This window comes from Aedes albopictus, chromosome 2 (genome assembly GCF_035046485.1).
Source record: "Aedes albopictus strain Foshan chromosome 2, AalbF5, whole genome shotgun sequence".
Taxonomy (NCBI): Eukaryota; Metazoa; Arthropoda; class Insecta; order Diptera; family Culicidae; genus Aedes; species Aedes albopictus.
The window spans coordinates 117185246-117257334 of NC_085137.1; the positions used below are offsets into that span (position 1 = coordinate 117185246).

Consider the following 72089-nt stretch of genomic DNA (forward strand, 5'->3'; position numbering starts at 1 on the left):
GGAGCAAAAGTTCGAGTCATGTGGCAACTTTAGGTATAAATCTAAAATTCTGCAAAACGTACATATTATCTCTAAGAGTGATGGAATTACTGAGAAAATTCGATTAAAGTTCAAAAAAGAAGTTGTTTGATCTGTATTTGGCGGAAAACTACTAATTTTTGGAGTAGTAAATTTAACCCTGATTTGTGTAAAATCCAAATCGAATTTCAAAGTGTATTCCAGTTCCAACATCAAATATTAAGTGGTTTCAGGTATTCCTATTACCAAAGTGTCAAAATAGCGTGCTACGGTTAGCGAAATTCCACATACACTAGATTCGAACTTTTGCCCCAGTGGTGGGGCAAGACTTCGAATAAAACACACACATACAAAAAGTGTTGTAACTCAAAATTGAAATGACATTTGGCGTAACTTTGTTCAGCAAAATTTTAGCTCATAGATGGTAGAATCACCACACGGTATTCTATTTTTGTTTTTATCTGCTTCGATTTTTTGAAATAGGTTGAATTTTCAACTAAGGTCGAACTTTTGCCCCACCTTAAGCAAAAACCCTTTCGCTGAATTGAACAGCTTGCACGATTCCGCTTTATTGCTGTCGGTTCGTTTAGAGAGAGGTTCCACTACAACTGACTGTCTGCCCTGTTTCGAACGGATTTGGTGGACCAGTCGATTAGGCATGGAAGGAAATCCGGTGGGGGAGCACGGTTCGGAGTTGTGATGTGAGTGTGTACACAGGAGATTGAGCCAATGTTTAACCATTTCCGATACACCTAAGCGATAAGAGGATGCGATTTTCTCGTGTAGCGTGTATAGCAAACTGATGTTGCCTGTTTTGGCGGTGACTTCAGCCAGCTAGTAGTGACTGGTGCCATTTCCCGTTCTCCTTGTGTTTAGTGTGTAAGTAGACATCAACCACTGGAATAAAATAAAAACAGAACTCACATTAAAACACATTTCCGCCTGGTGTGTTCCGTCGTTGTTGTTGCCGTAGATGGTGATGACAGGCACTTTTGCAAGACTTGCAGCGTTTTCAGGATCAGAGATAGAAAGGTAAACCACAAATGGTGGGATTCAGCACTAACAACATCGCAACATCAGGAGTCGCCAAATTTCAAACAAAGAGGATTACATGCAATAAAAAGAAAAGAGATTATTGCGGATTTTGTTTATTGCTCGCACGCAAAAAAGTAGTTGCAGCTATGTTATTTAGAATTTTTGTTCTAGAAAATCCAAAACAATTTGGGGATGAAGAGCTTGGTGGACTAATGGCTATCGTTCCTGAGTCATATGCAGAAAATCCTGGGTTCAATCCCTGGCTCGTCCCATTCCTCTACTTTGTATCTTTCTATCTACTACCTTCTATAATCTCTTCTCTACATATACATCTTATGTATAAACGTATGTGTTCATAACCATCGCTAGAATCAGAAACGGATTGTAAAAAAAATCGTTTCCCTTTCTTCCTACTTCCTTAGCACAGCTGTAAATATATCATATAACGCCTGCAAAGTATGCAACCAAGCGAACTGTACTGCTTCACAGTAATCTTCATGTAATCTATCGCTTTACTCCAGGCATCCACGCACCAATGCGTGAACTCCTGTGCCAACAACAAATATTTCCCAGCAAACACTCCGACATCCGCATGAGCTTGTGCAGATGCAGTGAACTCCGCGGTCTGTTGGTAACAAACGATTACAATCATCACTGTCCTCCCGATCCCACATTGATCTGTAACCTGACGTAGCAGGCACTATTGTCGCCTAAAAATAGAAGATCACCAACAGTCACACAATGAAGATGCCTGTTCGTCCCAAGTAGCTATATCATTGGTTTCTTGTGCGAGAGTCTGGCGATACTGGAGTAGCATCTACGGGCGGTCAATCAATTTTCATTTTCATTGAGACTCCAAAACAATTTGGCTAAACTTCAAAGTTTTGAAATTAAATATCTAGTATTATATCATGTAATTCAAAACAGCGTAATTTTAAATGACTCATGGAAGGTTATCGTTCAGATTCATGTACGGTCACATGGTCACATGCTCTATGGAACCCAAAACTGTCTGTGGAAATTTGAGGAGGTCAGATGCAGAGGAATTGGAATGGAATGGAAAGGAATGGAAATCACAACCGACCCGTCTAAGGGTTGGCGATCCAAAGTCTTTTCCACGAGGCCAACTGGAGATCCGGTCAGGTAAAGCTAGAGCTATATTCAACGCCATTTCTAGGTTACTGGATCACCAATTTACAATTTTTTTTTTATTTTTTTTCTTTTTGCCTTTCTCGTACACCAAGGTGTACCGAAAGGCTATATGTTCACTCCAAAAATGAAATTTTGATAGAGCCCCCGGAGGGACAAGTTTCATATACCAATCGACTCAGCTCGACGAGTTGGGATGATGTCTGTGTGTGTGTATGTGTGTGTGTGTGTGTGTGTATGTATGTGTGTGTGTATGTGTACAAAAAAAGGTCACCTCACTTTTAGATAGTAAATATCAACCGATTTTAACGACCGACGGCTCATTCGACGCGGACTCTGGTCCCATTGTTTCCTATTGAAAATGGTTCGGATCGGTCCAGCCGTTCCGGAGTTATGGCCATTTAGGTGATCCGGATCGGTACCCCTGGAAGGGGCCAGACATGAAAATGCACCAAACCCATGCATGCGACCCATCAAACCACGGCATTTTCGATAATCTGATGAACGGTAAGCAGGAAAATACTCTCAGACTATAACTGAACCGGTAGTGTTCCAGAACCGGTTCTGGATGTCCCGCCGGAAGTGGCCAAATATCAAATTAAACATAACTCATGCATGCGACACATCAAACAGCGGCTTTTTCGATAATCTGATGAACGGTTAGCAGGAAAACAGTATCAGACCACATCTGAACCGGTAGTGTTCCGGAGCCGGTTCCGGATGTCCCATTGGAAGTGGCCAAATATAAAAGAGTACCAAACCCAAGCGACACATCAAACAGCGGCATTTTCGAAAACCTGATGAACGGTTAGCAGGAAAACAATATCAGACTATATCTGAACCAGTAGTGTTCCGGAACCGGTTCTGGGGGTCCCGACGGATGTGGCCAAATTTAACAGAGTACCAAACCCATGCATGCGACACATCCAACAGTGACATTTTCGATATCCTGATGAACGGTAAGCAGGAAAACAGTATCAGGCCATATCTGAACCGATAGTGTTCCGGAACCGGTTCCGGATGTTCCGCTGGAAGTGGCCAAATATAAACGAGTACCAAACCGATGCATGCGACACATCAAATAGCGGCATTTTCGATAATCTTATGAGCGGTAAGCAGAAAAACAGTATCAGACCATATCTGAACCGGTAGTGTTCCAGAACCGGTTCCGGATGTCCCACCGGAAGTGGCCAAATATAAAAAAGAACCAAACCCATGAATGCGGATGCGACACATCAACAGCGGCATTTTCGATAACCTGGTGAACGGTTAGCAGGAAAACAGTATCAGACTATATTTGAACCGGTAGTTGTCCGGAACCTGTTCCGGGGGTCCCGACGGATGTGACCAAATATAAAAGAGCACCAAACCCATGCATGCGATACAACAAATAACGGATTTTCTGATAACCTGATGACTGGTTATCAAAGAAATAGGTTAGGACCACATTACGGACAGCCGGTAGTGCCGTAACCAGTTCCGGGTGTCCCTCCGAAAGCGGCTAAATATAAAATTGAACTGAACCTATGTATGCGACACAGCAAAGCTAGGATTTTTGATAACCAAGCAAACAGACTGGTGAAAAAATGTTTTACGTATATGGTCAAATCTCAACCGTTACCTAGTAATTGAACTTTACATGTTTTTGACTTTGCTTGTCTTAAACTGGCTATAACTTGAAAATGGTCAAACTTATCGCATTTGAAAGATTATTCAATTTGCTACCAAAAAGATCTTGGAATCTATTGGTTTAGTTAGATAACTAAAGCAAAAAAGCTCAAAAGCAGTGTTTTGCCTTTCTCGTACACTTAGTGTACTAAAAAACTATATGTTCACTCAAAAAACGATTTTTCGGAAAAAGGCTCTGTGTATCAAGTCGCATATACCAATCAACTAAGTTCAACGAATTGAGATTATGTCTGTATGTGTGTATGCATGTATGTATGTGCGCAAAAAAAGTTCACTCGCTTTTAAGGCACTTCCCATTGGCCGATTTTTCGGATTATAGCCTGAATCGAACCGGAATTGTTTGCTATCAAAAATGGTCCAGATCAGCCAAGGCGTTCCGGAGTTATGGCCATTTCAGTGATCCGGACCAGCACCGGTAGAACTGGCCGTATATGAAACTGAACTAGCCCCATCATGCGATACATCAAACTGCGGCGATTTTTGTAACCTTTGGCATGGTTGACGAGTTTTGTGCGGAAATCAACACTGAAGACCAGAAGCTCTACGGTGTCGGCTGTTTAATAGACATTTAGGCTCTTAAAGCACGCTATATGGGAATATGTATTTGATATGGGGAATATGTCTGGACTCCTAAAATGGCGACTAGAATATCCAAGATGGCGGTCTGAAATCCAAGATGGTGGCTTCAAATTCAAGATAGCGTCTTTTTAAAGAAGTTTTAGGCTCTAAAACCACCATTTGGTATGAGGAAGACTTCCAGAGTCCAAAAAAGCGATCAGGATATCCAAGATGGCGATCTAAAATTTAAGATGGTGGCTCCGAATTCAATATCGCGGTTGTTTAACCTTTCAGGACGCGCGCCACCAAGCGACCGAAACTTCACCGCGCTCGCGCTGTATACGACGAGCGAGGTTTTTTGGTAGTGTTATACTTTTTACAACAGCGCGCGTGCTGAAGGGTTGATGGAGTTTTAGGGCCTGAAATTATTATTGGTATATTTGGTATGAGGATGATGTCTGGATTCCAAAAATGGCAACTAGAATATCCAAGATGGCGGCTCTAAATTCAAGATGGTGGCTGTTTAATGAAGTATATTTTTCGTAGGGAAGATGCCTGGACGCCAAAAATGGCGACCTGAACATCCAAGATGGCAAACTTAAATCCTAAATGGCGGCTTCATATTCAAGATAGCGTCTTTTTCTTAAGAGTTTGAGGCTCAAACATAAAAAGGCAGATTAACGATATGATTTCTGATATCATGAAATGGATTTCTGTTAATTGTATGAAAATGCGATTTACATCAACATTTCGCTTTAGTTTTATTGAAATGGGGTTTCCAAGGCACGAGAAAGGCGCCATCACCGCTAGGTGGATTAATTCGGGTTTTTTATTATTATTATTATTATTATTATTATTATTATTATTTATTTTTAATTATTTAATTAATTTTAATAATTTAATTTAATTATCATCTAAAATCATTCTCAAAAGGGCGCAAAACCTCTTTATCTTTTAATAAATCATTACAAAAATAAAATATTTTAAAACTAATCTAGAGGCTCAATCGGGATTTATCCATCGCAGAGCCGGAATCTTGATAGTGGATCCTCAACCGAAAACCAGGCAATCCTTCATCGATTTTATATTTTCTTCAATCCTGAAAAAACAAAAAAAAAATGCGAGAATCATTCAAAATATAAAAAAAAAAATCATTATGTTTAAAAATCATACTAAATAAGAAATACCATTTAAAAAATTATATAACAGTTGCATATTTAGAAGAAATTTACTTGCTAATATATCACGAACAGACTCAGGAAACGTATCATGAGATTTTTGGTAATTACTAAGGAATGAAATCCTAGGTATACTATATTTATTACAATTAAAAACTATATGATCAATATCCTAATAAAAATCGCCGCAATCACATAAATTAGAATCTTTAATATTAATGCGATACAAATGACTATTATAAATATAATGATTTGAAATAAGTCTCGATAATGAACAAATACAATTTCTACCAACAAACAATTTTTTGAACTATGAAGTGTGATTTACAATTGGCTGAATGGAATGACACCAACGGCCTTTATCGCTGGAATTCCAAGAAAGTTGCCAATCATGTAAAGATTTAGTTTTCAATACAGTATGATATTCAGAAGAAGCAATTTGACGATTATATATAACACCACAACGAACACCTAATTTAGCCAATGTATCAGCTTGCTCATTGCCATATATATTAGAATGGGCTGGAATCCATACAAATTTGATAATAAACCTCTGACGGTATAAATTATATAATTCTTCTTTCAATTTTAATATGATATGATGTGTTTTAAAGTTAAAATTTATGGATTTGATAGCATTTAAACAGCTTAAACTATCCGTACATATGATAAATATATTTGGAGTTAACTTTTTAATTATCGTACAAGTAAAATATAAAGCAGTTAATTCAGCAATGAATATTGAACAAGGAGCAATGATGCAAATTATCACCTCACTAGTGCTCATCACAACTCATCAATTGTATATTTATCGCGTGCGATTGAACTGTGCACTGATCAGCGATGACCAGCAGCAAAGAGGTGGCAAAACGAACATGATGTAAATCACAAGCGATTTTGCACACATCTGACTGTGCCGCCACACGCTTGCCCGAACAGCCGAACCATACCGAATAGGTTGGTTTGCGAAGCTACGGCACGAACGCTCGACACGCACACAGAAGCAACATTCGCATGTACCGATACCATACTAATAAAGCTTCCAGGCAACGATGCTTCGCGATAAGCTGTCGAAAAGCATCGAAAGCGATGAAAAGAGATGCTTGGCTAGAACGCAACGGCTCAACGGCGAAAAGGAAGAGTCAACTATGCTGATCAGTGTTGAGCCCGTTCGTGTGCTACTCGTATGGGAGGTTGATTGAATAAAGCGAGGATGGGTGAAAACGTATTCGTTGTCGAAAGCAAATCGCATCATTTCGCGAATGTTTTCATCAAATAGCAAGCTTGTCAAGGAGATTGTAATTTATAAAAATAAGTAGAAGTGTAATTATATATACCAAATCCAGCAACATTTTGAATCAATGACCCATCAGAAAAATAAATCTGATGAACATCAAACCCAATAAATTTTCGTTGAAATAACGAAGATGCAAAACGAGGAATTTCGAAACTAGGAATTTGTTTCAATTCTTCATGGAATGATAAATCAATAATAGGAGTAAATGAATGGATATTAATATCAAAATTATGGAAATTAACTGAGGGAATTAAATTTGGCGCAATATTCAATGAGCAACAATATTGAAATGAATGTAATATTCTACAAGTAGGATTTATTATAGATAAGCATTTCAAAATGTCAATTAATGGATGATTTTTATTGATACATTGTAACACAAATTTGCAATTTAGCTCGTGCAAACGCATTTTGAGTGGCATAATACCCGCTAGAACTTCTACGGATTTAGTATGAGTAGAGTTCATTAATTTTAGACAGATTCTCAAACTACGGAATTGAATTTTCTCTGGTTTAGAAAAGTGTGTATGAGTTGTGCTTATAAAAGTGAAACAACCATATTCCAAAACGGAACGAATAGTTGTTTTATAGAGTACTATCAAATCAGATGGATGTGCACCCCACCAAGTGCCTGTAATGGTTTTGAGAAAGTTTATTCTTTTTGAACGTGTTGAATTTGTTTATTCCACAATAATTTTGAATCAAACCAAATTCCTAAATACTTATAGTCATCAACTTGTTCAATTTCATGACCATTGAGGTACAAATTAATACTAATGAGAGAGCGTTTACGAGAAAATAAAATAAGTTTCGTTTTTGCTACTGAAAAAGTGAAACCATTATTATGAGCCCAAGATCCAATGTTATCTAATGTGCATGGCATAAAATGACGAATTATTTCTCTATTATTTCCACAAATAGAAAGGACTTTATGCAATTCAGTATCGTAATTTCTATTTTATATAACTCATTTTGGTATTGTTATGGCCAATTTTTCCGAACTGGTTCATTATGCAACTGAAATGAGTTGTATAATGAAAAATAGTTGTATAATGTTCATAATGCAACTCATTTGAGTTGCATTATGAACATTATGCAACTCAAATGGGTTGCATTATGAAAAAATCAATGCATAAAATTTTGTATGGAACTCGTTGCAAAACTCGATTTTTTCAGCACTCTTCGTATTTATCCAACTCGGCAAGCCTCGTTGGATAAATGTAAGACTCGTGCTTAAAAAATCAACTTTTTGCAACTCGTTACATAAATAACTATTCCATGAGTTTAAGAAGACAAGATAATAAACTAATCGGTCTACGACTATCAACCGATGAAGAAACTTTGCCTGGTTTAACAATACTAACAATTTTGATAAAACGCCATTCTATTGGAAATACATTTTGGGATAAAAATAAATTATACAATGACAATAAATGTGTCTTTCCTTCTAAAGGTAAATTTTGCAACACAACAAATTTTATATTATCAATCCCCGGAGAAGTATTATTTGTAATAGATAATGCTAAATCTAATTCTTCTATGGAAAAAGAAGCGCAAAGTTCTTGAAAGTAATTATACTTCTGATGATTAATGAATTGAGGAACATAATCGGGACAAATTTTAGATGCAAATTTTTCAATCCAGTCTTCAGAATATTCCGAAATATTTGGCGAAGAAGAGTCGTAATTTCTTAAATTTCTAGCTAAAGACCATAATTTGCGTTGCGTTGCGTTGCGGGGTAACGGAGTAATTCGTAGATTGCATACTGAAAGTTGTCATGTTTAATCTTTAATACTCCTATTCTAATTGCTTATAGAATGCTATTTGGGAAGGAACAGCTATCCAATTAGAGGTTGAAGCAAAAAAGACATGAGAACTTCCATTGCCGGCCACGCCCATCTTCTCCGTTACGGGGAAAGGAAAGGATGTGATGATATGACACCTACTTTACGAAAGGCCAGCGACTCACCGGCGCCCCCATAGGTGTCAAGGAGTTGGATATTTGGAATGGGTTGATTTGGGAATCACTATAAGCGATTTATGCGACAAGATTCAGATTATGTAAGTGTAATTGGGTAGATCATGTAAATGTGTTGGTGTAAGTGTAAGTGTTTAGTATATTTAAACACAAACGTTGGGAGTGACATAGCTAAGAGATTTTGTCACTCCATGGGCCGTTTTGCTTCAGGGATGGGGCACAGGTATTTTCTCTGTGTCCTGGCTAACAAGCCTAGGCTTAAGCGCCATTGATCGCTCTCTGAAACGAAAAGAAACACGTTATGTGATAGGGAAGGGATAGTTGGGAAGGGATGATATCTATTTATCGAGATGCCAGCGACTCACCGACGCCCTCGTAAATAGAAAGGAGTTGGGAGTTTGGTGTGGAAATGGTCTGAAATTTAGTATGAGCTATGCCACTGGGTTATTAGCTTCGAGATAAAATGAATAAATGTATAGTTGAGAAAAGTCACAATATAATAATACAAGAAGCATGAAACGCTCTCACCGAATTTGAATATTCCAACCGTAGATCCGCTTAAGAAGTGATTTTTCGTACGTCCAAGGGCCTAACGTTGATAGTTAAATCCATTTGAATGACAACTTGGAAATGACCACATCACACGCACTATTTGATCGAAATTTCACTCGAAACTTCTGCCTGCTTTCGAGTTTGACACATTAAGGAATCGCGAAATGAAAACACCGAGAGTCTTCCATTAGATCCGAAATCAAAACGGAGCGAAACTTGTGCACTTTTCATATGTACCTCGTTTCTCTATATCGGGAGGATTTGGGGAATAATAGCACTTTTCCTTCAAGACCACTGGCAAACATGCAACAGCTGTGCAGCGGGAGTCCAAAATCAACCGCACTTTTTGTCACAAAAATTTTCACGATCAGACAGATTTTCTGACACCCGGACGCGCGACGGAACGATACACTCCCTTCTCTTTCTTCGCAAACCGCTTCGCACAACCAACTATAGCTCTTCGACGGATCTCCGCTGCCCGAAAAAGGAGAACAAACACAAATTGGTGATAACTTTTCATCATCAAATGACACTTTTTTAATAATGATTTTCCAAAATACAGCCAAATAAATGTCACTTCATTAAATTTTCACATTAGATGAAATTTGAAAAAAATGACGGATAACGCGAGAAAACACGAGGACGAAAATTTTTTGCCCAAATTTGTTAGGTTAAGTGTTAATCGACTAACTTGCACTTTGCTAGTTTTTGCCATGCTGAGTCCAGCAATACAAATTGCTGAAATACAGCACAATTTTCTGAAACATCCAGCAATTTATGCCAATAGGGCACAAAGTTGTACTGGATCCCAGCAAAATATTGCTGAAAATTCAGCAAATCGTTTTGTTGGATTTTGCTTTGCTGTAAGCGTTTGGTGTGTTGTATAAACCAACGCTCTGAAGTGGAACAATTTTAATGAAAATCAGCATATAATCATAAACAATTACGGGATTCAATAATTCAGACAATTGAAAACTTTCATCAAAATGAGAATGAAATAATCCAAAATTGCCTTGATAATAATCGCGACGCTTAATCAGGATAATAAAATTTCTAGCTACAGACCATAATGTTGATAAAGATGTTTCTCTGTCTAGATTTTCAATCAAATGTTTCCAATAATTTCTCTTTTTAAATTTAGTTACACGAACAAATTGCACTCTGCTTTACAGTATGAAAAATAATTTTCCCGTGATCCTGAACGGCGAAATTTTTTGAAAGCTTCTGATTTATTTTTCAGGGCAAATGAACAATCACTATCCCACCAAAATGAAGGAGGTTTTTTATTAGCAGGTTTTGAAATAATTTTGTATATTTGAGATTTAAGTAAACAACGTATTAATATCTCAGAAAAAAGTTTATAATTTTCAAGTGGAGAAACAGAATGATCAAAAGTATTCAAAGAAAATGAAATAAGATCAGCAAACTTCTGCCAATCAACATTTTTGCATAAATCAGGAACATAAGGATTATTATATGATTGATTATGATCTGTTTTACAAATCCCTATCAAAATTGGTAAATGGTTACTACCATTCGGATCATCAATTGTTTTCCAAGAAGAAATAAAAGATAAAGAGTTTGAACAAAGAGATATATCAATACAAGTATGTTGAGCTGGAGGAACAGCAATCCTAGTAAAAGATCCGTCATTCAAAATATTTAAATTTAGTTCATCTATTAAATCCATAATCAAATTACCTCTACCATCAGATTTGTCACTTCCCCAAGCTATATTGTGAGCATTAAAATCTCCTAATATAAAAAATGGAGATGGAATATTATCTAAAATAGTTTTCATTTGTGGTATTTGAAAAGTGGTATTGGGAGGAATGTCTCTATTGTTCTCTATTGTTTGTGTTAATAGAGAATTCTGTATTATTATTATTAACAGAAATGGCAATAAATTCAATTGATGATTCGAAAGGTAAATTCAAATGTTTAAACTGAATACCATTACGGATTCCAATCAAAACTCCTCCGTATGAATCATTTCTATCTTTACGAATGATGTTATAAGAAGAAATATGCAAATGTTTGCTATCAACCAACCAAGTTTCATTTAAGCAAAAAATATCAATATCCAACCTATCAATTTTGGGTATAATACTGCGACAGTTCCATTGCAAAATATTGAATATATTTTGATTAATACAAGCCATTAAAACGAGAACAATGAAGCAATGAGGGGTCCAAATGCATTCAATTTTTCAAAAAATGAAGCAAGAAATGGTAAAACTTTTTTAATTAAATTTTTCTAAAAATCACTAAATCCTAGAAATTCAACTATTTGCTCCAAAATTTTTAAAATAGAGTTATCATAGTTTTCATTATTATTTGATGAGTTTGTAACATTATCATTATTATTTTCATTTTCATTTTTATCTACTCTTTGAAATCCAGGTATAGTTCGTGGAGGAGAGGAAGTATTAAGAGGAGGGAAGTTTGTATCAAATGATGTTGATGGTTGAGGATCATTAGTATCATGTCTATCAGAAACAACTTTGGATCTTTTCCTTTTGATTGGAGGTTTATAAATAAATTGATTGGAATCCTGATTCGAATCGTCGTTATCAGCATCAGATAATGTTTCATAAATATTAGCCGAACTAAAATCCCCAGAAGCTTTCAAATTTTCAGAATAAGATAATTGATGATTAATTTTGATTTGCTGATTGTATTTTTTTTGATTAGCTTTATAAACTGAACAATCTTTAAGAGAGTTGTGCTGTTTTTGACAATAAATACACTCATCTGAATGTTTACTACATTCTGATGAACAATGAGGTTGTCCACATTTGGAACATTTAGGTTTATTTGAACAATATTCTGAGGTGTGTCCAAATAAAAGGCATCGAGTACAATGCATCAATTTCGGAAAATATAGTCTAACATCAAAAGTTACATTATTAACCGATAAAATGTCCGGAAGAACAGAACCGGCAAAGGTAATCTTTATGCAATCCGAATGAATGTACTTCGATTCATTGCCTTTAAAAATTAATTTTGATAATCGACTACAATCCAAAATTTTAACTGGGGATATGGATTTATTTTTAAAAATTCCTAAACCAAAACTTATGATGTCATCGCAACTTAGAGTTTCATCATAAATGACACCATTGATTTCGCATGAATCGCATGGAGCGTACACGCGATACGAATTTTGAAATAAATTTGACTCAAGGAGAGCATTTGCAACTCCACGAGAACCAAAAACTACCCTTAATTTATCTAAAGAAACCTTCTTGATTTCCTTTACTGATTTGTATCGTTTGTAAACTTCAGCAGGAATTAGGAGAACATTAATTGGTCTCTCCTTTTTCCTGAAATAAACTACATATGGACCGAGAAAAGTAGATGTAAAATTTTTCACTCTAACTGGTTTTGAGGTTGCTGCAGGAATAGCAGACAAATCCTCCTCTTTTGAATTAGGTGAATCCCCGTCGGTTTCCATGATTGGAAATCAACGGGAAATACAAATTAATCAATGGACAACAGCAAAAAAAACTTACTTTCAGAGAAATAAAGCAAAAAAATTACAATCAAAACTATACTTAACAATGAGGGTTTCCTCTAGTAAAGGAAAGATAAACGGACGCAGTTTTTAATACCGCTTACTGCATTTTCAATTTTCCGATGAAATTGATGTTGATAATTCTCTAAAATATTATCGAAATACGGCCATCGTCTTTCCGCGCTTATCCGTAATTGAAATTGAAAATCGTGTATCATTTTTAACGATATAATTGAAAACATATAGTTCGATCAAACTCGCCATGGATTGCAAAAAGTGTCGTCTACCAGTGATAACAAAAGATCACCCGTACATTTATTGCAACGGGTTGTGTGCTGCTGTACACCATGCCGCTTGTGTCGGGTTGAGTAATGTCGAGCTTGCTTCGGTATCACCGCCGAACAAAAACAATATGTGGCTGTGTGATGAGTGCGTGGTCGAATTCGTTCAATGGAGAACAGAACGAAGTGAAAACAAAAAATGTTCAATCGCCGAATCAGTATCGGAGCCAAAATGCCCCCTTCAACGTGACGTCGAAGAGTTGAAGAACAAAGTAGAATCCATGCGGTTGGTTCTTGCTTCACATGAAGCTTTCAATGTGGATGCTGGAATACGACACTCAACTCCAAATGCCCCAAACTCATCGCGGCAAACGAATAGCAATAGCAGATCACGTGAAATATCAGATGTACTACCTGATGCTTCGGACCGGTTGACAGATTCAATGCGTGAAGATGAGAGTTTCGACTTGCTACTTACCAACATCGATGGAAGCGTTACGGAGGATGATATACAACGAATGGTCTTTCGTAGTTTAGGCGCACACGACAATGAGTTCATACATGTACGAAAACTTGTTCCACGATGGGTTGACTGCAGCACTCTGGACTACATCTCTTTTAAAGTCGTCTTGAATCGTAAATGGAAATCAAGCGCAATGTTATCAACGACTTGGCCTCAGAACGTTAAATTTCGCGAGTTCCGTAAAATACGATGCACGTGGAGACCCGAACTTGTGTGATAAGATATGTTTTTATTAATTTGCAATAACAATTACTCTTGTTTTATGTCATAATTGTAGTTGTGTGCTAGGTTTGGTAGAGTTAAATAGTAGAAGTTTTGTACCTAATGTTTGTGTTTCCAATGTTCAAGCTAATTTTTTTTTATTGATTTCTTGTTTTTGTATGAATATTGGTTATGTTTATTTTTAGTTTTAAGTTTACATCATTGGGGCACTAGTAAGCCTGTTGATGTTATGAATAATAAATAAATAAATAAATATACGGCTTTCTTGTCAGAAGGAACTTGATTCTTGACGAATATCCAAACTCCCTTTACGGTTAATCCAAGGACTAATCCGAAACGACCTATTGAAAACGACCACGTCCAAACGATCTCTCGAGCCGCAATCCAACGAAACGTTTAAAAACAGCGATCGTAAACTTGTATTCTTGAACAACGACGCTCGCAGGATACCGCTATGTGTTGTACACTTGTAATTCACTGTCGAGAATCCAACCGCAGCACACCGACTTCAATCCGCAATCCTTGAAAAATTTTCACCCTGAAACGAGAGAAAATGTCAGTCGCAGGAAAAATTCCGCCTTGTCAAGTCAAGGCCTGCTATGGCAATGACCAATTTACAGTTGTTTAATAATAAAAACTAGCTGACATTATTAGGAAACAATTTTTTAATAAAGAAACTCGAAATTTTAGTTCAATATTCCCAGAATCTTATCCTTTACCTGCCGGAAAAAATCCCGGCCAATTGAACTTTCACTCGAATAACTACTTAATTCAATCATTTTCACCCTAATCCAAAACAGATTTGGCACCATCACATAGCCTGCCCATCATAATCATACCTCGTTGAACAAACTTGGCACCCAAAACAGAAAGTATCTGAGAAAAAGCTTAATCCTATTCGAACTTCCCGTCAGGAGGCCTCAATGGTGCTGCTGTTGCTGCTGCCGCCAACCAGCAACCAACCAGTAGTGTCAGTTCACTAGTGTTCGCTCGTTGTTGGACAGCTTGAATGTGGTGAACATAAATTCAATTTATGAACTTCTCGTTTCTGTTTTTGTTTTCCTACTACCATGGATGGACTGTTGGATGGACACACCACACCGATGCACAGTGTTTTATTTTGCCGATTTCGTGCGCTTTTTTTAATAACGTTTCAACCGATGATTTTAGCGATATAGTTTCTTCGGAGAAGTTTCTACATTAGACAAGGCGCTTCTTTTGACATAATGAGTTGAATGATCAATCCACCTATAAGTGAGATGAAAAAAATATTTTTTCGAAAAATGCAGATAGACGTTTGATGTCTTCGGCAAAGTTGTGCAAAATGCAATTTTGAACAACTTTGTCAAAGACGCCATAATGCTGAATCTCATACTTTACGAGATATATTGCGTTGTATGTGCATGACCCCTAGAAATCATATATTTCATCATAACTTTTTAACGAGATTTTTTAGATTTTTTGCGTCTTCTACAAAGTTGTTTGGAATGTAAAAATACATGTTTTTGCTGAACATTGAAAAACGCTAGCTTTTAAAATTACAAAGTTATTTACAAATTACTGATATTTATAGAGTAACTTCGAACTCGTCTAACTGCTTTCGGCGCAAAATGGCGCAGAGAACCATTTCGAATAATGAAACAACTATATTTCTACTATATCAAAATGGCATAAACTTTTGTATACAAGTGTATTCTTTATGTGTTATGGTAAATAAACAAACAATTATCAAATATTGAAATTATTTAATAACTTCTTCATTTAACGAGATAGAATGTCGCAATGTTCAGCAAAATTGTGTATTTTTATATGCTCAACGACTTTGCAGAACATGCAAATAATGTAAAAATTGTGGATTAAAAGTTATAATAAAAATCAATTTCTGAGTGATTTTTAAATATGTTTTTTTTTTTATAATTCGTTAAAATAATCATAGCTTTTAAACAAGATTTTCTACAATTTTTTTACGTTCTAGAAAGTTGTTGAGCATACAAAAATACACAATTTTGCTGAACATTGCGACATTATATCTCTTTAAATTAAGAAGTTATTGAATAATTTCAATATTTGACAATTGTTTGTATATTTACCATGACACATAAAGAATACACTTGTATACAAAAGTTTAAGTCATTTTCATATAGTAGAAATATAGTTGTTTCATTATTCGAAACGGTTATCTGCGCCATTTTGCGCCGAAAAAAGTAACACGAGTTCAAAGTTACCCTATAAAAATCAGTAATTTGTAAATAACTTTGTAATTTTAAAAGCTAGCGTTTTTCGATGTTCAGCAAAAACATGTATTTTTACATTCCAAACAACTTTGTAGAAGACGCAAAAAATCTAAAAAATCCCGTTAAAAAGTTATGATGAAATATATGATTTCTAGGGGTCATGCACATACAACGCAATATATCTCGTAAAGTATGAGATTCAGCATTATGGCGTCTTTGACAAAGTTGTTCAAAATTGCATTTTGCACAACTTTGCCGAAGACATGAAACGTCTATCTGCATTTTTCGAAAAAATATTTTTTCCATCTCACTTATAGGTGGATTGATCATTCAACTCATTATGTCAAAAGAAGCGCCTTGTCTAATGTAGAAACTTCCCCGAAGAAACTATATCGCTAACATCATCGGTTGAAACGTTATTAAAAAAGCGCACGAAATCGGCAAAATAAAACACTGTGCGATGCAAGCGTTCGCACCGATCCCATCGGGCCATAGGACCATCAGGTCCACCGAGTCCGGGCGGCCGTCGCCAGCGAGCGATTCACACAATCCACCAAAGGATCAGGCGAAAACCGCACTTTAGTGGTCCAACAGATGAATAGCTGCTTGATTGAATGAAAATATAATCATGGTTAGTGTAGCGCCTCGTAGTGAGTTTGCTGCTGGTTGGCTGACTGCCACACGGTTTGCTGCTCCTGAGTTGTGGTTAGGGGAAAAATAAGCCATATAAATTGATATAAAAATTATGACGAGCTGTCTGCCAGAGCTGCGAGAGCTGAGTGAAAGTGGGAAAGTTGGTTTGTTTCATGTTATTCTCATCATTACAGCATCTGTCTATATGGCTGAGGGGGGAAACTGTCGGACTACTTTTTCTTTGATTCAATTTTCCCAGGTCCCACTGCGCTACGACTCTGCTAAGCTTTAGCTCCCGTCGTCTGATTCACTTAATGCCTGGGTTATGTTTGTATGTTGGCTGCTAGTGGAACATTTCTGTATAAAAGCTGCATAATGTTAGCCACCGGGATGTTTCCAACTGCTGCTCGAAGGGGAAAATTATCTCACGTTTAGTGCTCTGGGAAGGAATAGAATGTTAGGATTGCTACATAGTTTAGATCCAGCCAGAAAAAAAGTCAATCGAAGGAAAGTAATTTTGCACTGAGTCAAGGGGGAAGACAGCTTTTGCTCTCGAGACTGATCATGAGTTGCTTTTGAGTAACTCTGAGCAACTCACTTTGCTCGGATTCACACACAGCGTTCGTTGTACATGGCAACCATAGCATTTGTTTGTTTACGCTGTGAAAAATATCCGTATCGCTAGCAGGACATCAGGTTTAAACTCATCGATATTACTTTGTGTTGATTTCTTGTTTAAATGTTGTAAAATACAATGAATTCAGCAATCCTGTGGAGCAACTCTAGCACAAAGAAAAGAAGATATTCTAAGAAGTTGTACACCGGAATTCACCTGCAGGTGTGAGAAAAGAGTGTCTACAATATGCAAACACAAATTGTAACTGGTTAGGCGTTAAAATGAAAGACCAGAGGTTGTCACAGACTAAACGATCATAACATGGAACAACGAGCAACACACGAAACGCCCAGTGATTCTGTGAAAAAATGTTCATTCGACTAAAAGTTTTCACCGACTGGAGCGGGGAATTCAAACCCACACTCCGAGGCATACGAAACGGTTCGACGACGACTGAACGCTATTATATAATATCACAAGCTACCCAGGTAACCACTAAGCATTTGAATAAGCCGTGTATCAGCCCGTATTACGCATTTAAACTGCTTGCTGCCCTACATAAGCAGTTCGAATGCATAGCTGCCTTGAGTTAGCATAAGCTGTGCTGCTCAAAAGCTTTCGGCTGTTAATTAGCATTTCAACTGCTTGAAGTGGTTTCACTTGGGAGCATACAGAATGCTTTTCAACTGCTCTTTAAATGCTAGGAGCAAAAAGGTTGGGAGATATGTTACGCATTTGACAACACATTTTGTCTCTCTCTTACAGAGCCTATGCTTCTGTTTACAAATGTGTGCTTCCTATTTGTTTCTTCATTTTCCCCTACTCATCCAAAAGCACCAAAGAAAACATTACTGCAGCTGGATTGGATTGAGAATTTGTCCATAAAAAAATCACCATTTATTAATCATTTCGTCGGAAAATATGTGCCGAATAGGTGGATGCTTTGGTGGATCATAGGATTGTTTAAAAGAGGAAAGAAACAATCTTATTCCACAGATATTTAAAAGAAGGGATCGCAATGCTCTACCACAATGAAATATCTCAATGAAAACAAGCTTTGGATGTTGAATCTGAAGCTGTTATCGAATCATTCTTTATATTGGCGATTAAATCAACGCACGCCACCGGGACAGCTTTAGCATCGTGGATCAGGAGCAACAGAATCCGAAGCAGATATAATTAATCAATCTCCGGATCGTAAGTTCAAACCTACATCACTACAAAAATCAACAAAAAAGTACCACCTAGCACCGGCTGGAATATGGATGGACTATGAAGCGATGAAGCAGGCTGAGAGAACGAGAAGCAGACGTCAATCTATTTTTGTTTTTTTTTTGCTCGACGAGGCGTTACGCTTCTGTGACATTTCGCCACGACGTTCCTGAAGGGATAGCACTAAGACAGCCCGTTATTTTGCCAAAACCTGCTGTGAGGTGGCACTATAGGCGCATATACGGCTAATTAGCATTAAACGCCTTGTCGTAAAGGCTACTATAATGCTGAAGGAATGCTATTTTAAATGCTTATTGGTTACTTGGGTAAACCAACAAGTTTTCACAAAAGTTTTGTGTATGTTTCTGTGAGTCCGGAAAAAGCTGGGTGCCGCAAAAACTGACTTTGAGATACGTAGGAGTAGGAGGAGAACATTCCTTTGGAAACGACCTACTGATACGTAGCTCTTGGTCATTATGAGTTTGAAGAATGTCGTGAAATAGCAGAGCTCACGTTGCTTACTCATAAGTCCCATCATCTTAGAATTTTTGGCTCCGGATTCAGGCCCAAGAGTCCCGATCTAGGTCCCGATTCAACGAAGTTTGACGGGTCGAATATTTGGCATACGTCTGACTACTTGGATCAGCGGAAAATATTTGAGCAAATGGGAGCAACAGGGAGCAACTCACAGTTGCTCGATCAACAAAAGCTTGCTCTGAGCAAAGCTGTCCACCCCCTTGCACTGAGTTAATTATTCAGAGACACAGAACAGAATATACCTACACATAGATTGGCACCTGGAAATAACTCAGTGACTGTTCGAGCCGGTACTTTGGATGATTTCATCCAAGTAGCGTTCAAAATCAGAAGAATGCTCATTCATTATTTATCTTTTCATTCTTAAATTGTTAATCCGACAAGAAATGTTGATGAATGTTTACGAATTTAAGGAACATGAATGAACCCAAATATGGTTAACACAATGGCCAACCAATACAACTCACATTTTCGAGGTAATTAACTCAAAATTTGGCTCATATCTCTGCCTGGCGATGTTCCTAAACTACGAGGCTCATTTTTATCCCCTTAAATCGTAGGCTTTTGCCCATACAGAATTTTGGAAATTTGTATGGACCAAAGGTTTTAGTCAAACGTAGTGCATGAACAGACCCACATCTGTTCACCAAGATAATGCGGCTCAAACAGCGTTTGTTTCAGCATTTAACGCCTTTGTATGATACTCTGTATCTCGTCAGCCTATCCGGTGCGATGTTCACTGTAGCTCAGAAAACTAGTTTACAAAATTAAACGAAAATCATGAACTTCTATCAATGTGCTAAATTGTTCATGTTTATGGACTTGATGAATTCATAATCGTGCCCCAAACAAATTTAAAAAATAACAGTTTTTGAGTTTTAGCTGAAAAGGTTTGCACGTTCCACTAATATTTTCGAGGAAGTGGATGCAGGAAGCAGTAGTCCGCTGCTGCTAAGAAAGCTTAACTTCTCGTCACATGAGTGTGTCTAGAGCACGGTTCGCTAATCGGGACACAGTCATGACCCAACCAGCGAATCCAGGCTGTACTCGACGTCGGTCGCGGTCTACAGTTTATTTTCAACTAACGTCACTGCATCCAAAGTAAAAGACTTACACTATTTCTTCGTATAAACCAGGGGTTTTCAGACCTTTTGGCTCGCTGTGCACTTTTTGTAAATAAATCTCTGCGCGGTGCACCTGGTCATAATGCATTGTCAAATAATACAATTTCAAATTAGCTAAAAAGACTGTTTGTTTTCCTTCCTTGTTGGAGCTTAGTACGAGTGACACATCTGTTCATCGAAAATTTTCTTGCTGGGGATATTACTGGAAATATTCGGGCAAATTCATTTGGAAATCTGAGCGAGGGTAGATCAGATTCAGTGTGAAATTTCTGCAACATTGGTGACAAGTTTTTGGACGCATTCTAAATGAGAACATCGGAGAAGCCCTGCGTTGAACCCTATGTGGTTTTTGATCGACATTTTCCAAGGTCATTACTCGATTTTTGGAGAATTGATTGGCATTACGATTGATCATCTGCAAGATCCTTATGGGATAAATTTTGAAAACTTTGGTACATTTATTACAAGATTTGTTAAAAATTACAAACACGTGTTCAGAAGAATTCTTGGTAAACTGATCATTGATAGATCCCTGCTTATTTATTGACCTTTTTCGGCCATGCCAGTCGGCCAGTGTGTCTAAAATAGACGTAAAAATGCTTCAATTGAAGACAAATTTCGTTTAATTGACAAATTGAGAGATAAATTTGTGAAAAAATTACTACTTGTTTTGGTGAGACTCGAACCCACGACTCTGTATCGCTAGTCCAGCGCTTTAACCAACTAAGCTATAGAATAAGTTACGATTCTGTAGACTGGAGACGAAGCATAACCCTGGACTGGATTCCGAGAAATTTTAGCGAAGATGCTCAAGATATACTCTTTGTAGTATGTTTGGTGCTTTGAAAATACATGGAAAATACAAAAACGTTATGATATTTCCACCCAGTCATTTGATACATCATTCTTCGTGAATGCCTGGTATGGTTTTGCTGGATTCCTTTTTTAAATTTGGTTTAAATCAAGTAGATTTGTCCTCCGTCCACTGAAGCACCAATATTTTAATCGTGGGCATCCCTTGTTCTAATTCATTTGATTGTTTTTTCATCAGCAGGTAAAGACTTTTGAAGTGAATGCAGAATTTTCGAAGTGCCACGGTGTACTTGTCAAGGCTTCGCGGTGCACCAAGTGCACCGCGGTGCATGATCTGAAAACCCCCGATATAAACGATAACAAAAACTGTCGAAAAAGATCAGCAACTCATACCTGAAATTGGGAAATCTCTGTAGCGAGCCTTCGATAGATCTTCGGTGACCACAAACAGCCCGTCATATCGGGCTTACAACTTATGGCTGCCTGAATGGCTTTCCGGGCCCGTATGAAGTTGATCACCGATATTAACTTCTTTTCCCGATCAGCCTAGATAGCTGTGTAGTGTCGATAGCGGTAGGTTCAACTGGCTTAGAATAGCACTGCCGACCACCTATTCCAGTGGTAGGAGTCAGGTCAGATGACCTCTAATTCAAGGTGTTATGCGGCTTCATGCTTACCGTGCGTAGGAATGAATGGTTAGGAGGGTCTTATAAAAACCTAATCGCGAACGGAGCCTGTTGAGTACCAGGGTACCCTCCACAGTATTTTGCCCTTACTGCGCTTACCGGAGCAACAGCGGGGTGGACCTTGTGTTTCTCCCAGACAATCAGCCGCCCTTCTTTAGTCTCATACTTGAAGTTGAATAAGGACGGGATTTTGAAGATGCTATTAATTAGTGTAAATTTTCACCTATATGGTTTTCGCATTATGCGTTTTATACAGTGTATTTTGTGCATCCTCGTCTTTCGCGCATTCAAATCGATACCGATCTAGCTTTATTGTTGCTGTTCTTTTTTGTACTGTGATTGTTAAGAGTTAAATCTTGCCTAGTTTGGGTAGTGGCGACAATTAGGATAGCTCAGATCAATCTTCAGCACAAAAGAACATCAACGATTAATCTTTGCAGACTAATGCAAAATGGTACAGTCCAAGTGGCGTTAGTACAAGAACCTTACTTTCGTAAGGGGAATTTCTATCTAGGAAACCTTGTGAATCCGGTGTTTGCTACTTTCAGTAAAAATTAAATGGCAAACTGCTACACTCATCTCTGAACTAACCACTAAAGATGTATGTGCTATTACAATCGATGTATCCGCTGGGAACCTCAACAGGAAATACGTCTATTTTTCGGTTTATTTACCGCATGATGAACCATCCCCTATGGATGCTTTCAAACAAGTCATCGCATACTGTACTTCGAAAGGCCTTCCGCTGATTGTTGGCAGTGATGCTAATGCTCACCATATAATCTGGGGCACCTCAGACATCAATTTGAGAGGCTCCAGTTTGGTGGAATATTTAAGTATGTAGTACAGATCTTGGATTACTTAACATAGACAACCGCCCAACCTTCATGGTATCTGCTAGAGAGGAATTGTTAGATACAACGCTTTGCTCTAGCAGAATTAGTCACGAGCTGACCAATTGGCATGTGTGAGATGAAGAATCTTTATCTGACCATCGCTACATCTTTTTTGAACATTTAAATGTTACTTTTTAGATGATGCCGTTGATACTACAACGACTTTCATCAAGGAAGCTTTTGAAGAAGCATGCCCTCTACGGTCTGTGAAGATCACAAGAGGAACCCCTTGGTGGAACTCTGATCTGGCGAAACTCAGGAAACAATGTAGAAAGAGTTGGAACATACGACGTTCGGCAAGATCGGAGGCATTCAGGTCGGCTCGCAAGGCCTACCAGAAAGCTCTTCAGTCTGCTGAACAATCCGGCTGGAAAAACCTTTGTACAAATGTTTCCAGTTTGAGTGAAGCCAGTCGGTTGAACAAAATCCTTGCAAAATCTAAGGGTTTTCAAGTGAACGAACTTCGTTTGCCAAATGGTGATTTCACTTCCTTTGATGAGGATGTTTTGGAATATTTATTTAGTACACACTTTCCTGGATGTTTGGTTATTACATTTTCTGACAAACCTGATGTCTTTTCTTGTAGTTATGACTCTCTGACTTCGGCTCAGAGTATCATAACTATAGAATCGAATGAATGGGCACTCAATAGCTTTGCTCCTTTCAAATCTCCTGGGACAGATGGGATTTGCCCTATTTGGCTTCAGAAGATGTTTGATTATTTCAAACATGTTTTGAAAAAACTACTTGTTTGCAGTTTTGCTACAGGGTATATTCCCAAGTCCTGGCGAGATGTTACTGTAAAGTTTATTCCGAAAGTGGGTCGTGCGTCGTATGAAGAAGCAAAGAGTTTCAGTTTGACCCCTTTTCTTTTGAAATGTCTAGTAGGCATTGTCCATCATCACATCCGTGGTGTTCATCTGGCCAATGTTCCAGTCCACTGTGACTCTTTTACACAAAGTTGTATATGATATCGAGAAGGCATTTGCTCAAAAGCAACCCAACTAACAATCGCCAGCCGCAAACAAGCATGCATGCTGAATAATTGCTTTATAATAGTAATTATAGCTAAACTAAAATTATGCTATACACATTACTGTACAAATGCTATTTCAATTGAAAAAGTAGCCAATGTTCAACTTTTCGTATTGGTATTAACAATGATAATTTAAAACACTTTTCAAGCGTTTATTAAGATTTTTATTCGACTCGCAGTAATTCCTTTACAACATAGTTTAAGAAGTTTTTTTTCTGCTTCTTGTTAAGTTCATGTAAAAATTAGCACATTTATCTGAATAATTTGTTTTGCGCAAGTCAAATAAGCGCTTTCGTTTCATCTTACTTCGACTCAGAGTACAGGATGAAAAGCACGTGTTTTTTTCTTGAACAGCAGCTGAATTAATGTGTTGTTCAGTTGTTAACCATAATGTTGTGCTAATTCATCACTGCTGAATAGGAGTCGAAGTTTGATCATTATTAAACCACGACAAGTTTATGTTTTGATTTGAGCGCTGCAATTCATCATCTCTAGGATGGCGCAGATCGGAAGGCATAAGGCTGGCAATCGATGGGTCTCGAGTTCGAATCTTGATTTAGGTAAATTTATGTGAAGTTATTATTTCACAAAAGTTGTTCACAGCATAAGTGCCAATTATGAACTCTCGTGGAAATTGAAAAATTTTGCATTTTATTTATTTTTGTCCATTTTTGATAGAGTTGAATAACAGCTCTAATATATAGTTGTTAAACGATTTTACAACAAACAGTTTGGTTGGTACACAACACTATGCTTAATTCTTTCTCCAAATTTGTGTGAACAAAACCCGTACAGAGGTTGAGCCAGAAAATTATTCAAATGTTATTCAGCATCATACTGAATTAATCCAACGTAAAGGTGCTTGTAAAATGAGTGATTGTTAGTTGGGAATCCTGCTTGGGTGTTTTCTTTGATATCGAGGGTGCCTTTGACAACTTGCCTTTCGATGCCATATTGGAAACCGCACGGGGTCGTGGTATATCTCCAATGATTTCCAATTGGATTCACCAAATGCTCGAAAGCCGACATCTCTTCTCGACATTGCGTCAAGCGGCGATTAGGAAATTGAGTGTTTGTGGATGCCCCCAAGGGGGAGTCTTGCCACCGTTTTTGTAGAATCTCGTAGCAGATACGCTATTGAGGCAATTCAATAATAGCGGTTTTCCTACTTATGGTTTTGCCGACGACTACCTAAAATTGTTAGTCGGTATGTGCATCAGCGAAAAGGGTGCTGACCTGATGCAAAACCCTCTTCAGGTAGTTGAGAGTTGGTGTCGCCAATATGGCCTTTCGGTAAATCCGAGTAAAACATCTATCGTTCTTTTCACGGAAAGCGAAACCGTAATGGTTCGACCATTGTGTCTCTTTGAATCTGTAATCAATGTGACTGAACAGGTAAAGTACGTTGGAGTTATTCTTGATTCCAAGCTTTCCTGGACACCTCACATTGAGGTCAGAATCAAGAAAGCTTGTATGGCCTTCGGGAAATGCCGGCGAACCTTCGGTACAACTTGGGGTCTAAAACCCAAGTAGGGTGACGAAGGGTATTATCGGCAGGTTTGTTCTCTTCGTCATGGGGGGTTTTTGTGGGCCGAATTGTCTGAAATTTTGGCATATAACTCGGCTTGGTTGGGAAGGATTGGGGGCCAACTCTGAGACCAACAGGTTTCAAAAAACCTTCCATGACGAAGAGAACAAAACTGCCGAAAATACGTAAGTTCCCCTATATCAAATGGATTTACACAACTGTTGTTTGTCCAATATTGGTCTATGGATGTCTTATGTGGTGACAAAAGGGCGAAGTGAGAACGGTCCAATCAAAATTAGGCCATCTCCAAAGGATATGCTTCATGGCGATATGTGGAGCGTTCTCTTCAACTCCCATGACAGCGCTCGAAGTTCTCTTTGATGTTGCTCCACTACATATTCATCTCAAACAAAAAGCACTTTCTTGCACTTATCGCCTATGGGTACTCGGTTTACTAGAGGAAACTCCTGTGAACCGCAGTTCAACACACACCTCGTTGTTACAACTTTTGGTGGATTGGGACAAAGTTGTCCTTGCTCCAAGTGATCTTACAATTACTTGTAATTTAACATATAGTACATTTTCCACGCTCAAGTAACACATCGAAACATGTTGCTGTCAAAGATTTGTTAAATTATGTTATATAAAAGTTTTTCTAATACAACCCTGCCTAAAATATAGTTTTCATAAGTTTTTAGAAAACATGTGCATTCAAAAAAATGTTACGAATATGTTTTTCAAAAACAAACACGTAAATCATGTGTCTCGTCACAAAATGTCAAACAAGTGTGGTTTTGTCACTCAAATATGTTAAACATGTTATATTCTAGTTTTAATAACAACATGTGGAAAAGTGGCGCTAAACTGCACGAGCAGATTAGGCCTAACTACCGTCGGGGGCAGTGATATTGAAGAACTTTGACTGCCCGGTCTCGAGTCTAAAAACTAACTAACTTGATTTATTCTTCCTTTCTTTTTACAAAGCTTCTGTATTTACTTTATCTTCATTTTGGTGCCGTGGGCACCGAGTAATTTTCTGCTGAATCGCTCTGAGGTTTCGGGTGTCCGCCGCTCAGAGGATGTGCTGCTCTTCGTTGGTGCTGGGTGCACCAAATCGTCCGTTGTATTCTGAGGTGTCGCGACGTCGGGTGACATCCACTCAGACGTTTCTTCAATGGTGCTAGTCGCACCTAATCTGCTGACTCAAACTTCCAAGTTTCTTCTTTTCGTAACTGCTTCCAGAGCCTTGAGTCGGCTCGCATTGCGCCGCCACTTCCAGATGACGACGACGATGATGATGACTACCAGAAATGCGCCGTCCATGGAGTATGACACGACGTCATGCGCGGTGATTGAATTTGAGATAGTTTCGCTATCTCCGAATGGCCACATGTTGATTCTGCTTCTGCTGGTTGTTGATGTGAACTGTATTCCACAATTCACGATGTGTTGATTTATATTGACCGGGTGGACCTTCTAGTGGCACATTTTCTGCTGATAGAGCGTCTGCTCGGCTCTTTAGGTGCGCATTTGTTGATGGTGCATGTTCGCTGAGAACCTTATTGCTTTTAGGTTCCCACTGACGCTTGCTTTTTAATTTGAATGATTTTAGCTATCTCCATTTTCTCCCCCCTTTGGGACGTAGACGTCCGTCCCAAATTCTCTCTGATGCGCTTGGGGGTTGATCTTCTTCCATTTCGCCATCCGTTGGCTGTATCGTTGTATTGTTATCCGCACGTGTTACGAATTCCTCTACTGCTTCTTTGTTAGTTACTGAATCTTCTGATGATCTCTCGACTTCGATAGGAAGAGGAGCTAGCACTCTTACATTTCGCTTGTAAGTGCCTGTTGCTGTACGTATTGTGGCTACCCTTACGATGTCATCTGGTCCTTTAAATACTTCCGTTACTATGCCCATGGGCCAATTTGCGACTGGGACGTGATCGTTTCCGATGAGAACTATTTCTCCTACTTCTAGGTTGCGTTGCTGATTATTCCATTTTGTGTAATTCCTCAGTTGATGAAGATAATCTTCCCTCCATCGCTTCCAAAATTGTTGGGCTTGATGGTTTACTCGCTTCCATCGAACATTGATATTGATCGATTCTTCTTCTTCTGCCGGTAGTGGCATTGTATATATTGGTCTTCCTATTAGGAAATGAGCTGGGGTTAATGGTTCCAGCGCTTCTACGTTTGTAAGAGCCACTGTTAACGGTCTTGAGTTCATAATTGCTGCAATCTGGTGAAACAGAGTTTGCAGTTCCGTGAGCGAGAATTGAGCGCCTCGTCCTGCACCCTTGAATAATCGCTTCGCTGTTTTGATATTTGCTTCCCATAGGCCACCGAAGTTTGGACTTCGCGGCGGTATAAATGAAAAATTGATTCCTTTTTCTGCTGCTAGGTCGATGATGTTGTGTTGGAACAGTTCCTTGTTGTAGATCTTCCGCAGTTGTGAGAGCTCTCTGCTAGCTCCCACAAAGTTACGTCCGTTGTCAGAATAAATCACTTCAGGTCTTCCTCTTAAAGATGTAAACCTTACCAAAGCGGATATGAAAGCGCCGGCTGACTGGTTTTCTACTACTTCTAGGTGTATCGCCTTTGTGGCTAGGCAAATGAAGATACACACGTAAACCACGCTCTTTGTTCGAGATTTGGTTCCTGCTGTTACGGTGAATGGACCGCATAAGTCCACGCCTGTGTGGGTAAATGCCGGTGATGGATTAACCCTTGGATGTGGTAACTGACCCATTTGTTGGGTGAATTGTTTTGGACGATTACGAACGCACAGAACGCACCTGTTGAGCACACCCTGTACGGTTTTTCTCATGTTGCGCATCCAGTACTTCTTCCGGAATTGCACTAATACTACTTCAGCTCCGGCGTGCAGCAGCTCCCGGTGAATATGTTCAATAATCACCTTAGCAAACGGATGATTGTTCGGAATTAGAATTGGCATCTTTTGCGTGAAGGGTACGTCTGCCTGACTCAGTCTCCCGGTTACGTGTATAAGACCATTGATAAGTCTCGGCTTCACATGTTGGAACTTCCCTATTGGTTTAATTTTCTTCGTTTCACGTATGGAGTGAGCTTCTTCTGGGTATCTCACTAATTGCATGATTCGGATTGCAAGATTCAACCCTTCTTCTAGATCTTCAACGGTAAGAGGTCCAATTCGTCGCTCAGCGAACCGGCCTCTAGCTTTTAAGCTCTGCGATTCAGCCATGAAATTGTTTATAGCTCTGTTGATAAGCGCAAAGTGTCTGCGCGTTCTTCTGAATGAGTTGTGGTGTCGGAATCCTTCGATATAATCTTCCACTGGTTTGGCGGTAGTTTGGGTTAAACAAATCTTTTTAACTTCTTCTGCAAGTGCTGCTGCATCTTCTTCAATTGGTAGATTCGGGTAGTCGTCTTCAGTTAGAACTGTTGGCCCGTTCAACCAAAATTGTCTTTTGCTTCCTAAAAACTTTTTTACAGTCGTTCCACGTGAAACCAGATCTGCTGGATTTTCTGCCGATTTCACGTAATGCCAGTTATCAATCATTGTTAGATTTTGAATCTTCCTTGTTCGGTTTCTCATGAAGACTTCCCATCTTGAAATAGGTGTTTTTATCCAGGTCAGGGCGATTTGAGAGTCGCACCAATAATGTTCTGCAGTTATTCTTCCCTTTAGTATCGTCCTTATTCGACTGCAGACTTCAGCTAGAAGCAAAGCAGCTTGTAGTTCTAGCTTGGGTAGTGTAGTTCCACTCTTCCGTGTTGATTTCGTGGGCAACTTATTTGAGGTTACCTCTTCTTGATCTTGATTTCCTTGCGAGATCATATTCTTCGGCGCAACCCTTGACTTAGCGCATAGTAATCTTGATGTGATCTCTTCTCCTTGAGTTTTAGCTACCATGTAGACTGCGCAACCATAGGCTATTCCTGACGCGTCGGAAAACCCATGCAGTTCCAGTGAGTCACACTCGCTTGGGAATGCTTGCCTTGGCATAGTGAATTCTTTCAGATCTTCTAGCTGAGCTTGGAATTTGTTCCAGCTGGTAAGAATGTCTTCAGGGATAAGTTCATCCCATTCTATGTCTTCCTTCCATGTTTCCTGCAACATTTTTATGATATCCTTTTTATGATATCCTGGTCTCCAATAGTCACGGTTGTCTCCAGGTCTTCCTCCTTGATGTCTTCAATTATGGTTGGGGTGTTTGACGCCCACTTCCTTAGGGGAAAACACCTCTTTTTCAATGCTACCGCAACGCTTGTTTTTAATTTCTTCAGCTCTGAAACATTTGGCGCTCCGAGCATCAGGTTGTCTACGTAGAAACAGTTCTCGATGGCGTCGGCCACTTGAGGGCTTGTTTCTCGTTCTTCTACTGCTACTTGCTTCAGTGCTCGGCATGCTAGGAAGGATGAGGATGCTTCTCCATATGTAACTGTGGTTAGACGATATGCACGTATTGGCAGACTTTGATCCTTCCTGTATAGGATGCATTGGAACCAAGTATCTGGTTCCGCTACCTTCACTTGGCGGTACATTTTTTCTACGTCTGCCATTAATACTATGTTGTGCCCGCGAAAGTCGATTAGCACATCATTTAGGTCTCGCTGAACGTTAGGTCCAACGATTTGTACGTCGTTAAGTGATACTCCACTGGTGGTTTTTGCACTGGCGTCAAATACCACTCTTAGTTTGGTTGACGTTGAGTCAGGCTTCTCTACGCAACTGTGAGGGATAAAGTATCTTACGTTGTGGAGTTCTTCCGCTGCGATGGGCTCCATATGGCCCATTTCAATGTATTCTTCCATGAATTTGCGATATTCCGTGTATTTCTTTTTATCAATGGATAGTCTGGTTTCAAGGGCCAGATATCTTCTTCTTGCTTGTTCAAAGGAATGTCCCAGTTGTTGGTGATCGCTTCTAAACGGCATCCTGACTACGTATCTGCCTTCTGAGTCTACGATTGTATTATTGATAAAGTGTTCTTCGGCTTCTTCATCGAGGTTTTTCGGTGCTTCCGTCTCTCTCCCTAGTTCTTCGATTTTCCAGAACTGCTTAAAGAGTTCGTGGAGTTCGTTGTTAGTTTCTCCTTCCCTGGGCTCTTCCTCGACTTTTGCGCATGTCAGCGCCGTGGTTCTACAGGATTCTGTGAGGACTCCCACTGCCAACCATCCGAATGAGGATTCTTGGAATGTGGGGCCTCTTCCCACGCGTAGTAGATTGGTTCCTAGTATTTGGTAGAAAACCCTCGCTCCGAGTAGTATGTCTATCTGACTGCAAAGATTAAAGTCTGGATCTGCTAGGGGAATGTTTTCTGGAATATCTAATTCACTGAGCGGTATTGTGTAAATCGGCTGGTGATCAACTATTTTTCGGACGACTGCTAGCTCAATGTCCATAAATACTTCTCTATGTTGTGAGCAGATTCTGGCTGCTATCTTCCTGTCGACGATTAATGAACCGCCAATGCCTAGGAGGCGCATTTTGCTTTTCCGTGTAGGTACCTGCAACTGTTGCGCGGCTTCTTCTGTAATTGTTTCTGCTTGGCTGCCGGAATCGAGGATACACCTCATATCGTGCCACTTCCCGTCGCCTCCGCTTACCCAGATGATTGCGGTGGCAAGAAAAACAAAACTGCGCTCCGATTCTAGTCATTTGGTTTGACTAGGTCCTGCTTCTGCTTCCTTCGATGGTTTGTTGTTTGGTGGACTGCTGCTTGGCTTTTCAGTCCGTACTTCGTGCAGAAGAGTGTGATGTCGTCCTTTGCACTCCTTGCACCTTCCCGTGTTTCTACAGGCCTTGATACCATGGCCCTTCTGCAGGCAGTTATAGCAGTGCTGCGTCTGCTTAACCATTTCCAATCAGCCGGGGATTGGCTTTTCTAGGAAAGACTCACATTTGTAAATAATGTGGGCGATCTTACCGCACATGGAGCACTTGGGCTCTGATTTCGGGATGCTATTCTTATGAGCCGGGTTAGCTGTAAGTGCGACTACTTTGTTGTAAGGGTGTTTTGGATGCTCCGACGATACGCTGCAGCATAGTTGGTTCGCGATCCGTTCTACTTCTTTCTTGAAGTCATCCCACTCATATATTGTTTGTAGATCTAGTTTATCTTCTAGTTTGGAAAGTGTATGGTCGTCAATGCGTTCCTTGACGAGACATACGAGAAGTCCGTTTGCGATACAGTTCATGCTGTTTGCTGCTTCTCCTGCAATTTGGCGAGTAGATGTCAACATCGTATCTACTGCGTCGATGATGTTTAGTAGCGCCTTTGCATTTTGCTTCTGCGGGCGCTTAAACTTCAATACCTTCTGAAAGTGTCCTTCGAATGCGATTCGCTTCTTGTAGAAGCGTTCTTCAAGTTTCTTCCAGGCGTCGTAGAAACTCAGGCCGGAGTCTTCAAACGCCTTGCAGGCGTTGTAGGCGGGTTCGAACCCCTCTAGTCCCTTTTGCAGGAATACGTACTTCTCAGCGTCTTCCGTGATTGTGGCGATTCGTTTTTCAAATCGCCCTTTAAAGGAAAGCCATTCCGTAGGCGATCCTGAAAACTTCGGCAGCTCGATTCTAGGCAGGTTGGCGGACTTGGCCGCACCCGGCATCAGTATTGTTTGATCGGCTGCATTCGTTGAAGGGGTGGGCTCAAATCCACCTCTTATTCCTTCCTTGTGTTCGGCCAATTTGATTAGCCGGATGAATTCTGCTTTTACGTTAACGAAGATTTGCATCAGTGGACCCCTTCGCTGCGAGGTGCCCGTGATGCCTTCCAATTTGAGGAGTATGTTCGTTGCCTGCTTCCATACTTCGTTGAGCACTTGATCCCGTGCTTCCAACTCCGCCGATGAGGGGAGTCGATGTTGTTCGATGGACGATGCGTAAATCTCCATGTCCTTTAAAGATCCCTCCATGGCCGTCAGTTGTCTGACGAGGGCCGTGGCGGGATCATCTACATCTTCCAGCGGCATGGCTTTAGACTTACCAAACCTCAATAGGGGTTGAAATGAGGTACTTCTTTACTCCCTTTCACCACACTGCGCCTTCTGGGGGCACACTTTTCTGCTGGTTATGCCGCGCGGGGGCTTCACTTCTCACGGTATTGCAGTTTTTTTTTTATTTAATTATTGCACGCACTGGTAATCTTGCATTGGGCAACTGGGGCCCGTATTTCTATCTGGGTTCACAATTCGTGCCGCGCGGGCATCATTTTTGGTGCACTGTGTTTTCTTCCTGTTAGTGGTCAACGGTGGCGATCATTTAGTGGGCAGCAAGGGCCCGTGATTGAAACATTATCACTGTTTTATGCCGCACGGGGCCTCACTTCTTTTGTAGCACTGCGCGTGATTCGATTACACACTACACGATGCGGCGGAGCGCATTCTTCCAAAGGGTACACTTTCACAGGGAAAATTTTCTTCGCGATGTTTCACTACACTGGGGCCGTCGTAGGCTCATTTTGATTCTTTCTCCCCCCGTTGGTGTGCGCTCATTTTGCTTACGCACGTTGTGGCTAAGCCGAGCGAATTCTGCCGATCACTTATGGCGGGAGGGTTTTAATTTTTATTTCACTTCACTGCACTCGAGATCGGCGCGCGGTGGCACGCGATTGTAAAACTTCACTTTTGTTTGCGCGATGAAGATACGTGAATCTTCATCACGTCGGGGTCACCAATGGAAAAGTGGCGCTAAACTGCACGAGCAGATTAGGCCTAACTACCGTCGGGGGCAGTGATATTGAAGAACTTTGACTGCCCGGTCTCGAGTCTAAAAACTAACTAACTTGATTTATTCTTCCTTTCTTTTTACAAAGCTTCTGTATTTACTTTATCTTCATTTTGGTGCCGTGGGCACCGAGTAGTTTTCTGCTGAATCGCTCTGAGGTTTCGGGTGTCCGCCGCTCAGAGGATGTGCTGCTCTTCGTTGGTGCTGGGTGCACCAAATCGTCCGTTGTATTCTGAGGTGTCGGGTGACATCCACTCAGACGTTTCTTCAATGGTGCTAGTCGCACCTAATCTGCTGACTCAAACTTCCAAGTTTCTTCTCTTCGTAACTGCTTCCAGAGCCTTGAGTCGGCTCGCATTGCGCCGCCACTTCCAGATGACGACGACGATGATGATGACTACCAGAAATGCGCCGTCCATGGAGTATGACACGACGTCATGCGCGGTGATTGAATTTGAGATAGTTTCGCTATCTCCGAATGGCCACATGTTGATTCTGCTTCTGCTGGTTGTTGATGTGAACTGTATTCCACAATTCACGATGTGTTGATTTATATTGACCGGGTGGACCTTCTAGTGGCACATTTTCTGCTGATAGAGCGTCTGCTCGGCTCTTTAGGTGCGCATTTGTTGATGGTGCATGTTCGCTGAGAACCTTATTGCTTTTAGGTTCCCACTGACGCTTGCTTTTTAATTTGAATGATTTTAGCTATCTCCAACATGTATAACAAAAACATCATTCCTCCGCATGAAAAATTATCTTCACCTTGTTAATAAACAAATGTCAATCCGTGAGTAAGTAAAGTTTACATAATTGGTTTCTTCTGATCTGGCCAGGAGTTTATACAGTTCTACTACAGTGGAGAATTTTTCGTCGTTGGTGGTGGTATGAGTCGTTCCGTAGATCTTATTGAGTATGCTGGTGACCGAGTGGATTTGGGATGCTTTCAATGGGGATTCCTCGGATGCCGCTCCAATGGACGTACAATCCACGCATCCCGTCGTCAATGTCTCCTCAGATTTGGGACACTAGATTTCCCGCACATTTATCGAACTGGCAGTCGCCAGAACACTATCAAAAAACCTCACCAGTTACTAAGTTTTCCGCTCCCGCTTCGGAAAACGTCACAGTGCTACAACGATTATTTTGCTCTTGCACCGTATCCGGGGCCCGTTCTCTGGTTCTGCTCCGGCGTTCCGTTCCGCTACTTCCTCCTTTGAAGTGCTGTCGGGGTTTCTTCGTGGCGGACGACGTCTCCGTTCGGGAGTGATTTTTAGTAAAACGTTTAGCAGGAACTACAATTCAAGACCAACAATAGGACAGATCGGTGAAGTACTAGATTTGTAGTAATGAGCTGAATTTTAGTACGGTGAGAAGGTCAATTCTTCGTTTCTGCACTGAAATGGTGCAAAAAGCGTGGGTATTATTATTCCTTGCCTAATTTGATGCTGTTTGAGCAAAACTTTGGGCAACAGTGTTGTTGTTTTCTCCATTTCTTGCAACATAAACAACATAGTTATCCAAAGTTTTGCTCAAACAGCATCAAATTAGGCAACGAATCATAATACCCACGCTTTTTGTAGCATTTCATTGCAGAAACGGAGAATTGACCTTCTCACCATACTAAAATTCAGCTCATTACTACAAATCTAGTACTACACCGAACGTGCCCCATTGAAAAGGCCGCATCAACATTTTGTAAACAAATAAGTTTCTGTCGACTTGAGGCCTTTTGAACTCCACCCACACACCTCACCACCACTAACAGAAAGCGCAAACATCAAGCTTTCTGTTAATGGTGGTGAGATGCGTGGGTGAATCCCAGAAGGCTCTAAGTCGACAGAAACGTGTTTGTTTATGCAATGTTGTTGCGGCCTTTTCAATTGTTGGTCTTGAATTTCTTTTTTTTCGAATATTTTCAAAATGAACCGCTGTTCTAATGAAAATGAATGGCTGTTGTTATAATGCGGGGCCAGCTCTGACGTGTGTTGGAATGTTGAGATTTTTGTCATATGTTGTTTTCCAATACTTTTGGATGACATATTTAAGACATAATAAAACATTGCTTGACAGACGTTCGTTCAAATTGTGTTTTCGCACCGGTGTCACGAACACTAATGCAAATCTACTGGTTGGAAATACGCTCGTTTGATTTTGCCGGGAACAGCTGATTTTTGTTTACAAATTTCGACCAGTAACTCAAGTAGTGTTCGTGTGTTGCAACGTGTACGTACACGCAAGTAGAAACCACCATATGCAACAATGCTAGATGTAAGTCGCAGTGACTTCTGTGTAACCAAAACTTTCGCTGCCGTGACATGTGGGCTGCCTAGGCGATGTGTTGTCAGTTACAGTGTATGTATGTAAAAAATATTCACTATCAAAAGAAATAAATAGAAACTATTTGATAGCTGCATGCGAAAACTGGCCTCTGACGCATAAATATTGTGTACAGGAGCACCAGAGACAACCAGACGTAATATCTAAAGTATTTTCCGCAAAATTCTAACACTTTCACCAATGTTCTCTAAAGCATCATATAGCTTCTGAGAGTCTAAAATTATTTGAAATTATTATTATATGTAGGAACATTATTCGAAAAATGAGAGCATTATATCCAATCGATTATCATTGTTTTGACCCTACCGAGGAGTACATATAAATAAAAAAAAATACGCTGTTGATAAGTTTGTTGAAAATAAAGAATACTAAAAAAATCACATGTGAGAATGTTTTTGATTGGCACTGTATATTCTTCGTGCTAGCCAGTAACAAGGACTATGTACCAATGTTGCTGAACACTGATGAAACATGCGAAGGGCGATGAATATTGCTTCGCCATGTACATGTGAACTGCGAGTGAACAGGTTTGTCAAAGCTTGAGCTTTGTTCGTCATCAACGAAGCGTCGTGGTCGCTCGTTACGACTGAAAAAAAAAACTTCATCGCCCGGACATGATTGCTTCGATGCATCATGCGTGCTCTTCGCGAAGATCAGAAAACCATTCGCACGAGCAGCTTCGTGAACGGCACCCGCTGCACGGCATTTTAGCTAACATGGTACCCTGGTGCCTGCTAAATAAAACTGGTCATATTTTTGCCATTTTATCGCCGATTTTAGCAATCTTGGGCTAATTCAATTCAAGAAATCACCTTCTACTGAGAGGGGGGGCCAGAGTGGTCACCGAGGATTGCGGAAAATCCGGATTTCGGCGTAGAATTTTAATGCCTGATGCCACAATAAACCAGGTCTTTCCCAACCACATTAGCCGCAACGCACCTGTCAAAATGCACTCGCAACGAATAGGACGATTGAAGGAGTGAGCACCATGAACGAATGGAAGTCGCATGTGGTCTGCACAAATGATCAACTTACTTCCTCGTTCACTGCTCCCGTTGACTTGCTAGAGAGTTCTTCGCGAAGCATAAATGAAAAAACCCGGATTAATCCACCTAGTGGTGATAGCGCCTTTCTCGTCGAATATTTACTCATGATCTTTACGTCGACATAAGCCGATCCTGAGAACACTTATACGCTTAATACGATTCATGTAAAATTTGACCTCCTTATGAACCAAATTGTGCACAGTAATTTTAGACGCAAAAGAAGATTGGAATAGTTATTTATGCAACGAGCTGCAAAATGATGATTTTTACAGCACGAGTCGTACATTTATCCAACGAGGCTTGCCGAGTGGGATAAATACGAAGAGTGCTGTAAAAATCGAGTTTTGCAACGAGTTGCATACAACATTTTTTGCAATGACCAAAATTATTCACTAGAATATGATCATATCCATCAGTATCATTGAGCTTCTCGGTGGTTGAATGGGAACAACCACGTGCTCCAACACGAAATCTGAATCAAGCAAGCCGTGCTATAACCGTCACAGTTTTTCAAGCTCTTACTGTGGTAACACAGGTTGTCAATCAAACAAATGCATTATGATTCATAATGATACCCAAATGAGATGTATTATGAACCATAATGCATTTGTTTGGATAGTACGTAAAAGTAGGCCGTTAGGATATTGAAACGACAAGTTTAAAATGAATTTTAAAGTGCCAAATTGCAAAAAAACTTTATTCAGTGTTGATGCTTTATATTACATAACACCACAGGAATTTGAAATGGAGTGGTTTGATGAGATTACTTTGGTTACGATTTTATGCTCTTGAACATATATGAAGACTTTGACTATTTCTTCACTTTTAATCTTACCCAACGTTTACCAGGCTATCAAAAAAGCCACCATTTGATTTATTGCTAACATTGGTTTTGTTCACTTTCATAATTCCACTATTTTAAGTGCCGCATGCCTGGGTTTGGTTCAATTTTACGTTTGACCATTTCCGGCGGACACCTGGAACCGATTCCATGGCACTACTGGTTGTCCCAAATATTGTATGGATATGGCTATTTTCTTGTCAACTGGTTATCAGGCTGCCTAAAAAGCCGCGAATTGATGTGTCCCATGGATAAGTGCGTCACGCTCAAATTGGGAATTTTCGAAGCTCCCCTCTCCTCTTCGTACGGGTTTTTCCTATACTTAACCCGGGAGCGGTCGCATCGTGTACTGAGTACACGCACCATGAAAAAAGCTCACTTGTAGTACAAAGCGTGTGCGTAGTGTCACTGAGGGTGGCAGAAGACGCGACTGCTCGAGGGTTAAAATAGCTTGTCACCCCCCTCTCAGCTCAGCTTACAACCCCCTCTCCCCCTAGGATCGTGACGTACTTAAAGGATGGCCTCGTGTATGATTTTGGTTTACTTCTATATTTTACCATTTCCGGCGGGGCACTCGTTACCTGTTCTTCAACACTACCGGTTCTCCCAAATGTGCGTCTGAAACTTTTTGCTGACAAACTGTCAATTAGGTTATTGAAAAAGCCGCGATTTGGTGTGTCGCATGCATAGGTTCGGCTTACTTTTATATTTTACCACTTATGACGGGACACCCAAATTCGGTTCCCGGACAGGTCTGCGACTATTTTTTTTTGCTAACCGTTCAACAGGTTACCGAAAAAGTCGCTGTTTGATGTGTCGTATGCATGGGTTTGGTTTACTATTATATTTGGACGCTTCCGGTGGGACATCCGGAACCGGTTCCGGAACACTACCGGTTCAGATATGGTCGTAGACTAGTTTCTTATTAACCTTTCATTAGGTTATCAAAAAAGCCGCGCTCTGATGTGTCCTATGCATGGGTTTGTTTCACTTTTATGTAAGGCGATTTCCGACGACACACCCGGAACTGGTTCCGCAATACAACTGTAAGTCTCCAATGTGGTCTGAGCCTACTTCCTTAATAACTGGCCATCAGGGTATTGGAAAAGCCGTGATTTGATGTGTCGCATGCATGGGTTTGGTTCTCTTTTATATTTGGCCACTTCCGTCGGGACCCCCCGGAACCGGTTCCGGAACACTACCGGTTCAGATATGGATAAGGAGAGTTCGACTGTTACGATCTATAGAGCTACTTCGGCACTGCAGTCTTGGGGATATGGTCTGATACTGTTTTCCTGCTAACTGTTCATCAGGTTATCGTAAATGCCACTGTTTAATGTGTCGCATGCATGGGTTTGGTTCTCCTTTATATTTGGCCACTTCCGTCGGGACCCCACGGAACCGGTTCCGAAACATTACCGGTTCAGATATGGTCTGCTACTGTTTTCCTGCTAACCGTTCATCAGGTTATCGGAAATGCCGCTGTTTGATGTGTCGCATACATGGGTTTGGTTTTTCTTTTATATTTGGCCACTTCCGTCGGGACCCCCCGGAACCGGTTCCGGAACACTACCGGTTCAGATATGGTCTGATACTGTTTTCCTGCTAACCGTTCATCAGGTTATCGGAAATGCCGCTGTTTGATGTGACGCATGCATGGGTTTGGTTCTCTTTTATATTTGGCCACTTCCGTCGGGACCCCCCGGAACCGGTTCCGGAACATTACCGGTTCAGATATGGTCTGATACTGTTTTCCTGCTAACCGTTCATCAGGTTATCGGAAATGCCACTGTTTGATGTGTCGCATGCATGGATTTAGTTCTCCTTTATATTTGGCCACTTCCGTCGGGACCCCACGGAACCGGTTCCGAAACATTACCGGTTCAGATATGGTCTGATACTGTTTTCCTGCTAACCGTTCATCAGGTTATCGGAAATGCCACTGTTTGATGTGTCGCATACATGGGTTTGGTTCTCTTTTATATTTGGCCACTTCCGTCGGGACCCCCTGGAACCGGTTCCGGAACACTACCGGTTCAGATATGGTCTGATACTGTTTTCCTGCTAATCATTCATCAGGTTATCGGAAATGCCACTGTTTGATGTGTCGCATACATGGGTTTGGTTCTCTTTTATATTTGGCCACTTCCGTCGGGACCCCCTGGAACCGGTTCCGGAACACTACCGTTTCAGATATGGTCTGATACTGTTTTCCTGCTAACCGATCAACAGGTTATCGGAAATGCCGCTTTTTTAGTGTCGCATGCATGGGTTTGTTGCATTTTCATGGCTGACCCCTCCCAAGGGTACCGGTCCGGAACACCTAAATGGCCATAACTCCGGAACGGCTGGACCGATCCGAACCATTTTCAATAGGAAACAATGGGACTATATGCCGCGTCGAATGAACCATCGGTCATTAAAATCGGTTGAGGTTTACTACCAAAAAGTGATGTGAGTTTCTTGTACACACACATACACACATACACACACACGCACACACACACATACACACATACACACATACACACACACAGACATCACCTCAATTCGTCGAGCTGAGTTGATTGGTATATGTGACTCGTCCCTTCGGATCTTCTATCAAAAAGTCATTTTTGGAGTGAACATATAGCCTTTCCAGTACACTTAGTGTACGAGAAAGGCAAAACGAATGCTTGTGAATAATGGATCGCGAAGATGCAAAAATGAATGCTCGCGAGGAAGATCCAACGCAACATTGCATGTACCATGAATCCTTATTACCAAAACACATTACCCCAACTTGACAAACCAGTTGTCACTAGGGTTCGGTTTGGTAGATCTTGAACCGTAACGCAACACATAAAGGCGATCTACCTACGTTACGGGCTCCGTTAAAGATCGAGCATATTTTAAACCCCCTCAAATATTCATCCATCAGCACGGGCCGCCTGACACCTTGGATTGGGGTTCCCTGTTTAGTGGACTTTTACCCCCGGAACAGGTGGTCCGTAGTGTTATTCTTAGCCAATTAAGACAACCGCTACCGACACTACACAGCTATCTAGGCTGATCGGGAAAAGAAGTTAATATTGATGATCAACTTCATACGGACCCGAACAGCCGAAAGCTACCGACATATGTACGTTGAGTTATTTGAAATTCATAACACAACGTAACAAAAATTAACTTTTTGTCTGTCTCAAGAGCAAACTTAGGTGTCTCCGAAGGATTTTGGGCCGCTGAATCCGAATCCGGGCTCAGATTCGTTCTAACACGTGACAATTTTGAGCTATACCTCAATTTATAGGGCAAAATATGCGATTTTGGGCTTTTTTGACTGCAAGCCATTAAGCAAGGAAATATTTTTTTTTAAAGCAATCAAAAGGTTAATTGGTCAATTAACATCTAAATAAACGACTCATACAAAATATTTCGTTTTACCAAATCGAATTTGATAGTTTTAAGCCATTTATGTTAGGTACAATATTTCCCTTACAAGTCACCCTCCAAAAGTTGCATGCAAGTTTTCATACTAACATAAAATGATTGAATCTATTAAATTTGATTAGGTAAAACGAAAATATTTTGCATGAGTCGTTAATTTAGATGTTAATTGGCCAATTAACCTTTTGAGTGCTAAAAAAAAAATTTCCTTGCTTAATGGCTTGCAGTCAAAAAAGCCCAAAATCGCATATTTTGCCCTATAAATTGAGGTATAGCTCAAAATTGTGACGTGTTGGAGCAAATCTGAGCCCGGATTCGGATTCAGCGGCCCAAAATCCTTCGGAGACACATAAAATTGCTTTTGAGACAAAAAAATGTTGCGCTGTGTAATTGACCACACGCATTGGTATTACCGAAAATTTGCACTTTGAGTGAGAAGGAAAGGAATGTTAGATCGACAACCTTTGTTCTAGTAACCTTGGAATCTACAGAATTCTCCAGTTATCTCGGGAAGGAGTATTTGTTTGTAGGATAGGGCAAGGGGTGGAACTTGGAGTCACATTTGGTAGGTGATATGATCCACTAGTTATATAAAAAATACTCGTCGCGGTCTTCATCACGATTATGACTTATTTGGTCGCATTGACCACCCCACACAATAAGGGGCCGTCCATATACCACGTGGACAGAAAATTCATGGGTTTTGACACCCTCCCCCCTCCCCGTGGACATGCGTGGACTTTTCATTGACCCCTACCCCCCTCCCCCAATGTCCACGTGGACATCCGAAAAAAGTTTTTTTTTATATATTTATAAAACAAACGGAAAATTCTTCATTGGTTGTTTTTCGTGTTATGTCCATCGCCTAATGTTAGTGATTGTTCAATGTTTAGTCTGTACAGCCTCTGGTGGAAGACGGTGTTAGCTGTTAGAATGTTTCTTTTATCTATGGGGGCTGTTCATAAACCACGTAGACCAAAATTTGGCCATCTCAGACCCCCCCCTCCCCCCTCGTAGACTTTTGTCCATACAAAAATTTTGAAATTTGTATGAAGCGTAGACTTTGGCCAGACCCCCCCCCTCCCCCCAAAAAGTCTACGTGGTTTATGAACGGCCCCATGGTTGTTTTATTGAGATAAGGTAATTTTAAATCTCAGATTTTTGTTGAGATAACATTACATTTCTTAGATTGTTACAAAAAAAAAAAACAAGATTTACAGCAACTAAATTGTATTGCTGAGGTTTAGACTTTATTATCCATTAGAAACATCTTAAATTTTGAGGGAACATCAAAAAAAAAGTTTTTGAGATAAGCCTACATGTATTTTGAAACTTTGAATAGTCTAAAAGTTTTATATGAAACTTCGGAAAATCCATACAGAACTTCAATGAAAATTTTCTGACTGAAACACGAACATTTGCATGATCTACACTCCATTTTAAAATTCCAGAATATTCCTCGATGAACAAAACTAAGTAATTAGAAATTCTGATAATTTAAAACAAATTAGTCTGTGAATCAATACCATGATTTTTTTCCCTAACTAACTAACTAACAACTAAAAGACAATGTATAATAAAATAAAATGTATGGAAGAACTGTTGAAGAAAATCTCATCAATAATGCGATATAATTTGTTTCGTTTGTAGATTTTTGTTTCCTAATTTATATGCTAATGTTGTCCACGTGGACATTTGACGAACCCCCACCCCCCACCCCCCTCTCCGTGGACAAGCGTGGACTTTTCGCTAACCCCCTCCCCCCTCCAAGCTGTCCACGTGGTATATGGACGGCCCCTAATAAGAGTCGTTCAATATTAAATGTGTCAGCACATTGATCGTTCAGGGAGCGTCCATAAATTACGTCACGCAAAAATTGCGCATTTTCAACCCCCTCTCCCCTATGTCACACTTTTGGTAATGTATGAGACCTCTGAAGTTTTTGTATGGATTGTCACACTTTGCTGACCCCCCCCCCCTTTCTCCCTAAAACCATGCCGTAATTTATGGATGTTCCCTTACTTAACCGTGAAAACTGATTTTCTCACCTCCAAATTGTCGTGCGATTTTGATCCTGCATTCCACAATCGCTTCCACATCACTCTTACCTGAAAATCGTTCGCCTTTCGAAAATTCTCGATCAGTTCTGATCTATTTCAACCTACACTCCATATTTTTTCCGCACATCAAGTCAACATCAAAACATTCGCCGAAAAACTTACCTGTATCTTGCTGTTTACATTAATCAGATGGGATTTCGGATACGGACGCTTTAATTGAACAATAACGCCATTCAGCTTTGTTTAAAAATTGCCTTTTTTCCATTGTTTCATTATAATAGTGACCGCATGGTTCTTTTTCGCTGCCCATTGGTACGTTCGGTTTTCGCTAATAATAATGTTGTATAATCATATAATAGCAATAATAATATTTCATACGTCTGTATATAATAATTCCGTTCATACTGCTTGTAATAAAAAGGGAGAGAAAAAACAATTTGGTAGGTGATGATTGGCGGTAGCACACATACTACACTCATCGATAGCGATACCGATTTCTGTTCTGTTGAATGGTTGTCCGTTTTTTTTAGTTGGCTATTTTTTGTTGCTGGCTCAATCGATCTCGTTATTACTCTACCAGTCGATTTCGATAAAAGCTTCATCCATATTTCAGCCCTTTTGTTTTTTTTTGTGTGCCGCGTTTTTTTTTTCTGCGTATAATATCAATATAAACGCGACTGGGTTTCTGGTCTGGGAATCACTCCAGGAGCTGGCTCGGGAGGGAATGAGTCGCAGGTCGGGATTTTCCGCGAATAAAACATTGGCGCTATCGATTTCCATTCATCGGCGCGCCATGTCCAAAGCCTGATGGGAAAAAAGCATAATTCGGACTTTTTTTTTACTTTCATATTTCACGGGCCCGAACAAGCCGAACAATATTTTTCGTTAATCGCTTCTGGCAGGCGGTGCGTGCGTTAACCGAAAACAATTGTTCCTGTCCTGGCGGCATGATTTTTCTTCTCAATTAAATTGAACTTTTGCTCGACGGTTATTTCTGTCCAGCCGGTCGTCCGCCGGGTGGGGTCGATTATTATTCCATTTCCGAAAAATGGCCCAATCGGTCAGTTCGAAGAAATTGGGTTCAGTTTCCAACTCGGTACGCACGGGTATTGAGTTGTTCCATGCCAATTTTTTTTCTGTATTAACGAGATTTTTAACCCTAGGCTAGTTCATCTCGGGACCCACGCTTTACTTCCCTTCCGAAGGAAGAACCCACCTTTTAGTGAGTCTGTCGGGAGTGGGATTCGATCCCAGGTCCTCGGCATGATAGTCATGTGTTCTAACCACCACACCAGGTCCGCTCCACAACCATGCCAAATTTATTTTCAAAAAATTAATGAAAAAATTAGCTTTTCTATACCAACTTATGTTTCTTTCAAATATATCCACATGTCAACGATTAGATAAAAAGCAATTGTTTAAGTATTTCCCACAATTACTTTGCATGGTTTGAAATTTTGACAACAGTCAAATATTTAGAGTTCAAAATATGAAATGAAAAATAAGAAAATAAGATATTACAATATTTTTCGTTGGTATGTATATATACCTTGGAATTACATGTTGGATTTCAAAATCTTCGATACCCACTAGGCCGTCCCTTAATTTTGCAAAAAATAGAAATGTTATTAGTTCGTTAGTGGAAAATGACAACTTTAGCTAAAAAATGATCGTGTCAAAATTTGAAGTCCGTATCTCAAGGCTAAGTGGTCCCTCAAGGGGCCTAAAGTTGTCAAACATGGTATGGGACCAAAATACATGAAATTTTTTTCGACGAAAAAAATACGCTATTCTACTAAAACCGGTGATTTTAGGATCGTAAAGGGCCAAAAATGTGCTTAGATTTGCAATATCTCTACTCGTTTCCGAGTTATTGACAAAAAGCAACCAAAAAATCAGCATTTTTGACCATTTTTTTAGATTCCGAAGGAAACCTACCCTATTTTTCTCAATAACTCAAAACGAGTTGAGATATCGCAATTCTAAGCACGTTTTTGGCCCTTAAGGGTCCTAAAATCACCGGTTTTAGTAGAATAGCGTATTTTTTTCGTCGAAAAAAATTCCATGTTTTTTTGGTCCCATACCATTTTTGACAACTTTAGGCCCCTTGAGGGATCACTTAGCCACGAGATACGGACTTCAAATTTAGCTAAAATGATCATTTTCCACTAACGAACTTATAACATTTCCAATTTTTGCAAAATAAGGGACGGCCTAATACCCATCCAGTCTTAAAAATCTTCAAAAAAGCTTACCTTTTTCAACATTGACCTATTTGGCATGGAACGACCCCCTACTGCGTCTGATTAATTACAGTCAACAACGCAATGACGACGCGGCGGTTGGATCCGAAAAGAAGCGATTCCGAGCGGAAATGAGCCAAATTGGCATTCTGTGTCGAGCGTTTGGATTGATTTTTCATCACGATTTTTTTTTCTGGGTTTGAATGCACTTTGACGCGCAAATCAATATTATGTTTGCTATGAATTGATTGGATTTAAATAATTCGATTCAACAGATTTATGCCACTATATCAAGTGGGCGATGGAGCAGAAGGTGGTTGTGATTTTTACTCTGTACATATGTCTCGGCGTACGTACGTGTGCATATGATCAATATAATATTCGAATAATTTACAAACAGGAATTGACCCGGAAGCGTGGAGTTCAGTCGCACCGGAAACGAATCAGATTGAAATGTTCAACCCAAATAAAACTGGCAGAATATGACCAGGACAAGGGAACATGTTGATTGATGGTGGGTTTTCCGGTTCTTGAATCTGAGTAATAACTCAATTTGGATTGTTGCTGCTGGCTTGTTAGTTGAATCACGACTCGGGTGGTTGGAAATACGTTAAGTTTTCTCGATGTGTTTTATCAAAACAGCAAAACCTCCAGAAATACTGTGAAAGAAAATCTTAAAGGTCCTAACGGATCATCTGCTTAATGATTTTTAAGTAGCGCACGTCAGTACCGATTGCTCGAAACTATAGAACATCATGGACGATGAAAAACACATCGTTCAAACTAAAAGTGGTCCAAACATCATTTTGCTCATGGAACAAGGTGAAACGAAACGCATTGGGTTACTAGAAGTTCAAATTAAAAATAAAACGAGTTGGTTTGCCAGAGGTGTTATTCAAACCAACGGGGTACACGGTATGCCCCCATATTGCATAACTTTATTTAGAGCCTAATACTACTTAAAATAGCCGCCATCTTGAAGTGTTGGCCGTCGTATTGAATATTCTGGTCACCATTTTTGGACTCTGGACATCTTCTTCAAACTCAATATATCCATATTGCATGGTTTTAGAGCGAGAGAGCTCCTAGAGAGAGAGAGAGCGATTTTTTAATTGTAAGTCGCAATCTGCAATTTGCTGCAAAACGGTGAGTCGATAAGGAGAGCGTCCAACATAGCTCTGGTCCTCACCAGTTCCTACCACATACTTCCACGGGTCAAGCGAAGACAAAGACCGCCAGCTAAGAATTGTGTGCTTAGCTGGTAGTGCAGCCTGGGCACTGTTGTTTTTCTGACTTCAGCTAGATTGAGGAGGTACGACCCGAGCGTCTGTTCACCAAGAAGGTGCGGCTCAAACAGCGTCTGTTCTGGCATCCAGCGGCTGAGTAAGAAATGCTGCACCCTGCTAGATCCAAGGTGGTAGCCAAATCAGCGTGGTCGTCCCAGTGTTGGTTGGGACGTTAAACAGAACTGGCACGATGGCCCTCCGGCGACACAAGAGTGTTGGCGTAGGCCCAATAAGCCACCCGTAAAAATCCCCATTGCGAATAACATAGGAGAAAATACGACTCGATGCAATCGGCAAAGACCCACGCGACGAAATAAGGTCTACGATTGGAAACTTGGAACATGGAATTGCAAGTCACTAGGTTTCGCAGGATGTGACAGGATAGTCTACGACGAACTACATCCCAGTAACTTCGACATCGTGAACTGGACAGAAAGTGTGAAAAAGCGTTCATCAAGCGACTACCTTCTACCAAAGCTGTGGCGCCACCAATGAACTGGGAACAGGATTTATAGTGTTGGACAAGATGCAACAACGTGTGATCAGGTGGCAGCCGAACAACGCAAGGATGTGCATGTTAAGAGTTAAAGGCCGTTTCTTCAACTACAGCATCATCAACGTCCACTGCCAGAAATGGCTCAAGACTACGCGCAGCAGCTACCAGTAGTGGTCCTACCAACGGAAGAGCAGCTTGGCGCAGCTACACTTGAAGATGGCTGGAGGGACATCCAATCTGCCATAGGTAGTACCTCGGCTACAGCACTAGGCTTCGCGACTCCGAATCACAGAAACGACTGGTACGACGGCGAATGTGAACAGTTGAAAAACGAGAAGAATGCAGCATGGGCGAGAATGGCCCCTGACCTCGAAGAGATTGAGGAGGAGGTTGGCCGGTTGAAAAACAACAAAGCCGCTATAGCAGATCAACTACCAAGCGAGCTTCTAAAATACGGTGGAGAAGCACTGGTGAGAGCACTACACTGGGTCATTACCAAGATTTGGGAGGAGGAAGTATTACCGGAGGAATGGATGGAAGGTATCGTGTGTCCCATCTACAAAAAGGGCGACAAGTTGGATTGCGGGAACTACCGCGCGATCACACTACTGAGCGCTGCCTACAAAATACTCTCTCAAATTTTATGCCGCCGTCTATCACCGATTGCAAGAGAGTTCGTGGGGCAATATCAGGCTGGATTTATGGGTTAACGCGCTACAACGGACCAGATGTTCGCCATCCGCCAGGTGTTGCAGAAATGCCGCGAATACAACGTGCTCACACATCACTTGTTCATCGATTTCAAATCGGCGTATGATACAATCGATCGAGAACATCTATGGCAGATTATGCACGAATACGGATTCCCGGATAAACTGATACGGTTAATCAAGGCGACGATGGATCGAGTGATGTGCGTAGTTCGAGTATCAGGGACACTCTCAAGTCCCTTTAAATCTCGCAGAGGGTTACGGCAAGGTGATGGTCTTTCGTGCTTGATGTTCAACATTGCTTTAGATGGTGTTATAAGGATAGCGGGGATAAACACGATTGGAGCGATTTTCACGAAGTCCGTTCAGCTGCTTGGTTTCGTTGATGATATTGATGTTATTGCTCGTAAATTTGAGACGATGGCGGAAACGACTAAATTGGAATTTGGTCGGAAAATCCGTCTAAAGAGTGGAGCCAGACGAATCGGATTAGTCATTAATGTGTCGAAGACAAAGTACATGATGGCAAAGGGTTCCAGGGAGGAATCAGCGCGCCCACCACCCCGAATTTATATCGACGGTGATGAAATCGAGGCGGTTGAAGAATTCGTGTACTTGGGCTCACTGGTGACCGCCGACAACGACACCAGCAGAGAAATTCAGAGGCTCATTGTGGCAGGAAATCGTGCTTACTTTGGACACCGCAGAACTCTACGATCGAATAATGTTCGCCATAACACGAAGTTAACCATCTACAAAACGCTGATTAGACCTGGTAGTCCTCTATGAGCACGAAACATGGACCCTACGTGCAGAAGACCAACGCGCTCATGGAGTTTTCGAACGGAAGGTGTTCGTACCATCTACGGCGTAGTGCAGATGGAAGACGGGACTTGGAAAACGCGAATGGACCACGAGCTGCATCAGCTGCTGAGAGAACCAACCATCTTCCACTCCGCGAAAATCGGGTGGCTACGGTGGGCGGGTCACGTCATCAGGATGTCGGATAGCAACCCGACTAAAATGGTTCTCGAGAGTCATCCGACCGGTACAAGAAGACGTGGAGCGCAGCGAGCTAGGTGGGTCGACCAAGTGGAGGACGATCTGCGGACCCTACGCAGAGTGCGGAACTGGAGACAAACAGCCATGGACCGAGTGGAATGGAGACGGCTACTATACACAGCAGAGGCCACCCCGGCCTTAGTCTGATCGATAAGGTAAGTAACTAGCGCAGTTGACTACCTGCGTCAACACCACGCTAATGCTGAGTACAAAAAGCGAGATTTTTTCAACGTGTTGTACAAAATACAACAGAGCGATCGCTTGTGGGTTAAGATCGCCAACCTGAATTTTAAGCAGACATCGCGGATTCCCGCATGAAATTCGTGCTAAAGGTTACAAAATAAAATTGGCGCAATTTGATCTTCGAGCTAAAGAAAGATGCAGCTTACCGGGAGCTCGTCGCGCAGTCCCAGGGCAGCGACGTTAACGTCAGCGCCTTTTCACACACACCAAAAAAATCTGAATAATATTGGGTTTCTCATTAATGTTTAGACTACTTTGATAATTTGAGAATCCACTGAATCATCATTTCCCAGCGAAATTTCATACTAATCAAACTTATTTTGTTTACCTTTTGTGCATCCGACGCCCCTGTCATGAACTCAACCGAACTTGTGTATTCCTGCCGCTGCGAAGTCGTGTGCGAAATTCGACTGTGATGATAATGAATTTCGGTCGAGTCTAAATGGGTGCAAATGTCGCAATACAATTGACATATTTTTTTATAAATGACGTAATGTCATGTGCCGTAAGATAAAATGTGACTCATTTTTGTGTCTTATCGAATGCTTTCATATATCGTTTTCAAAAAGAGGTGATGTTTCGTCATTACCATTAAAATTTTGGCACACGCACAATGTTTTACGTTACAATAACTGTTTTCTGTAGGGAATGCCTCAATTTTCAGTTTGAAATGATATAAAATTACACGTCTTTAAGGTGAATATATAACGAAGCCACACCTCGAATATTCAAAAGCACAAATCTGAAGAACCGAGGGTTGGTGTGCGATGAAAAGTTGATCGATTGGTCACCACCAGCGGGTCACCAATCGATCAAATTTTCAGCGCAATCCGTCTTTTGGTTCCTCAGATTTGTGATCTTGACAATTTGAGGGGTGGCTTCGTTATATATTCACCTTAAGGCCCCTTAGCGTGTCAGCTCAAATTTTGCTCTTCTTATTTGATTCTTATTCCAAACAATCATCAAGCACGATAGTAGTTGTGTAGCCTTTCTATACCAATTCCATAAACAAACAAACAAAAATAGCACCTCTTTGTCTCGGTACCTCCAATGTAAACATTTCGAGAATATGAATCCTTTGAAAGCAACTGAAAGTAGCAGTAAACTACTCTACTTCAATGAATAACAAGGAACATATCCAAATCTCACGAAAAATGTTAGATTTTTTATGTAACAAGCTAGAAATGATCGAATTATTTTGGTACGCTCTCTCACTGTTTATGTTTGCTGCAACAGCAGTACTGTCGGACCTCTTGGTGAAGATTTCGTAAATTATAATGCTTTGCTTATTTCACTAACAATTGTGGTAAAAAAGTTAAAAAATAATCACCCCACAAATTATGTTTGATTTTATGACGCATAACCAATGAGTTTGACTGGATTTTTTTTATTGATTTCGATCAATTTCATTGATGCTTTGGCCAGCAGGATCGACATCACTGCGTGCAATGATCGATGATTGTGCGCGCCAAAAGACATCACCGCGCTGCCGCCGTCGTCGTTAGTACTGCGGTGGGTGGTAAACACCGCCAACCACATTTTAGTGCGGTCGAAACAAATCGTTAAAAATTTCTACTTTCGAGTGAACTAATGCTTAGTAATTGTGATTACTTGGAAAGAGGCTTGTATTTGAAGTAGTGTAAATACATTTTTATGCCGAATATCTCGCGTGAAATTGATTATTTTATAGAATAAGATAAGTGTCGATTTTTTACAAACATGTATTGGTGCAATGTTGTGTAAATTTGATTTCGGTCAATGATTTTGAAGAAGCCATTTTGCGATGACACGCTAAGGGGCCTTAAACACAAACAGCGATGCGCGCGTCAAACGTCAAATTGATTCCCAGTCTTGGTTCCCGTGTTTGTTGTTCAGTTTCGTTTGATCATTTTTTGCGAATCTATTTCAATTTTGTTTTAAATTAGACGAACTAGTAGATCGGAATACATGGTGCGTTAGGAAATTGGCAGAGCAGTGAAGAAATCATCACCTTCGGTGGATCCACAGAAAGTGGAAATGTTTTCAAGTTGATGCGGCAGTGTTTTTGTTACATACTGAAGCTAAAAAGCTTATTATCACCATTGAACTAAGTGTTTTCCTAATGTGTTTTACTCAGAAGTGTATTTTAACTTAATCTAGTGAAACTGGTAGAAATTCCCAGAGGATGACAAGAAGAAAATCGGGCAATCTGGCGGAATAAAACCGTGATTGGTTTCAGTGAATGGAAGTAGCGGGAATGCTTATGCCGCTAGTGGAAATTATTTGTGAAGGATCTCATATATATATATATATATATATAATAGCCCTGTTTGTCTGTCCGGTGACTAGCCAACCAGACGCAGCACACGGGGAAATTATCACAAAAAATAAAATATTTGGCAAATCATTTTTTTTTTACTATCAGAGGCGGGAACAAAACCAGTGACAACCTTAGACAACCAGAAACAGGATTTGATGAAAAAACAAATCACAGACAACAGACGTTGACAATTTTGATTTTTTTTTTTAATATTTAACAATAAAATTCTTTTTGACTTTCAGATGCAGAGAACAAAACCAGTAACAATCTTAGGCAACCAGACACAGCATTTGATGAAAAAAAAAACACAGACAACAGACGTTGAAAATTTTGATTTTTTTCAAATATTTGACAATTAAATTCTTTTTCACTATCAGATGCAGAGAACAAAACCAGTGACAATCTTAGACAACCAGACACAGCATTTGACGAAAAAAAATTACAGACAACAGACTTGAACTTTAATTTTGATTTTTTTTGGAATATTCGACAAGTAGAATAACTAGCCACAGAAGTCCAATGTCGCGACTATTCATGTGACTAACATCTAGTTTGCCACGCCCTTACAGCGTCAGCAGCGGTACTAGAAGTGTCAAGTTAAGTTTGTTTACCAAAACAAAAGGTCCTCTACAAGATGGCCTCTTAAAAATAGTAAGTTATTGCAATTAAAGTTATTAAAATAATTAAATGAGAAAAGTGACTACAGCGCCATTGGAGTTCTTGTGTATTTCTATTATTCGACACTTCAATTATTTTTTACTATCAGATGCAGAGAACAAAACCAGTGACAATCTTAGACAACCAGACACAGCATTTGATGAAAAAAAAATCACAGACAACAGACGTTGAAAATTTTGATTTTTAAAAATATTTGACACTTTCATTCTTCAGAGAACAAAACCAGTGACAACCAGATACAGCATTGATGAAAAAGGCGTTGAAAATTTTAGTTTTTTTTTTAATATTTGACGATTAAATTCTTTTTAACTATCAGATGCAGAGAACAAAACCAGTGACAACCTTAGACAACCAGACACAGCATTTGATGAAAAAAAAACACAGACAACATACTTTGACAATTTTGATTTTTTAATGCAAAAAAGAATCTGTCACTCTTAGACAACCGAATGAAACAGTTGCAGGAAATAACAAAGATATGTAGTCCTATTTGTTTGTCCGGTGACTTCACCGAAGTTTTTCAGGTGTTTCATTGAATTCACCAAATAAAAAAACTCTATTCAAAACGTAGAAAAATGTAATGCTTTTTTATTTAAAATCTACAAGCACGAATAACACATGAACCGTTAATATAAAAAAAAACGCTGGCCACGGGCGCTACTGCGTCCACATATAAACTAGTTATTTATATTATAAGTGAGTGTTTGCTGCTAGTTCTGCTCGGTTCTGCTGGCAAATCTGCATCGGATCAAGTGAGTAGAGTTGGGAATTATTATTGAATAGATAAAAACCAGAGAAATTCCTCAGTGAACATAACCTAAAAATGCACGCCATGCCGTAAAAGTTTATGTTTACGTCATGGCGTGTATTTTTTTTTATTGCCGATCGCCTCTTGTAATTTTAAGAGCGAACGTAAATATACATTTGAAACTAACGTATTATTCCGTCATTCTACTCGCTGCAATATGTCGGCGTTAAATGACGCAAAATTACATGTATTTTTCGAAGTGTGCAGGTGGCGGTGATCGAGTCATCGCTTGACCCGTGGATCTGGATGAGATCACGACAGAAGAGGAACTGAGATTTACACTAACCGAGCAGTGTAAGCTAGATGATCCGGTGCAAATTCGGTTAAGCAAAGCGTTTGCAGGCACCTACCATTCGCTTACAGGTGGACGCTGCTACAAACAAGCTGATGGAGATAGGCAAGCTAAAAGTCGGTTGGTCGATGGTTACTGCGAGAATGACGCTTCGAGTTGCAAAGTAAAATCAGAGCTACACACTTCGAAAAATACATGTAATTTTGCGTCATTAGAAGATTTTTGGAGTCCTAGATGTAAAAAACATACATACATACACAAAAACATACATCATCTGAATTCGTCGATCTGAGTTGATTGGCTTACATGACTTGATACTCCAAACTTTCCATCGAAAAATCGTTTTTGGAGAGAACTTAAGGATGTTTTCGATCATCTGGCAATCATTTGACTCATTTGTCTATAACTCAATTCAGAAGCCTAATATTAAAATGTGATGTTCGGCATACAGTATGCGGCAGGAAAAAATGCGAAAGTGTTTTTCAACTTCAAACCTCGTTTTCGTCCATTTGACGTTAACCAATCTATGTTTCAACGTTTCATGATCTCTAATAGGCTAGTTTTCTGAAAAGTTAATTGAAAATTTTCCGATTTTGGTCACTAACCTTTAGAGGGCGGCGCCTGAAGCTAAAGGCAATCAGAATTTTCAAACCGCAGAAAAGTACACAGGTCGCTAAATTTCGTAATTGATAAAACAAAATTTTTAATTATCTCTACATTATCATCAAATATATGTACTTATTTCATCTAGTATGTGAAACTACATGGCTCTGGATCATGTGGTCTGGTTGTTCATCGAATTTAAGCTATTTTTTTTACTGTTATTGTCATTTTGTTAGATGACCATTGGGCGCGCAGTTTATTGATACCCGCTTATTAGGCTAACATTATCACATGTTAAACATCAAATATGTTCATTTTTATTTTTCAGTGCCAGAATATAGACATTGACTGATACACTGCCATGAAAAAATAGTCATATACAGGGTGTTAGGTTCCTGAGTGCAAACTTTTTAAAGGGTGATAGAGGACCATAAATGGAGAAAAAAAATGTTCTACGCATATGGTCAAATCTCAACCGTTACGTAGTTATTGAACTTCCCATGTTTATGACTCTTATTGTCTTAACTGGCAATAACTTGAAAATGGTCAAACTTATCGAAGTTTTTTTACCCTTATTCGAAAGATTATTGAATTTTCTAACAAATGGCATCTTTAAATCGATTGGTTTAGTTAAATAACTAAGTTTTCTAGAGCAAAATAGCTAAAAATAGTGTATTCTTATTGGTTTTTGTCAATTATCTTTGAAACATGCGTAATAAATTAAAATTCTTTCTTTGGCAAAGTTGCGGCCCCTGTTACACTCTACAATTCGTTCTTTGACACCAAACTTCTAGCTCTTATCGTTTTGTTGCAAAGTCGATTTTAACATCGCATTTCAGATCATAAATTTGCAACTGTCATGGAAAGCACTTTTTTGCGCATTGTGCCGCACATTTAAATCAAAATTGCAACAAAACGATAAGAGCTAGAAGTTTGGTGTCAAAAAACGAATTGTAGAGTGTAATAGGGGGCACAACTTTGCTAAAGAAAGAATTTTAATTTATTACGCATGTTTCAAAGATAATTGACAAAAACCAATAAAAATACACTATTTTTAGCTATTTTGCTCTAGAAAACTTAGTTATTTAACTAAACCAATCGATTCAAAGATGCCATTTGTTAGAAAATTCAATAATCTTTCGAATAAGGGTAAAAAAACTTCGATAAGTTTGACCATTTTCAAGTTATTGCCAGTTAAGGCAATAAGAGTCATAAACATGGGAAGTTCAATAACTACGTAACGGTTGAGATTTGACCATATGCGTAGAACATTTTTTTTCTCCATTTATGGTCCTCTATCACCCTTTAAAAAGTTTGCACTCAGGAACCTAACACCCTGTATATCCCATATTTAGCGTGTAATAGTGCCTTGAATTTTTCACATTTTTTCCTGCCGCACCCTGTACTTGTAGATTATTGTTTTTCCAACAATTAATACCAAAGACGCCATATTCTAACTCTTACATTTACGGCGTAAAAGTGTTAGTACTGCCCACTCATACTAAACGATCGGATTTTTCGATCGTTTAGTATGAGTAGGTGGTACTTACGCTGTCACGCCGCATATATGAGAGTTAGGATATGGCGTCCCTGGTGATAATTTTAGGAAAAACACTTATCTACAAGTTTGCCGAACATTTTATTTCAATATTATGCTTCTGAACTGAGTTATGGATAAATGAGTGAAATGATTGCCAGGTGATCGAAAACATCCTTATGTTCCTTTCCTTATGTAGCCTTTCCTGTACACTAAGTGTACGAGAAATACAAAAACGGTTCACCTTTTCAATCACTGATGCTGACCCAAGCGTCCGGTGGAATTGCTATGTCAGATCACGACCACACAACTTGCTCAACTTGGTGATAATCCATTTCCGAGATGGTCGGAGGAAAACTGGGTCTCAATTTATCACACGGTTTTTTTTTCGCTGATAATGGGTTTGAGAGAGCATTCTATGATCGCGACCATAATCGAGAATTTCATTCCCTTTCCCTTGTTGAACCAAAATGTGCATTACAGTATTTTCGCTCCAGGCATGTAGATGTAGAATGACTAAATGCGGTCAGGTAGCAGTGTAATGACCTATTTGTAAGAGGTGATATTTTACAAAACAACCTGGATCGAGCTGAAAAAAAAAACATTTACAAATAAAAACGAAATTACTTCAACAGATCCCGGCCAAGCACTTATCCGATCCGAAATTGTTATCAAGGTAACATGAGAATAGCGCAGTAGAGCAGCACACATACACCACAGACAAACAGACGTAACACTCTTCAAAACGGTTTGGCATATGCATTTAACGATTAATTCAAATTTCATTTGATTTGCGCGATCCTTCCACCAGAGGCGCTAGTGCTTGATCGCTTTGACATTTGCCAGTGTACACGTTGCTGAGTGATGCAAATGAAAATTGCAGGCGATTTGTGTTGTAGTGTGCGTGTTAGCAAACGTCAATTCGAAATCCATCATGGCCGACAGTGTCTCGCACGGTAATACCAACAGGTGGCAGTGTGCTCATGAAAAAGACACCGGGCAAAAGTTTTTGATGAATTTCCTTTAAGAGTTACGTCTGTTTGTCTGTGCATACACGGTTAAAGACAGGCTGTCGATAAACATTACGGAGCAACGATGACTTCAGTAAGTATTAGATGCGTAGGCTTCATAGTTCTCTAATCGGGTTGTGTATAATTCTATCCCTATACCGTTATAAGTATAATATAGTCTATAAAATTGTTTACTGTACAAATAGCTTCTTAGTCCCGAAATGCACCACTGATTTCCTTCGAAACTTAAACAACAATCACTTGCGTTCGGCATTCTCTTACAGCAGCTTCTTACGGTTATAAAATAGTTTTAGTCTTATAGTCGATGGTTCTTCGAAAATTCTTCGTCCGGACAGAGGGCTGGCGATCGCGCAAAAACGGAGAAAGCTGCGATTTCGTTTATTGTCTTGCAAACATTAACCCCACCTCCCGGGAGGGGGACGCACACCAAGCAAACTATCCTGATTTCTCAACAGACAACGCGAAACTCAAAGAATGCTACACATACACATATAACCGAATTAAGCTACTTAGCTACAATCGTTCACCTCGTCCGACGGCAACCCCTAGAAGTCACTCACGTCGCCCTCCGTGTCCGGATAGGTACAGTTGAAGGGATTCCGCAGCCAGTGGCAGAGAGATTTGTCGTGGCGGTTTCGTTTCTTGGATTTCTGATTGGCACGGGATGCAGCCGACCCGAAGCTGCTTTCGTCGCTGTCACGAACGGTCCCAACACTATGGTAGCCACTTTCCGCCCGTCGAGAAATGCCGGAATGTTTGGAAGTTCGTGGGGTGGAGTCGTGGCCGCTGTCGTAGGCTTCCGGTGTGGAAAGTGGGAGCAGTGGAAGGGTTGGAAGGGTTTGCTGGGGCAGGAGAGAGGTACTTTCTTTGAGAGCTTCCTGTTCGTCGAGGTCTGCTAGAGGGTTCTCTCGGATGTGTTCCTCGGGGTCCAGAGGTTCTTCGTTGTTTTCTCCTAGTTTTGGCAGATTGGGATCCGAAGCACCGTCGGGATGTCGAAGGGAAGCATACTGTTCCATTCCGGCTATCGCAACGATTCCTGTTAGGCTAGGTAGAGAACACTGACTGGGAGTTCGGGAGAGGGAAAGCGATTGTCGGCAGTCACGGCAGCGAGGACTCGGTGGACGGTACGCTGGTTCGCTGCAAACGCTGGCGGCTCCAGTGTTGAAGCGATAGGCAGGTTCACTGTAGACACTACCGGTGTCACCTAGACGGAAGGCTGGAGTCACCTCGGCCATTGCTAGCTGAGAGGTGAAGATTTCTCGCAATCGGGCAAGTTGGTCGAATTGGTTTCTGTGAAATAGAAGTTAGATAGACAAGCTCGAAGGGGATCCCATGATGGTCGAGGCTTACCGCATGCTATCACCGATGACGCAATCACTGAAGGCATCTCCAGCGACATTGAAGCTCGATACAACGGATACGTCTCCGTGACTCAGCGCACTCAGAGGATGCTCCCTGTAAACGAAACAAATCGGTCGGTGTAATCTAACGCATCCAAACAACATCCCACAACACCCTATACTCACCCTCCCATAGTCCTAGCGATGTCGTCTTCCGTGACCTGCAGTCCACAGTCCATCATGCCGGCATTGTAACTATGCTGACTGTGGACGCTCATGTTGTCTCGCGATACGTGCCGCGAACACAGATGATGGATGCTTTCGTGGGAGATTTCCCGTGAACCCAGAGGGTTCATTAGTGGCAGTGCTGGTGGAACTTCCGACGGTCCACTGTCCTGGTCTTCTTCTTCCTGGCTGTCGCCGTGCTTACTAACGGGTTTCTCACTTGCATGCGACGAAGGTGGATGGGATTTCTCCGATTGATTGTCGGTGACGGCCGTTGCTGGTGCTGGATTCGGACAAGGGACAGTGGCACTGGAAGCATTTGCTGTGGTGGCCTTAGCGGCGGAAGGTGTTACCGTGGCGTACACAGGTATGCTGGCATTCTGCTGTAAATCCGGGTTGTCCAAGCTGTAAGCTTGCTTTAGGCCTGTTCGAACGTGGCATTCGGAACTGTTGACGACACCACTGGTAGCGGTGAATCCACGGAACGCAATTGGATTCACCAGCTCTTCTTGATGTTCTAGTTCGAGAACGAATCCGTCTTCGTCTGATTTACTTGGTTTGAATCGTGGTGGGTTGTAACTGTGGTGTCTACTGTGCACTGGAGAATTGTTGGCCGAGACGGATTGCTGCAAAAGCTGCATAGATTGATTCTCAACCCATTGTCGGATCATGGACTTCTTGTGGTTATCCATAAAACCATAGCTCTGATTGCTGTGCGCTGACGGGGGAAGGAACGCCTGAGTCGCATTGGCTGTTTTAGGTCCATCAATCCAGGTTTCATGACTCTTGACGTGGTTAATCTCTCTCAATAGATGCCGAGCTTCATGAACCTTGGATTTCGAAACCCGAGGACCATCGATCCACTTTTCTTCACCGAGTTGTCGAGCTGGACTTTCGCGAGTAGCAGTTGCTGAAGCAGAAGTCGCAGCAGGAATGGGACGTCTCATGGGTGAACCCTTGGGTGTAGGGATGTTAGAGCCTCTACTAACCCCGGTTACGTGTTTGAAGGCTCCGGCAACAATTTTAGGAGAGGCATGCTGGGAAGCGATCTGGATGGCACTGGCCACCAGCTCTGGTCCCGCAGCGACGGATTGTTGATTGTACGTTTGATTCCTCTTAAGACTATCGGTACGAGTGGGGATCGGTGCTGGGGCAGGATTTTGAGCTGTAAGGAGGTAAGAATCGGGTTTGAACAAACTAATTCTCCCGGGATGGGGAAGGGTGTCGCTCTTACGCTTGGATGTGGAAGAAGTTTTCTTTTTCTGTGGTGAGGCTGTGGGAGTTGAGGTGGGTTTCTCCGCCGCTGAACCTTTAAGGACTTTATTCATGGCACAGCGGTTGTCACCAGAGTTGAGACTTGGCAGGTAGACCGGTGGATGTTCACCATCGGTTGCGTCATCACATGGACCTACATAGATTACGGTATCCTGGGAAAAATCAGAACTGGATGGATCGGGGCCTTCTGAAGAACCCCCTGATTGATGACCAGAGGACCCTGCAAGTTCTGCCGCCCTCCCGGCAAACAAATGATGTCGAGGTTTCCGCCGACGAAGCCGATGAATACGGGAGGCCAACTGGATCGTCGTTAACGTGTCGGTATGTGACTGGAATTGAATATGCCTTCATGCATCGTCCATATGAACAAACCACGTTATACCTTACCTGAGAGTGGGCCACATGGGCAACAATCGCCACGTGACAGGTCAACGGAGCCAAGCAATCCCGTAGCAGCGGCGTCAACGGATGGTCTCTGTTGGGTGGATGTTTCTGACCACTGAGAATCGCCAGCAGCACATTCCCAATTCCAGACAGCGGAAGTCCCCCACTCCGATTGGCACAGCCTCCAAGATCGATTAGATGCAATCGACTTCGGCCACCTTCCACTACCATAATGGCACAGAAGAAAGAACGAAAAAAAAATAGAATCACAATGAAGAACCCAAATTAACTACGTCTGCAAGACCATAAAATTGTGTTTTATTGAACTTTGGATCGAGTTTGGCTCGGACTTACCTCCCCGTTTGCCAGACAAACTGTACTGGTAGACGTGCAGCGTATAAATTAGTGCCGGTTCGAAATTACTGCTGCCCTGCGCCCGGCCGGACAGGGCCAGATCGAGGAAAAGGGCGGCACGTTCCGCCGTCGGGGCACGTAGTTCCGTGGGCCGACCGAGAAAGTCATCCCGGAGGTACATTCCCGGCGAGTCGTCCGATTCTGGATGGGGAGAAAGCAGAGAGGTAGGCGGAAACGGATGTTGAGAAAATGAAAGCTTTCGGTTGGAATCGATTTATTGGTTGGGATAGTTGAGTTGTTTAAGAACGGGTATTAAACTTGTGGTTGGTATTGGGATGTGAGATGTTTAACTTGCCTCGAATATTGAATGGAACTGGAAAATTACTTCTTAGATATAAATAGAACTGTATGCTTGAATTGAAGAAAAATAACAAAACATAGGTCAGACTCGATTATCTGGAGTGAGGCCGAAAGTTTTCTAAAAATATATCTGAGGAACGGAACGAATCTTATATTTTGATTGATTACTTATCAAGGTTGGCTGGATAAAATGTTAAAATTTCAGCTTAATTGATTTAAGGAGTTCTTAAGAAAAGCTTTCAATAATCTCCAATTCCTTAAACCTTTTGGAACTGGAATGTTTTGTCACTGTCGCAACCTCGCTGGCCTCGAACACGTTTCTTATGCTCGGTTTCATCGTCAGGGTCATATTTTACCCCTCCGGCCCCAAAAGCGTTAAAGAAATCCTTGAGAAACTTCTCCAGGGCATTTTTTCGAAATTTGTTCCAAACAAATGGGTTCATCCTAAAATTTGTTTAAATATTTCTCCAAAAAAAATCTTTGGGGAACTCTTGTAGAAATTTATCAGAAATTTCCTCAAAGTATTTTTCTATCCGGAAATTCGTAAGCGGCGCACATGTCACAGCAGAGTCACGACAACGCAGTTTGTTTTATCCACAGAAGCTGTCGTTGTATCAATCTAGCCCTATAGTAGAATAACTCGATATGGAGTTGTGTGTAACAAAAAACCTGCGCTGCCATGACAATTTTGGGACATGTTCATGTGTTGGCTTTATTAAGGGATTTTACCAGCATTTTTTAATGATATTCCTCTAGAAATCTCCTCAGAAAATCATCCAAGAATGTCTTTATAGATGGCCCCACTAATGTTTTTAAGGTATTTCTTCATACAATTTCTAAAACATATATATTTTTAGAAATTTCTACCGGAAATTCTCAAAGAATTCCTCAAGACACTTTTTCAAGAATTCCTTCCTAAAATGTCTAATGAAATCTCTTATGATTGTTTTTTATATTATTCGTGGCCCACAGTGTTTCGCAGTGCTCGTTACATAACATCACAATTCTTGAAATGCAAGTCCTTGAAAATATTGAGACATTTTTCTGGAAAGTTGAAAAACAAAGAATTTCGTCATACAGTCATTCTTCATGCATTCTTTCGTAAATTTGGTTGAGATTTCCTCACAGGAATTTCATACGAAATACCCCTAGAAATAATCTCGGGAAATCACTCCGGGACTCCAGCTTCCAAGAATTTCTTCCAGAATTTATTTTAACATTTTTCGAAAGCTTTTTAGCTTCCAAGAACTTCTTCCAGAATTTATTTTAAACATTTTTCGACAGCTTTTTATATGCATTCCTCAAAAAATTGTTTCAAAAATCACTGCAAATATTTCTTTGGGGCATTCTTCCAGGATTCTTACTAAATTTACTCCGGGAATTATTTCAAAAATTCCTCCAGAAATTGCTTAAGCCATGTCTCCAGAGATAACTCACTTCAAGAGAGCCCCTCGAAGAATCAAATCACGACATCATCAAACCCACAAAGTGAATTACCTCTAGGTTTTTTTTTCTATGTTTGTTTCAGTAATTTACTCAAATGTCTTACTAGATTCTCTCAGGAATGGCTCTAAAACTTGTCCAAAGATTCTTCAAGATTTTTTTTCAGTATTTTTAGGGGTCGATCAGAAATTTGTTCACGTTTAAAAACTGATTCAAGAAATACATTCTAAAGTTTTGTTCCAGGGAATCTCCCAGGATTTTTTTTTCACAGATAATTTTATCATCAAGGAATTCTACAATCACAAATTCAATAAGAAAAACTTCTAAGAATCTTTTAAGGCTTTTGAGCGTAGTTTCTTTAACCCTCTAATACCCAACCCCGCCTTTAGACGGGGTATAGTTTGAGCATTTTTATAATATTTGTTTCATGGAAAACCAAATTTTTTATATTTTTGGCTGATATTTAGGACTGTTTTGTATATCTCAAAATAGTTTTTGGTGTATTTTAAAGCGTATTTACATTTTTAAAAAATCATTGAAAAATTGATGTTTTAGTCACCTTCTAGAAGTCATTGTTTATTTGGTATTAAATCGCTACAAATAACATATTTTCAATTTTTTTAAATCATTCTATCTACGTTTTATAGTTTAAGGGAATCGAATACACTCTAAAATTATTTTCCTTAAAATTACACGGAAAATAAAATTTTCTATGAAAAAAATTTGAAATAAAAATATTTTAACAATAATCATAAAATCTCAAAATGTTTCCATCTCAAAAAATCCGTGCCTCAAATAGGCTTCCAGGAAAAATATAAAACTGTGGAGATGTTCAAAAATAAAAATTAGAAAAATAGAAAACTGAAATTCACGAAATCGAGAATTGAGAAGAATCATTATCCAAAACATGTTTAAATCGATTTTAGATGACAAAAAATGATATTTAGATCAAAATCAGAAATTTGGGTATTAGAGGGTTAAGGAATCCTTGAAATTCATTCCAAAATCTAGTCAAAGTTTTCCATTTTACCTATTTTTTCTAAGAAATTCCTTAGCAATAGATATCTCCAGAAATTGATTCAGAGAATCCGTGTAGAATTCCCTCACTTCAGTTTTTTTAAACATTTGAAATTTGTTTAATAGATTTTTCAAGACAATTCTTTAAATAATCCACTCGTAATTCCCTTTGGGAAAACTCCAGTGATTCCTCCAGTAGTCTTTAAAAGGATTCCGGTAATTTATTAAAAATTTCTTCCCGGAATTTCTCGTGAAATTCCTGCAGAAAATTCTTCAAAGAATTCTCCAAGAATGCCTTCATAACTTAAGGGTGTCCACGATGAAATTGCCACACAGAAAATATTGTATAACTTTTGATTGCGTTCCCCAAAATAGCTAATTTTTTGACCATGAATAGTATATTGTATATTATGTGTAGCTAATACCATAAAATTTTCATTAAAATCGGTTGAGTATTGGCGCAGATATTGTCGATATCATAAAATGAGATTTCCGAAAATGTTGGCACCCATTTCAAAAAATTGCTTAGGCTATAACTTTTTTGTTACCTCACCAAAACGTTTGAAAATTTCATTCGATATTCTTAACATAGTATCAATTTAGTGGTAAAAATTTAATCGAAATCGGTTCAGTACTTTTTCTAGTAAATATCCAAAGCTCAAATCGCTTCAAGGTAAATTTTAGACCATTTTATATAAACTTTTTGACCATTTTTAGTTCCGCGTGCACTATTTTGACTGTAGAACTGGTAACACTGTCCCAATTTTTATAAAACTTTGACAGTGTAAAATTGTTGTGTTAAACTGTTTACAGTGAAAATTTCAGCCATTTTTGTTGAGTACTTTCAAAGTAAGATCAGTTTGAATTTCATTATACCAAAAACCACATATGCTTATTGTGACATAGTGCGACATATATGGCTATAACTTTTTAACGGTATGATCAAATTGAATGAAATTTTGACAAATTACTTCTACATACACACTTAACGTACATAAAAATTTTTGGCACCAGAGTTGAAACTGAAAAAAAGTGGTATTTTCCGAAATGTTTGTTTACACAAGATTCTCAAGTGGTAATTGCCAATACTCAACCGATTTTAATGAAAATTGTATGGTATTAGCTACACATAATATACTATTCATGGTCGAAAAATAGCTATTTTGGCGAACGCAATCAAAAGTTATACAATATTTTCAATTTCATCGTGGACACCCTTTAGCACCTTAAGTATTTTTGGGTATTTCTTCATGCGTTTTTTGGGAAATACATCCATAAATCACTTCAGAAAAATCTCCAGGAATTCCTTCGAAGATTCCCCCAGAATTTTTATCTGGGATTCCTCCCAAAATTTATTTGGTAATTCTATCATGCTTTTTCAGGAATATCTCCAGGAATTTCCCTTGGAGAATCATCGATAAGTTCTTTCAGAAAATCCGCCAGATTTTTTTATACGTTTTCCAATTTTTTAAATTTATTCCTCTTGGAATTCAAAGACTCTAAGAAGTTCCGTTTTACGATTCTGCGGTAAAATACCTGCAAGAAAGTCTGTAGGAATTCATCAAAAACTCATGGAAGAGTTATGAGAAAAAAAATCTTTCGAAATTCCGGGATAAATTTTTGAAAACTTTTGAACGGGAATAATGATTGAGGCAATTTCTTGAGACATTCAATGGAGAGCTCCTAAAAAAAAGTACGAAAACAATCCAACAGTACAGGCCCGTGCACAGAAGTGGCGGGGTTTTTCCCAATTTTGGCAAAAGGCGGAGGGGCGCCTGGTGTATGAAGCGTCGGTAATGGGAGGGGTTTAACCCATTAAAGCCCGAATTATGCCAGAATCACAGTAGATGTCTGATTTTTCTGGAGTACCTCAACCACATAAAAGAAAGTTATTGTAGTCATTTAAACGGAAATGATCGGTAAAATTTTCGTTTTAATACACAGTGGGGCACATGCACGTGAAACGTTGAAAACATATTTTTCTATTTTTTTGCGCAGCTATCTTATTTCTATGAGCTTTGTAGATATATTTTAGATGACTGATCATGATGCAAGGAATAGTTGATATTCTCCTAGTAAAAAAAAAACAGAGTTTGAAATGTTCCAGAAAGGGTTTACATTAGTAATAACTTAAAAAATCTACTATTAGTTTATCAATGGATAGTTTTCAACAGTTTTTAGGCATTCCAATATGCATCATTCTAATAATTTCTATACAAAATAAGTTGCTATTCGGCATTCTTGTAGTATATCCAGCCCACCGTATCCTTTTGACCTTGGCAACTGCAGAGCGTAGCGAGCACGTGGCTCACCCTCTTCCACCACACACCGTTATCTTGTACAGCGACAAAGATTATCCTTAGCACTCATTATTCGTAAACTCCAAATTTTTGCAAGTGTTCTTTGAGCTTGGCTTAAGTTCCATTTTTTAAAGGACCACCTTATTAGAAACCTTAGTAGAAACGATTTCCGCTGATGATGCGTGGTCGTATTTCATGGCTCACGTATTTTACAGCTGTGGTTATATGGACCAGAGGCCTTTATGTAGTTCTGTTCTCGAGATACACTAGTTTAAATTTTCTATGTATTGCGGCGAAAATCAGCCATTTTACCCTTGCGCAAACAGTAAGAGTAGTCATATGCTTTTAGCTTTACTGTAGGTGATACAAATAAAACGAGTAGGAAGTAGCGATAGTATCAAGTGCGTTGATTACTAAGTTTGTTAGAATTTACAATAAAAGGAATTATAGAATACATTCTATAAAGGAATTATAGAATATAGAAACTAGATCTGGGTTGAACCGAAGCCGATAATTAGTGTTGTCAAGTGGCTGAAGAATTGTAAGTGTTTTAAAATAAAAAATTAACAATAAAATTAAACAAACCTTTCTAGTTTTAGCTGATTCAAGCAACCACCAGTGTGCTCCATCTGCTAAAAGAACTCCAGTAAAATACTTATTGTAATAGCCTGACGGGCTAACCTGAAACCAACCAGTTCATCATAGGATAACAACTTTCCTGAACGAGCACGAAAAAGAGAGGAGAATGGAAAATGGTGCAACATTTGTCATTATCCACGGCATTAGAAAAACTTACTCTTCTGTGAATAGACCCTTGAGCAATCAAGTCTTCTGGTCTCTAACCAAATTTCTGGGCGGTAATTGATCAAACTACGTTAAATTTATCCATATCCAGCTATTTTGCATGAAGCCGACCAATCAGTAGATCGGCTCCAGAGGCACGTTCGATCCAAACGAATGCCTTTGAGATGAGAGTCACAATGAACCCGAGTAAAGATAACAAATTGATAGCACATAGCACGTTATCGAAAATTACGTAATCATTGAGTTCAAGCTGATAACTAATTATACTGTACTATATTTTGTTCAATATTATATTTAGTTATCAATATGAAATAAGAGAGCTGTTTGATACCTAGCTGGTTTTATTATCAATCAGTAGCCATGCAGTTCTATTTTATCGTAAAAACTACTTGACCACCATAAGTTCAGAATATTAAGAGCCCATTATCATTCACTAACAGATAGCTCTTGATGTCCTGATCGACCTTGTCGAAGTCAAAATTTTTCTATGTACTCGGATTCTCGAGAAACAGACGTTCAGAATTTTCAGAGCTCACTTGCGCAACGCAGAACCAACTATCCGTTAGCCCTTGATGTAGTGATCAAATTTGCTGAAGACGAAATATTTCTATGAAGCTTGATTTTCGAGATTCAGCAGCTATGAATTTCTAACACTCACTAGCGCTACCTAGCGGATAAACCTTTAATAAACTAGCTCACTATCGGAGAGCTTGTGATGTTCTTATCGACCTTACCGAAGACGAAATTTTTCTATGTAGTCTGATTTTCGAGATATAGAAGTTCAGAACTTTTAGGGCTCACTAGTACATCCTAGCAGATTTGCCTTGAACCAATTAGTGCACTATCGGGTAGCTCTTGATGTCTTGATCGAACTTGCCGAAGATGAAATTCTTCTAAGTAGTCTAATTCTCGCGAAACAGAATTCTGGAATTTTTAGGGCTCACTAACGCCACTTAGCCACTTAGCCACTTAGAATTTCTATGACTTAGAAGCGCCACCTAACGGATTCTCGAGATACAGAGTTTTTTTAGGACTCTCTAGCGCCACCTTAGAGATGAACCTAGAAACAACTAGTTCACTATCGGATATCTATTGATGTCCTGATCAATCTTGCCGAAGACGGAATTCTTCTATGTGGTCGGATTCTAGAGATACAGAGGTTTGATTTTTTGGGACTCACTAGCTCCACCTAACGGATAAACTTAGAACCAACTAGTTCATTATCGGATAGCTATTGATGTCCTGGTCAACCTTGCCGAAGACGAAATTATTCTATTTAGTCGGATTCTTGAGATACAGAGGTTTAATTTTTTTAGGACTCACTAACGCCACCTTACGGATGAACCTAGAACCAACTAGTTTACTAGCGGATAGCTGTTGATGTCCTGATCAATCTTGCCGAAGATGGAGTTCTTCGATGTAGTCGGATTCTCGAGATATTTATTTTTGTAGGACTCACTAGCGCCACCTAACGGATAATCCTAGAACCAACTACTTCACTATCGGATAGCTCTTGATGTCCTGATCAACATTGCCGAAGACGGAATTCCTCTATGTAGTCGGATTCTCGAGATACAGAGGTTTAAATTGTTTAGGATTCACTAGCGCCTCCTAACGGATAAATCTAGAACCAACTAGTTCACTATCGGATAGCTCTTGATGTCCTGATCAACTTTGCTGAAGACAAAAATGTTCTATGTAATTGGATTTTCAAGGTACGAGCGCGACGACATTGGCAATGGCTGTTGACGAAACATCTATCAAAGCACAATGTTTCATGATCACTAGCGCCACCTACTGGAGCGAATACGTACTAAATAAATCGCTATCGGAGAGTCCTTGATCTCCTCAACAACTTTGCTGAAGACACCAGTCTTCCAAAATGCTTCATTTCTCCGCAGTTATCGCAATAGTTACTGATCTATAAATAGATCACTGGGCGTTCGAGGCATCTGATCTATAAATAGATCACTGGGCGGAAATGTGTTGAGAAATACTCAGTCCAATATTTAGAGGATTTCTTGGTAAGATTTATTTGAAATCTTGAAGATAACAGTGGAGTAGCTAAAGAAGAAACTCGTGGAGCGATGTCTTGAAAATCAGGGAAAATTCACTCTTGAAAGGGAGTTCATCCCAAATATGTTTTGGATGAATGTATGAAGCAATGTCTAAAAAATAGTGTTCTATCAACAGCAAAGGACATAGAGTTTTCAGATATCTGTTAGTAAAAATTCTGGTTATTTGTGTAGAAATGGCCAAATAAGCGCTTTACTGTACTTTTTTCTTCACGTCATCCTTCAGGTCATAATTCTACACTTGAAATGATCTTCAAGTAATCAACCAAAATTGAACGCTTAAAGACATTTTTTTAATAAAAACTTTAGAAATTTTGGAAAAATGCTGTGCAGAATAAATAAGTTCCGGCAGGAATCGATACAGGGCTTCATCGAATTTCTTGCAAGTAATCCGTTGTAAATTCGATATCAATCACGAATGAATTTCATCAGAAACCAGTTTTTGACTTCGTAAAGGTTTGGCAAAGATTTTTTTTTTCTAAAAATTTGCTAAAAATTACAAGACAGTGTCCAACGTGCGAAAAATATAAGAATTTATGTCGAAAAACAAGGAATTAGTTTTTGTGACAAACTTAAAATTAAATCTTTAAAATATTTGAACAAGTTCATCATGTGGAAATTTGTTCCCCAAAACTTCACCGCAAGACAAAAGGTCTGAAAATCCCAGGTCTGGTGTGTTTCTGAGAAATTATTTCAGAAAATAATTCTCGTGAAAGTTCTGAAAATAATACCTGGAGTAATTCCTAGAAAAATCCGAGAAGAAATTAAACGTCGATAATACGGTTCAAGGTATTTAACAAAGGATAAGCGTCCTTTTAGATCATAAGCATATTTGCATTTTTCGTAGACGGATATGTATTCCCATCCATTTGTACAATCAAAAAGAGCGAAAATCAAAGCACGTCCTACATTCCGTTATCATAAAATCGAAACAAAACGATAAAAGAATCGATTTCGATATAACATACGACCATCCCTTCTCCCCAAAACCAATCATTCAATCAGTGTCGTAATAAATGACCGTTTTTCGATCAGGGATTTTCAAGTTTTTCTCACAAAAAAGAGCCCGGTTCTTATCCAAAGGAAATGATTGAACCAAATCGAAAAAAACTCGACCAAACGGCTTCATAATCGTCAAACGATTTAGCCCCAGCAGCTGCCACCTTCGACCCTTTTCCAATCCTCTTTCGCTTCCTTCCGTCGACTAATCGACGACGGGAGGGACGGTCACTTCCCCCTCCCAGGGAACCAACAACCCAATCAGCAGGTAATCGCTCCCGGTATAACTTACTAAAACTTAGCCATGAGGAAATCGCCACACGTGCGACCGTCTAAAGTCCTTCGTTTCCGCCGGGAATCCCGCATGGCACGTCGTGTGTTTTAAAGATCCAGTCTCCGAAAAAAAAAACATAAATCGATTCTCGAGAAAGGATAATATCCGGCACCCTTAAAACCGTATTCAGGTATCGTTTTTTTTCTACTCCTGCTCCACACATGTGCGCAATCATCCTAAGCTTTATTTTGACGGAGGAAACTAAGCAAAAAACGTCTTCTCATCCACATAAAACTGATACTGTCACAGGAACAGCAGCCCACCCGTTGTTGTTCGTTGGTAGCAGCTGGTAGCTTCAAGACACAAACCGAAAGCGTCGTGTCCTACGATCCTGCTTCACGGCGGGTGGGAGGCCAAACGACTGAGACTGAGATGTGTGACCGGAATTTTTATAGGGCTCATTTGGAGAGACGAAATCGAAGAAAATCCCTGGAACGTGCCGTGAGTGTCGGAAGAGTGAAGGCTTGGTGGGTGTTTCACTTTGACGCACATGTGACATTTTCTAGTGGGCGGGCGATGGGTTCCAAAGGGAAAATAGGGGGCCTAAATATATTGATTTTCTTCCTTTTCAGGATGCTGTTTAGGATAAATGACGAATTTCAGACCAACTATACAACTGTTGTTTTTTTTTATCAAAACTAATCCAGACTACCATTTGAAATGGACTAACCCGATTTAAGGAACCAGAGTGAAGCATTCATATGAACGTTCTTTTTCCTGCTATATCACAGTTCACCCATATCTGTTCGAACTGTTCAGAGCACTGATGATGGCGCGTGTCATCTTTTACGACATGACTCGAGCATCGTGAAAACACTGTCAGCAGCGAATATCCATTTGCCCTACTTCGCAAGTTCCCAGTCCAGTTAGGTCAAAAGTGAAAACTCAGCCAGCCAGTGATAAAATGAGGACGCACTGGGTTCGTCGTCGTCAGCTGAATGATGATAGACGGACAGCACCAGTACACCCGACCCTCCAAAAATTAACATTTTTGTCACATGCAGTGCCACATTCGCCAACAACGTTAACCCTATCGCCACCGGGCTGCAGTTACCGGTTGAATGGTTCCGTTGGAACGATTCGGTCCGAATGACGACAGTGTTGCTGCTAGGTCAGCGGGAAAATGTACATTTCCGGTCGAGTTTTCCATTCTTTCGGAACACAAACACCGTTCCGTATGTATTGAATTTGGGGCGGTGAGCATTTCAGCACCCCTTGTTTGACTGTTTCAACTAAATTGACTAATGGACGACGGTGACAATGCCAATGCAACCCGCATGTTGTGGCCACTGTAGAAGAGTTAATTTACATTTTGTAACACCTTTGTAAAGTATAATGTCTGAGAGCAATCGATGGTGAAACTGTGCAAACAATGAGTATAATTATTTGGTGTTGGTGGTTCGATGCTCAATTTAGTTTTGAATCAAAATATGCATACTTTAACCCTCCTAGGATGTTAGGAATGACGCACCACACTTGCGTAGTGCACTCCAAGCGTGCCTGTATGGATCATATTGACCCCAACATCTTACTATGGTTAATGCCTTAAACATGATTGCAAATCCCAGCTGGAACAAAGCCTGCTTTCCAGCTTGGGGCTCTGTCACGGTCGCCATGTACTCTGAAACCTCTTTTAATACTAAAAACAAAGTTCGATTTTTTTAATCACAATCCAGGTGTATTTAGTAGGATTCAGAGATCCATGGTCGTACTTGTAAACCTCTTGATGATGCTTGAAACCTTTTGAGACGACCCCCCGAAACCCTCACAAATGTTCCCTGGGCCCCCCTGAATCCTCCTGAGACCCCTTGAAATATTCTGAATCACACTGAAACTCTTTGAGACCACTGAGGCGCCCCTAAAACGCACAAAAGCATTTCTAAAACTCTTACTTTTAAAATCACCTGCAACTGCTTGAAATGCCTTTGAGCCCTGAAACGTTTTTGAAACTCTCTGGAAACACTAACGACCCTTTAAATGCCTCTCTGGATACCCCCTTGAAACTTGAAAAATTGGCAATAAAATAAAATTCAGATAAAATAAATAATTAAAAAAAAAACGTAAACGTCCCTGAAATTCCCTAAAACGCTTCTGGAATTTCTTCCCTTAAAACCCATGAAACCTCTAGAAATGCTCCTTAACCTTCCTGAAATCACCTGGAATGCACCCTGAAACTCTTCTGTAAACTCCCTAAATGACCTTAACGTCTCTGAAAAGCTCTGAAACACTCTAAAACATCCCTAAAACTCCCCTGAAATCCCCAGAAACTTCCTCAAACGCTGCTGAAACCCCTTTTTTACTCCATAACATCTCTGTTATCATTTAAAGCCTTTAAAAACCCTTTGAAATCCCCTAGAACTCCTTGAGCTTCCTGAAACGTTGACTCTTAAACGCTCATGAAAGTCCCTGGAAACCGCATTGAAACACTCTGAATCCCCCTGAAAGCCCTCCCTGAGACTCCCAATCGCTTCCTCTTAGTTCGTCCATTTGTCCTTATCTCTCTAACCCAACGTAAACCTACACCAGACAGAAACATTTCGCTATTTTTCGGACAGTTTACCCCGTTTGCAAGGAAAGCTGCGGTTTTGAACGTTTCTGTGATGCTTTTTTTTTTCTTTCTGGCAGCAACATGGTAACGCATTTATGTCTAGTGAAGATGTGGGGTTGGATCTTCCTCAGCAAAAGGAGGAATTGCTCTCCCCCTTACCGTCTCCCAAAGCTATCGTCATTTTTACATTATCTGACGCACAAAAATAAACCTGAATTTCTGTCCCTCTTTTTAAACAGAGCATAGAAAAAGTAGCATAAACTAAATCTTTATAGAAAAAGCCTGCAGAGATTTTTCGTTGTATTTTTCCCTGAAAAAAAGCAAACTTAAACAATACAATTTAGATTCCTCAAGGAGTTTCCTTCAGTTTTTTTTTTCAAAAATTGCTAACTGCATTCCTTCAGGAATACGTTCTAAAATTCCCCCTTGGATTTTTCCTATGATTCCTCCAGTAATTCCTTCCGCGATTTACACAAAACATTTCTTCTATGACTCCTCCAGGAGTATTAACTGGGATTCCTTAGAGAGCTCGGTTTGTTTAGGATTCCTTCAGATGTTTTTTTTTTTGAGTTACTTCTGAGATTCTTAAGTTAGTTTAATCTGGGTTCAC

At 40.0% G+C, this 72089-nt stretch overlaps 4 protein-coding genes across 5 annotated transcripts; 1 reads left to right on the forward strand and 3 right to left on the reverse strand.

The window, feature by feature from the left end:
• Positions 1-13182: 13182 nt before the first annotated feature.
• On the forward strand, positions 13183-14244 carry LOC115255574 (uncharacterized). The gene has a single exon (XM_029853695.2). It carries the CDS (start codon positions 13234-13236, stop codon positions 13990-13992), a length of 759 nt encoding a protein of 252 aa, XP_029709555.2. The 5' UTR covers positions 13183-13233; the 3' UTR covers positions 13993-14244.
• Positions 14245-26924: 12680 nt separating this feature from the next.
• Positions 26925-28853, reverse strand: LOC134286170 (uncharacterized). The gene has a single exon (XM_062847746.1). The coding sequence runs from the start codon at positions 28851-28853 to the stop codon at positions 26925-26927; it is 1929 nt and encodes a 642-aa protein (XP_062703730.1).
• A 563-nt stretch (positions 28854-29416) lies between these two features.
• Positions 29417-30874, reverse strand: LOC134286171 (uncharacterized). Its single transcript, XM_062847747.1, has one exon. The coding sequence runs from the start codon at positions 30872-30874 to the stop codon at positions 29417-29419; it is 1458 nt and encodes a 485-aa protein (XP_062703731.1).
• Positions 30875-51800: 20926 nt separating this feature from the next.
• LOC109419910 (kinesin-like protein GA13060) lies at positions 51801-59911 on the reverse strand. Of its 2 annotated transcripts, XM_029853037.2 has the most exons (6): positions 59600-59911; positions 59249-59469; positions 58821-59190; positions 57548-58751; positions 57372-57476; positions 51801-57311 (listed from the first exon to the last, which is right to left on the reverse strand). In XM_029853037.2, the coding sequence occupies exons 1-6, from the start codon at positions 59778-59780 to the stop codon at positions 56567-56569; spliced, it is 2826 nt and encodes a 941-aa protein (XP_029708897.1). In that variant the 5' UTR covers positions 59781-59911; the 3' UTR covers positions 51801-56566. The 2 variants fall into 2 exon arrangements, with proteins under 2 accessions (XP_029708897.1, XP_029708896.1); XM_029853036.2 differs by having other exon boundaries at positions 57548-59190.
• Positions 59912-72089: the final 12178 nt, after the last annotated feature.

Coding starts and splice junctions, on each gene's coding strand:
- LOC134286171 (XM_062847747.1), bottom strand. CDS start 30,874: ATGAGGTGTATCCTCGATTCCGGCAGCCAAGCAGAAACAATTACAGAA.
- LOC115255574 (XM_029853695.2), top strand. CDS start 13,234: ATGGATTGCAAAAAGTGTCGTCTACCAGTGATAACAAAAGATCACCCG.
- LOC109419910 (XM_029853036.2), bottom strand. CDS start 59,780: ATGTACCTCCGGGATGACTTTCTCGGTCGGCCCACGGAACTACGTGCC. Junction 59,470..59,599: donor TTTGTCTGGCAAACGGGGAG/GTAAGTCCGAGC, acceptor CCATTATGGTAG/TGGAAGGTGGCCGAAGTCGA. Junction 57,477..57,547: donor ATCGCTAGGACTATGGGAGG/GTGAGTATAGGG, acceptor TTTCGTTTACAG/GGAGCATCCTCTGAGTGCGC.
- LOC134286170 (XM_062847746.1), bottom strand. CDS start 28,853: ATGATTGATAACTGGCATTACGTGAAATCGGCAGAAAATCCAGCAGAT.